The sequence below is a fragment of the Petromyzon marinus genome, chromosome 57 (genome assembly GCF_048934315.1).
Source record: "Petromyzon marinus isolate PM22_M1 ecotype Great Lakes invasive population chromosome 57, UKy_Petmar_22M1.pri1.0, whole genome shotgun sequence".
NCBI classification, from domain to species: Eukaryota; Metazoa; Chordata; class Hyperoartia; order Petromyzontiformes; family Petromyzontidae; genus Petromyzon; species Petromyzon marinus.
In genome coordinates, this window is record NC_133723.1 from 3,240,759 (window position 1) to 3,312,523 (window position 71,765).

Sequence of the window (71,765 nt, forward strand, 5' to 3'; positions counted from 1 at the left end):
GTCTGAGACCAGGAAAGGCAGCGGGCAGAGATGATCTCCCAAGCGAAATGCTGAGGGAGGGTGGCGTTTGTGCACAGACTGCCCTATATGACATCATAACAACAGTCTGGACCACTGGACGGGTTCCGCAGGATTGGAAGGATGCCCTGGTGGTCCCCCTTTTTAAGAAGGGGGACCGCACAGACTGTAACAACTACAGGGGCATCTCACTCCTCAGTGTGCCGGGAAAGGTCCTGGCAAGGATTATTCAGCATCGCCTTGCCAGGCACGCTGAGGAGAGGCTTGCGGAGCCCCAATGCGGTTTCAGGAAAGGGCGGTCCTGCACAGATGCCATATTTTCTGTCCGTCTGCTACAGCAGAGGTGTAGGGAATTCCAACAAGACCTACATCTCTGCTTTATTGACATGGTCAAGGCCTATGATACCATCAGTAGGCCTGGGCTCTGGGTCGTTCTTCGTGCTTTTGGAGTACCTGACCCTCTGCTCACGATCATTAAGGACCTTCATGATGGTGAGCGAGCCCGGGTAAAACTACGTGGCCGGGAGTCAGAGCCATTCCCTGTACACCTTGGGGTGCGACAGGGATGTCCTCTGGCTCCCACATTATTTAACATCTATTTTGACCACGTAGTTCGTGAAGCCTTCAATAGCTGTACCGGGGGAATCTCCATATGGTACAGATATAATGGGAGGCTCATCGATGCCCGGGTGCGGTCAAGGGATGGCTCCCTATTGCTCAACCACGTTATGTATGCTGATGACTTGGTAATAGCTGCTCAGTCAGAGGAGGAGTTGGAGACGCTGCTGCTGAGACTGGAGCGTGCCACTAAGAGGTGGGGCCTTACCATCAGCCCCACCAAAACTAAGCACTTGCCTGGGTATTTTGTACCATCGGACACTCCACCCCCACAACTCCCAATCGGTGATGGGGCAGTTGTGGAGAGAGTGGAGAGTTTCCCATACCTGGGCAGTGTGCTTATGACTGGCTCCAGTTTAACAGCAGAGGTCTCACTCCGAATCAGTCGAGCGGCAATATCTTTTCATCGGTTGCGTAACGCTGTGTGGAAGCTACCTGGTCTGTCGCTCCGCACTAAGCTTCAGGTCTTCTCGGCCACGGTCATTCCCTCCCTTCTCTACGCTTGCGAAACGTGGACCCCCCTAATGGAACATCTTCGCCGGTTAGAAACATTTAGGCTGGCCTGCCTACGATCCATCCTGGGTTTAACCAGACTGGATTGTGTGAGGAGCTCACAAATCCTTGAAAGATCTGGGCAGGGTCCCATCGGTGAGCTCCTCCGGCAGGCAAGGCTGCGATGGCTGGGTCATGTAGCCCGCATGCCCAGCCACCGCATGCCGAAACAGCTTTTGTTTGGCCGGATTGAGGGGGCTAAGCGGGCGCGGCACGGGCTAGAGAAGAGATGGAGTGATGTGGTACAGGAGGACGTGGAGCTGAGTGGACTTGCCGATGACTGGTACCAGCGGTGTCAAGATCGGCCTCTGTGGAGGAAGCTCGTGAAGGATGCTACTGGGCAGTTGGAGGCGGTCGCCCTCCAACAACAACGAAGGGCGGAGGAGCGACGCTCACAACAGCGAGCGGAGCGCCGGGTGGCTAAAGCACAGCAGGTTGGCACAGTAGGGGGCACAGGTGGTGCATCAGCCAGTCATCTCAGTCAGTCGACCCGTGGCACCTGGGTCTGCCCCGTGACCTCCTGCCAGCGGGCGTTCGACACTTCACGTGGCCTCAGGGTGCACATAGCCTGGCACAAGCGTCGTGGTGACGTCACCGCCACTTAGTGGCGAATGGCGGTTGTTGTTGTTGTTGTTGTGTGTCAGTAGCGGTAGTGTAGTGGTTAGCGCGCTGCGCTACGAACCCGGGAACCCGAGTTCGATTCCCGCTCGCGGCCAACATCAGTCACGATTATCTGAACCGGTCCTGGGCCTCCTCTAGGTCGACTCAACCTCAAATGAGTACCTGGTGCGGTGTGTAAAAACATCACCATCGGGAGACAAAGGCGGTCGGGCGTGGTGTTGGCCACCCACCCCCTCGTGTGCCGTGCCGGCCTTCATAGGTGCTACTCGCTAACAGCACTTGCCCCTACAGTCTTCTAAGACTACACGCGAGATCTTCGTGTGTAGGTGTCTCAAGGTCCTGAGACTCAGGGGGTCGTACGCGAGATGTTAACTACCTCGCCCGATTGACGGGAGGTCGATGCCTCGAATTTCGACTCAACGTGAGTCGTATTTGCCCCACTCAGGCTACACGGGCAGGGGGGGAGTGGGGTGGGGGGCAGTGTTGAGTCTATGGGCAGTGTTAGTCTATGGGCAGTGTTAGTCTATGGGTAGTGTTGAGTCAAAGGGTAGTGTTGAGTCTAAGGGTAGTGTTAGTCTATGGATAGTGTTGAGTCTATGGGCAGTGTTGAGTCTATGGGCAGTGTTAGTCTATGGGCAGTGTTGAGTCTATGGGTAGTGTTGAGTCTAAGGGTAGTGTTAGTCTATGGATAGTGTTAGTCTATGGGCAGTGTTAGTCTATGGGCAGTGTTAGTCTAGTGTTAGTCTATGGGCAGTGTTGAGTCTATGGGTAGTGTTGAGTCTAAGGGTAGTGTTGAGTCTAAGGGTAGTGTTGAGTCTATGGATAGTGTTAGTCTATGGGCAGTGTTAGTCTATGGGTAGTGTTAGTCTATGGGTAGTGTTAGTCTATGGGTAGTGTTAGTCTATGGGTAGTGTTGAGTCTATGGGTAGTGTTGAGTCTATGGGTAGTGTTGAGTCTATGGGTAGTGTTAGTCTATTGGTAGCGTTGAGTCTATGGGCAGTGTTAGTCTATGGGTAGTGTTAGTCTATGGGCAATGTTGAGTCTATGGGTAGTGTTAGTCTATGGGTAGTGTTAGTCTATAGTGTCAGTCTATGGGTAGTGTTAGTCTATAGTGTTAGTCTATGGTGCAGTGTTGAGTCTATGGGCAGTGTTGAGTCCATGGGTAGTGTTGAGTCTATGGGCAGTGTTGAGTCTATGGGTAGTGTTAGCCTATGGGTAGTGTTGAGTCTATGATTAGTGTTAGTCTAAGGGTAGTGTTAGTCTATAGTGTGAGTCTATGGGTAGTGTTGAGACTATGGGTAGTGTTGAGTCTATGGGTAGTGTTAGCCTATGGGTAGTGTTGAGTCTATGGGTAGTGTTAGTCTAAGGGTAGTGTTAGTCTATGGGCAGTGTTAGTCTAAGGGTATTGTCTATGGGCAGTGTTAGTCTATAGTGTTAGTCTATGGGCAGTGTTGAGTCTATGGGCAGTGTTGAGACTAAGGGTAGTGTGAGTCTATGGGCAGTGTTGAGACTAAGGGTAGTGTTGAGTTTAAGGGTAGTGTTGAGTCTAAGGGTAGTGTTGAGTCTATGGGCAGTGTTGAGACTAAGGGTATATTGAACTTTTTTCGCACCGTACATAGCCAGCCGCACTAATCGAACAAACTAAACACAAAAAGCAGTTCTAAAGAAATGAGTTTTCAATCTCCTAGATTATTTAAAAGTGCATCGTAGCTGCCCAGTGGGCTCCCTAATATGGCGGTATCTGTTAGGAGCCGTCCCAGAGAGAACCACGGGGGGTGGGGGATCACGGATCGCCTCTCGATTCATCCTCGAGTCGAGCTGCGGTCGTGGAGACGGTAGTGGTGGTGGAGGAGGAGCGGAGGTTCAGCCCAGGATGCTTTGGAGTTGAAGGTCACGTTGCAAGCTGATCCAGAATGACCCAGGGGTGACCCTGGGGTGACCCAGGGGTGACCAAGGGGTGACCCTGGACGTGACCCAGGGGTGACCAAGGGGTGACCCAGGGGATGACCCAGGGGTGACCCTGGGGTGACCCAGGACGTGACCCAGGGGTGACCCAGGAGGTGACCAAGGGGTGACCCAGGAGGTGACCCAGGGGTGACCCTGGGGTGACCCAGGACGTGACCAAGGGGTGACCCAGGAGGTGACCCAGGGGTGACCCAGGAGGTCACTCAGGGGTGACCCAGGAGGTGACTCAGGGGTGACTCAGAAGGTGACTCAGGGGTGACCCAGGAGGTCACTCAGGGGTGACCCAGGAGGTGACCCAGAGGTGACTCAGGAGGTGACCCAGGAGGTGACCCAGGAGGTCACTCAGGGGTGACTCAGGTGACCCAGGGGTGACCCAGGGGTAACCCAGGAGGTGACCCAGAGGTGACCCAGGTGACCAAGGGGTGACCCAGGAGGTGACCCAGAGGTGACCCAGGTGACCAAGGGGTGACCCAGGAGGTGACCCAGAGGTGACCCAGGGGTAACCCAGGAGTGATCAAGGGGTGACCAAGGAGTGACCGACAGATGACCAAAGGATGACCCAGGGGTGAGCCACGGGTGCCCCACGGATGACCAAGGGGTTTTCTGTTTTTCAGTTTCATTTATTAGGTATAGCCCTGTGAGCCATGCGGCTCTTGACTCGGGTGCAGCCGCAACAAACAAAAACATGAACAAGGAGTGACCAGAGGGTGACCAAGGGGTGATAGCCCCCCTCTGACCCCCACGGTGTCCTAAGGTGACCCAGGTGCGACCCCCAGGTTGATCACTCCCGGGTGAGACCCAAGGGGCTCACATGACGCTGCACTTTTGCTCGGCCGCCTGGCGCACCCCATGCAGAGTCTCCTGGGCCTTCTCCCGGAGAGAATCCACACCCTGCGGAGACACGGAGAGACACCATAACCACGCCCCCTCATTACCATAATCACGCCCTCACGGCCATAACCACGCCCCCTAATTAAACCAATCTCATTGCTCTAACCACGCCCCTCATTACAATAACCACGCCCGTTATTACGCCAACCACACCCAATCGGTAAACTAACCACGCCAATCATTACACTAACCACGCCCCTCATTTACAATAACCACGCCCCTCATTACAATAACCACGCCCCTCATTGCAATAACCACGCCCCTCATTACAATAACCACGCTCGTGATTACTTCAACCACGCCCAATCAGTAAACTAACCACGCCAATCTCGACACTAACCACGCCCCTCATTACACTAACCACGCCCCTCAATACACTATTAGCGGGTTAATGTGAGAGATTAGCATGTTAATGTGAGATATTAGCATGTTAATGTGAGATATTAGCATGTTAATGTGAGATATTAGCATGTTAATGTGAAAGATTAGCGGGTTAATGTGAAATATTAGCGGGTTAATGTGAAAGATTAGCATGTTGACGTGAGAGATTAGCATGTTGACGTGAGAGATTAGCGTGCTACTGTGAGCGATAAGCATGTAGATGTGAGAGATCAGCATGTTAATTTGAGAGATTAGCATGTTAATGTGAGAGATTAGCGTGTTAATGTGAGAGATTAGCATGTTAATTTGAGAGATTAGCGTGTTAATGTGAGAGATTAGCGTGTTAATGTGAGAGATTAGCGTGTTAATGTGAGAGATTAGCATGTTAATGTGAGAGATTAGCACGTTAATTTGAGAGATTAGCGTGTTAATGTGAGAGATTAGCGTGTTAATGTGAGAGATTAGCGTGTTAATGTGAGAGATTAGCGTGTTAATGTGAGAGATTAGCGTGTTAATGTGAGAAATTAGCGTGTTAATGTGAGAGATTAGTGTGTTAGTGTGAGAGATTGGCGTGTTAATGTGAGAGATTAGCGTGTTAGTGTGAGAGATTAACATGTTAATGTGAGAGATTAGCATGTTAATGTGAGATATTAGAATGTTAATGTGAGAGATTAACATGTTAATGTGAGAGATTAGCATGTTAATGTGAGAGATTAGCATGTTAATTTGAGAGATTAGCGTGTTAATGTGAGAGATTAGCGTGTTAATGTGAGAGATTAGCGTGGTAATGTGAGAAATTAGCGTGTTAATGTGAGAGATTAGTGTGTTAGTGTGAGAGATTAGCGTGTTAGTGTGAGAGATTGGCGTGTTAGTGTGAGAGATTAACATGTTAATGTGAGAGATTAGCGTGTTAATGTGAGAGATTAACATGTTAATGTGAGAGATTAGCATGTTAATGTGAGAGATTAACATGTTAATGTGAGATCGGTGAGCGGCCTCTATGGCGAGCGTGTTGAGGTGGCTATGTTAATGTGAGAGATTAGCATGTTAATGTGAGAGATTAGCATGTTAATGTGAGATATTAGCATGTTAATGTGAGAGATTAACATGTTAATGTTAGAGATTAGCATGTTAATGTGAGAGATTAGCGTGTTAATGTGAGAGATTAGCATGTTAATGTGAGATATTAGCATGTTAATGTGAGATATTAGCATGTTAATGTGAGAGATTAGCGTGTTAGTGTGAGAGATTAGCGTGTTAATGTGAGATTGGTGAGCGGCCTCTATGGCGAGCGTGCTGAGGTGGCTATGTTAATGTGAGAGATTGAACCTGTTAATGTAAGATCGGTGAGGCGAAAATACCAACTAACATCGTTACAGCCAGTTATGACTTAATAAAGTCGCTTATGACATGGAAATATATATAGCGGGCAAATACTCTAGACGTGTGATGTTGATTTGAATTTCGGAGGGAAAAATCCACACTACAGCAGGGAGAGAGACACGCAAACTCCAAGTATACAGCAGCAGGCGTCAGGGTCGGAATCGACCCCACGACTTCCTGTATACCAGGCGAGGGAGTTAACATCTCATAGCCACTGTGATGATGATGAGAGAGACACTGCAAACTCCAAATATACAGCAAAGGTCAGGCTTGGGATTGAACCCACGACCTCCTGTATACCAGGCGAGGTAGTTAACATCTCCCCACAGTGGGGAGACAAAGGCGGCTACGCGCGGGGGGGTGGGTAGTTGGTTACTGGCCACCCAACCACCACTGGCCATAGACTCAGTGTGCGACCTTCATAGGCGCTGCTACTCGCTAAACAGCACTTGGCCCCAACAGTCTGTTAAAGTACATTCTTGGTTCTTTCGGTAAAGTCACGTAGATAGAAAATAAACATGAAAAAAATATATATTTTTTAAAAGTTGAAAATGATAAAAGCAAAAAATCCACGACGCTTCAATCGCAACACAAGCGGCCTTTGTCAGACGTTTCAATCGCAACACAAGCGGTCTTGTCAGACGTTTCGTTCGCGACACAAGCGGCCTTCGTCAGGTCGCTTGTGTTGCGATCGAAACGTCGTGGCCTTTTTGCTTTTATTATTTTCAATTTATTATTTTGTATTTTATTTTACCATTGATTTAATTTTCTTCATTTTCACTTTCTATCTACGTGACTCTACCGGCAGAACCAAGAATATGAATTCCTGCAATCGCCAAAGTTTTTTTTTAAGTCAAAAGTCTGTCAAAGGCTACACGGGGGATCTTTGTCTTTGGTGTGCTGCCTGGTTGCCGGAGAGGACCGGATTGGGCAGGGAGTTGAGCAGCGACTTCTCCTTCTCCTCCTGCTGCTGCTGCTGCGCGGACCGAACCATCTTGGCCAGGTCCGGGGGGAGTTCCACTGCCCCCCCCGCGAGCTGCACTTTGGCAGCGTCCTGCTCGCTCTGTGGAGGCCCCCCGGCACGGGTGATGGGCGAGGGAGAGAGCGAGGAGAGGGAGCGGTGGCGCAGCGGTTAGCGCCCGCACGCCGCCCGTAAGGGGCGTGTCGGAATGCTACGACAATAAAAAACGATAGAAAAACACGACATGAGCGCAGAGTATAGGAAAGGTCAACAAATAACTTAAAGATAAATATATACAAATACAATTAAAACAATGTTTAAAAAAATAATCTTATCAGGTAAAAATGCAAATGAGTTATTAGCTTCTTCTTCTTCAGAAGCGACCAGGCAAATCACAAACTAAACTACTAAGCGATACATTTTACTGTGTAGGAACCTCCTGGTTACTACACCAGCCCACAGGGGATTATTGTGTCCGTCTGTTCGTCGTGCATCCAAAAATGGGAGGGGTGGGGCTGGGTGGGGAGGGGCTGGGTGGGGAGGGTGGGGAGGGGCTGGGTGGGGAGGGTAGGAGGGGTGGGGCTGGGTGGAGAGGGGCTGGGTGGGGGGTGGGAGGGGCTGGGTGGGGAGGGGCTGGGTGGGAGGGGAGGGGCTGGGTGGGGCTGGGCTGGTCACCCCGTGGTGCCCTTATAAAACTCAACGTTTAACCTACTCACGCCGGCTTGTGCCCGCCCTCAAAGTCGGGAATATTGTGCGGAATACACCACGTGGTGTCGTTGACCCTGGCCATTGAGCGAGCAACCCAACGTTCCTACCAGCTCCCTCCTTCGCAGGAGAATGTGTTATTTTATTTTACCAGGTCATGCCCCACTGAGCAATGTTGCTGTTTTTCAAAAGCGACCTGGCTTTCACAATCTAAACTACTAACTATAAACTAATTTTATTTTTTTACCAGGTAAGGCTCCACTGAGCTATGTTGCGAAGTGGGGCCTATCATCATCGCGTGGACATTCATAGCAGCCAAATAATCTAAAGGCATGCTTCGAAATGTGGAGAGAGATCTCCTAGAGAGAGAGAGAGAGAGGACGACTCAGAGGCACCAGCAGCAGATAGAAACACAGACGAGGAGTGAGAAAGCAGAAGCAGCAGCAGCCACGCGGTGCTGATGAGGAGCCGGCACTACCAACGATCGCCCTCCAAGCTCTGCGGTCCTCTACATATATGTCAAGGTGTTATCGGCCCAATCAATGGCGAGTGTTTATACACGCGGGAGGAGCAACACGGAGAACACCCAACGCGCGCGCGTGCGTGCGAGGGGGAAACACTCTATCCCGTTCCACGGCTTTGGTATTACCGCCTCCTGGCAGGGCCAGGGAGCACGGCTCCTCCTCGACACCCACTCACGGTAGGAAGGGAGTGTCGCCGCATCTTCTGTGCGTGTGTGTGTGTCTGATCCACCAAACTATCGCTTCTGCCTCCACAACAGTGCTCCAAGTCATTAAGGTTTCGAGGCTGACGTTTGGCAACTGTAACCTACAGCTCCCTCCACAGATTTTCTATGGGATTAAGGTCTGGAGACTGGCTAGGCCACTCTAGGACCTTAATGTGCTTCTTCTTGAGCCACTCCTTTGTTGCCTTGGCCATGTGTTTTGGGTCATTGTCATGCTGGAATACCCATCCACGATCCATTTTCAATGCCCTGGCTGAGGGAAGGAGGTTCTCACCCAAGATTTGACGGTACATGGCCCTGTCCATCGTCCCTTTGATGCGGTGAAGTTGTCCTGTCCCATTAGCAGAAAAACACCCCCAAAGCATAATGTTTCCACCTCCATGTTTGACGGTGTGGATGGTGTTATTGGGGTCATAGGCAGCATTCCTCCTCCTCCAAACACGGCAAGTTGAGTTGATGCCAAAGAGCTCCATTTTGGTCTCATCTGACCACAACACTTTCACCCAGTTGTCCTCTGAATCATTCAGATGTTCATTGGCAAACTTCAGACGGGCATGTATATGTGCTTTCTTGAGCAGGGGGACCTTGCAGGCGCTGCAGGATTTCAGTCTTTCACGGCGTAGTGTGTTACCAATTGTTTTCTTGGTGACTATGGTCCCAGCTGCCTTGAGATCATTGACAAGATCCTCCCGTGTAGTTCTGGGCTGATTCCTCACCGTTCTCATGATCATTGCAACTCCACGAGGTGAGATCTTGCATGGAGCCCCAGGCCAGAGGGAGATTGACAGTTCTTTTGTGTTTCTTCCATTTGCGAATAATCGCACCAACTGTTGTCACCTTCTCACCAAGCTGCTTGGCAATGGTCTTGTAGCCCATTCCTGCCTTGTCCGTGACATCATTGGATAGCTCTTTGGTCTTGGCCATGGTGGAGAGTTTGGAATCTGATTGATTGATTGCTTCTGTGGACAGGTGTCTTTTATACAGGTAACAAGCTGAGATTAGGAGCACTCCCTTTAAGAGTGTGTTCCTGATCTCAGCTCGTTACCTGTATAAAAGACACCTGGGAGCCAGAAATCTTTCTGATTGAGAGGGGGTCAAATACTTATTTCCCTCATTAAAATGCAAACCAATTTACAACATTTTTGACATGCGTTTTTCTGGATTTTGTTGTTGTTATTCTCTCTCACTGTTCAAATAAACCTCCCATTAAAATTATAGACTGATCATTTCCTTGTCAGTGGGCAAACGTACAAAATCGGCAGGGGATCAAATGCTTTTTTCCCCCCACTGTAAATATGAAAACACAATTTATTTCACTTGCATAGCTAAGTCATTATATTTTTTTCATTTGCTATACAGCCAGATAACAGACAAATCACTAACCTTAAACAGCCAGTCGTTCATAAAAGTTGAAGGCGGTATAGTACTATAGTGATAGAGCAAGTGCAGAATCACTGAACCGGAATTGATAGCTTGAAAGCGTTTAGCACGGGGTCCTTGAAAGTGCGGGGCCCGTAGCTACTACATTTGCTAATTTTGCTGCCAGGATAATCCGGCACTGGGAGTTGTGATGCACCTTTAAATCATCTCGATTGACAAACGCATTTCTTTAGAACTGCTATTCGTGTTTCGTTTGTTGTCCTTCACCCCGACGCACCTCCCATTAGCACGGTTTTGCCGCGTACGGTGCGAAAGAAGTCCGGCACACGTACCTTGGGCAGGCGGTACTTCTCCCTGAAGTGCGTCCTCACCGTGGCTCGCACGGCCTTCTTCTGCGTGAAGTGTGCGTCACGTTCCATCCTGGGGGGGGGGGGGAGGGGTCACGCGGGGGGAGGGGTCACGCGGGGGGAGGGGTCACGCGGGGGGAGGGGTCACGCGGAGGGGGAGGGGTCACGCGGGGGGAGGGGTCACGCGGAGGGTGAGGGGGTGGATCACGCGGGGGGGGGGTCACATGGGGGGCGGTCACGAGGGAGGGCAGTCACGCCAGAGGGGGGGGGGCGTGTCACGCCAGAGGGGGGGGGGGGGGTTACGCGGGAGGCGGTCATGCGGGAGGGGTCACGTGGAGGGTGGGGCACCTCCTCACTTCTCCTCACACCTCCTCGCTCCTCTTCACACCTCATCGCACCTCCTCACACGGCACTCACTTCTCCTCACATCCCACATCTCCTCACACCTTCTCACACCTCCCCACACCTCCTCACACGGCACTCACATCTCCTCACATCTCACTTCTCCTCACACCTCCTCACACCTCCTCACACCTCCTCACACGGCACTCACTTCTCCTCACATCTCACTTCTCCTCACACCTCCTCACACCTCCTCACATTTCCTCACACGGCACTCACTTCTCCTCACTTCTCACATCTCCTCACACCTCCTCACACCTCCTCACATGGCACTCACTTCTCCTCACACCTCCTCACACCTCCTCACACGGGACTCACTTCTCCTCACACCTCCTCACACCTCCTCACACGGCACTCACTTCTCCTCACACCTCCTCAGACCTCCTCACACGGCACTTACTTCTCCTCACACCTCCTCACACCTCCTCACACGGCACTCACTTCTCCTCACACCTCACTTCTCACTCCTCCTCACATCTCCTCACACCTCCTCACACCTCCTCACACGGCACTCACTCCTCCTCCTCCTCACATCTCACTTCTCCTCACACCTCCTCACACCTCCTCACTTCTCCTCACTTCTCCTCACACCTCCTCACACGGCACACCTCCTCACATCTCACTTCTCCTCACACCTCCTCACACCTCCTCACACGGCACTCACTTCTCCTCACATCTCCTCACACCTCCTCACACCTCCTCACACGGCACTCACTTCTCCTCACATCTCCTCACACCTCCTCACACGGCACACCTCCTCACACCTCCTCACACGGCACTCACTTCTCCTCACATCTCCTCACACCTCCTCACACCTCCTCACACGGCACTCACTTCTCCTCACATCTCCTCACACCTCCTCACACGGCACACCTCCTCACACCTCCTCACACGGCACTCACTTCTCCTCACATCTCCTCACACCTCCTCACACCTCCTCACACGGCACTCACTTCTCCTCCAGCAGCTGCTTCCGGTACTCCTCGAACTCCTCCCGCGTCATCCCCCCCCCACCCGCGGCCGCGTCGCCCCCCCCCTTGTCCCCGCCCCCCTCCCCCCCGCCCGCGAGCCCCCCAGTGAGGCTCTTCAGATGGCCCCCCACCATCGACTTCAACACAAAGGAGGCCATGGAGGTCGAGACGCTCGCTCCTTCAAGACGCTCGCTGCTTCAAGACGTGCTCCTTCAAGACGTGCTCCTTCAAGACGCTTCCTCCTTCAAGACGCTTCCTCCTTCAAGACACTCCTTCAGGACGCTCGCTCCTTTAAGACGTGCTCCTTCAAGTCATGCTCCTTCAAGACGTGCTCCTTCAAGACGTGCTCCTTCAAGACGTTCTCCTTCAAGACGCTCGCTCCTTCAAGATGCTCGCTCCTTCAAGACGCTCGCTCCTTCAAGACGTTCTCCTTCAAGACCTGCTCCTTTAAGACGTTCTCCTTCAAGACGCTTCCTCCTTCAAGATGCTCGCTCCTTCAAGATGCTCGCTCCTTCAAGACGTGCTCTTTCAAGACACTCCTTCAAGACGCTCGCTCCTTTAAGACGTGCTCCTTCAAGACGTTCTCCTTTAAGACGTGCTCCTTCAAGACACTCGCTCCTTCAAGACGCTCGCTCCTTCAAGACGCTTCCTCCTTCAAGATGCTCGCTCCTTCAAGATGCTCGCTCCTTCAAGACGCTCGCTCCTTTAAGACGTGCTCCTTTAAGACGTGCTCCTTCAAGACGCTCGCTCTTTCAAGATGCTTGCTCCTTCAAGACGCTTCCTCCTTCAAGACGCTCGCTCCTTCAAGATGCTTGCTCCTTCAAGACGTGCTCCTTCAAGATGCTCGCTCCTTCAAGACGTGCTCCTTCAAGACGTGCTCCTTCAAGACGCTCGCTCCTTCAAGACGCTCGCTCCTACAAGACGTGCTCCTTCAAAACACTCCTTCAAGACGCTCGCTCCTCCAAGACGTGCTCCTTCAAGATGCTCGCTACTTCAAGACGCTCGCTCCTTCAAGATGCTCGCTCCTTCAAGATGCTCGCTCCTTCAAGACAATGCTCCTCCAAGACGTGCTCCTTCAAGATGCTCGCTACTTCAAGACGTGCTCCTTCAAGATGCTCGCTACTTCAAGATGCTCGCTCCTTCAAGACGCTCGCTCCTTCAAGATGCTCGCTCCTTCAAGACAATGATCCTCCAAGACGTGCTCCTTCAAGATGCTCGCTACTTCAAGACGTGCACCTTCAAGATGCTCGCTACTTCAAGACGCTCGCTCCTTCAAGATGCTCGCTCCTTCAAGATGCTCGCTCTTTCAAGACAATGCTCCTCCAAGACGTGCTCGTTCAAGATGCTCGCTACTTCAAGACGTGCTCCTTCAAGATGCTCGCTACTTCAAGACGCTCGCTCCTTCAAGATGCTCGCTCCTTCAAGACGCTCGCTCCTCCAAGACGTGCTCCTTCAAGATGCTCGCTACTTCAAAACGTGCTCCTTCAAGATGCTCGCTACTTCAAGACGCTAGCTCCTTCAAGATGCTCGCTCCTTCAAGATGCTCGCTCCTTCAAGACAATGCTCCTTCAAGACGCTTGCTAATCAAGATGCTTGCTCCTTCAAGACGTGCTCCTTTAAGACGCTCGCTCCTTCAAGACGTGCTCTTTCAAGACACTCCTTCAAGACGCTCGCTCCTTTAAGACGTGCTCCTTCAAGACGTTCTCCTTTAAGACGTGCTCCTTCAAGACACTCGCTCCTTCAAGACGCTCGCTCCTTCAAGACGCTTCCTCCTTCAAGATGCTCGCTCCTTCAAGATGCTCGCTCCTTCAAGACGCTCGCTCCTTTAAGACGTGCTCCTTTAAGACGTGCTCCTTCAAGACGCTCGCTCTTTCAAGATGCTTGCTCCTTCAAGACGCTTCCTCCTTCAAGACGCTCGCTCCTTCAAGATGCTTGCTCCTTCAAGACGTGCTCCTTCAAGATGCTCGCTCCTTCAAGACGTGCTCCTTCAAGACGTGCTCCTTCAAGACGCTCGCTCCTTCAAGACGCTCGCTCCTACAAGACGTGCTCCTTCAAAACACTCCTTCAAGACGCTCGCTCCTCCAAGACGTGCTCCTTCAAGATGCTCGCTACTTCAAGACGCTCGCTCCTTCAAGATGCTCGCTCCTTCAAGATGCTCGCTCCTTCAAGACAATGCTCCTCCAAGACGTGCTCCTTCAAGATGCTCGCTACTTCAAGACGTGCTCCTTCAAGATGCTCGCTACTTCAAGATGCTCGCTCCTTCAAGACGCTCGCTCCTTCAAGATGCTCGCTCCTTCAAGACAATGATCCTCCAAGACGTGCTCCTTCAAGATGCTCGCTACTTCAAGACGTGCACCTTCAAGATGCTCGCTACTTCAAGACGCTCGCTCCTTCAAGATGCTCGCTCCTTCAAGATGCTCGCTCTTTCAAGACAATGCTCCTCCAAGACGTGCTCGTTCAAGATGCTCGCTACTTCAAGACGTGCTCCTTCAAGATGCTCGCTACTTCAAGACGCTCGCTCCTTCAAGATGCTCGCTCCTTCAAGACGCTCGCTCCTCCAAGACGTGCTCCTTCAAGATGCTCGCTACTTCAAGACGTGCTCCTTCAAGATGCTCGCTACTTCAAGACGCTAGCTCCTTCAAGATGCTCGCTCCTTCAAGATGCTCGCTCCTTCAAGACAATGCTCCTTCAAGACGCTTGCTAATCAAGATGCTTGCTCCTTCAAGACGTGCTCCTTTAAGACGCTCGCTCCTTCAAGACACTCGCTCCTTCAAGATGCTCGTTCCTTCAAGACGCTTGCTCCTTCAAGACGTGCTCCTTCAAGACGCTTGCTCCTTCAAGATGCTCGCTCCTTGAAGACGCTCGCTCCTTCAAGACGTGCGTCTTCAAGACGCTCGCTCCTTGAAGACGCACGCTCCTTCAAGACGTGCTTCTTCAAGACGTTCGCGCCTTCAAGAAGCTCGCTCCTTCAAGACGCTCGCTCCTTCAAGACGTGCTCCTTCAAGACGCTACTTCAAGATGCTCGTTCCTTCAAGGTGTGCTCCTTCAAGACGTGCTCCTTCAAGACGCTACTTCAAGATGCTCGTTCCTTCAAGACGTGCTCCTTCAAGACGTGCTCCTTCAAGATGCTCGCTCCTTCAAGACGTGCTCCTTCAAGACGCTCGCTCCTTCAAGACGCTCGCTCCTTCAAGATGCTCGCTCCTTCAAGACGCTCGCTCCTTCAAGACGTGCTCCTTCAAGATGCTCGCTCCTTCAAGACGCTCGCTCCTTCAAGATGCTCGCTCCTTCAAGACGTTCGCTCCTTCCAGATGCTCGCTCCTTCAAGACGCTCGTTCCTTCCAGATGCTCGCTCCTTCAAGACGCTCGCTCCTTCAACACGCTCGCTCCTTCAGGACGCTCGCTCCTTCAAGAAACGTGATTCAAGAGTTTTGTTTCTCTGTCGTCTGGCGACAATCCCTGGGAGCTCCGTCGCAAGGCAGTCACGTGGCACCATCAGCAGTGAAGAGTGTTTAGATGAGCTGTGAAGAGTGTTTAGATCAGCTGTGAAGAGTGTTTAGATCAGCAGTGAAGAGTGTTTAGATCAGCAGTGAAGAGTTTTTAGATCAGCAGTGAAGAGTGTTTAGATCAGCAGTGAAGAGTGTTTAGATCAGCAGTGAAGAGTGTTTAGATCAGCAGTGAAGAGTGTTTAGATCGGCAGTGAAGAGTGTTTAGATCAGCAGTGGAGAGTGTTTTGATCAGCAGTGAAGAGTGTTTTGATGAACAGTGAAGAGTGTTTAGATCAGCAGTGAAGAGTGTTTAGATCGGCAGGGAAGAGTGTTTTGATCAGCAGTGAAGAGTGTTTAGATCAGCAGTAAATCGTTTTTGATCAGCAGTGAAGAGTGTTTTGATCAACATTGAAGAGGGTTTTGATCAGCAGTGAAGAGTGTTTTGATCAGCAGTGAAGAGTGTTTTGATCAGTAGTGAAGAGTGTTTTGATCAGCAGTGAAGAGTGTTTTGATCAGCAGTGAAGAGTGTTTGGTCAGCAGTGAAGAGTGTTTTGATCAGCAGTGAAGAGTGTTTAGATCAGCAGTGAAGAGTGTTTTGATCAGCAGTGAAGAGTGTTTAGATCAGTAGTGAAGAGTGATTTGATCAGCAGTGAAGAGTGTTTTGATCAGCATTGAAGAGTGTTTTGGTCAGTAGTGAAGAGTGTTTTGATCAGCATTGAAGAGTGTTTTGATCAGCAGTGAAGACTGTTTTGATTAGCATTGAAGAGTGTTTTGATCAGCGGTGAAGAGTGCTTTGATCAGCAGTGAAGAGTGTTTTGATCAGCAGTGAAGAGTGTTTTGATCAGCAGTGAAGAGTGGTTTGATCAGCAGTGAAGAGTGTTTTGATCAGCAGTGAGGAGTGTTTTAAACTGCAGTGAAGTGTGTTTTGATCAGCGGTAAAGAGTGTTTTGATCAGCAGTGAAGAGTGTTTTGATCAGCAGTGAAGAGTGTTTTGATCAGTAGTGAAGAGTGTTTTGATCAGCAGTGAAGAGTGTTTTGATCAGCGGCGAAGAGTGTTTTGATCAACAGTGAAGAGTGTTTTGATCAGCAGTGAAGAGTGTTTTGATCAGCGGTGAAGAGTGTTTTGATCAGCAGTGAAGAGTGTTTTGATCAGCGGTGAATAGTGTTTAGATCAGCAGTGAAGAGTGTTTTGATCAGCAGTGAAGAGTGTTTTGATCAGTAGTGAAGAGTGTTTTGATCAGCAGTGAAGAGTGTTTTGATCAGCGGTGAAGAGTGTTTTGATCAGCAGTGAAGAGTGTTTTGATCGGCAGTGAAGAGTGTTTTGATCAGCAGTGAAGAGTGTTTTGATCAGCGGTGAAGAGTGTTTAGATCAGCAGTGAAGAGTGTTTTGATCAGAAGTGAGGAGTGTTTAGATCAGCAGTGAAGAGTGTTTAGATCAGCGGTGAAGAGTGTTTTGATCAGCAGTGAAGCATGTTTTGATCAGCAGTGAAGAGTGTTTTGATCAGCGGTGAAGAGTGTTTTGATCAGCAGTGAAGAGTGTTTTGATCAGCGGTGAAGAGTGTTTAGATCAGCAGTGAAGAGTGTTTTGATCAGTAGTGAAAAGTGTTTAGATCAGCAGTGAAGAGTGTTTTGATCAGCAGTGAAGAGTGTTTAGATCAGCAGTGAAGAGTGTTTTGGTCCGCAGTGAAGACTGTTTTGATCAGCAGTGAAGAGTGTTTTGATCAGCAGTGAAGAGTGTTTTGATCAGTAGTGAAGAGTTTTTTGATCAGCAGTGAAGAGTGTTTAGATCAGCAGTGAAGAGTATTTTGATCAACAGTGAAGAGTGTTTTGATCAGTAGTGAAGAGTGTTTTGATCAGCAGTGAAGAGTGTTTTGATCAGCAGTGAAGAGTGTTTTGATCAGTAGTGAAGCGTGTTTTGATCAGCGGTGAAGAGTGTTTTGATCAGCAGTGAAGAGTGTTTTGATCAGTAGTGAAGAGTGTTTTTATCAGCAGTGAAGAGTGTTTTGATCAGTAGTGAAGAGTGTTTTGATCAGCAGTGAAGAGTGTTTTGATCAGCAGTGAAGAGTGTTTAGATCAGCAGTGAAGAGTGTTTTGATCAGCAGTGAAGAGTCTTTTGATCAGTAGTGAAGAGTGTTGATATAAGGCGATTGCTAATGGGTTGTGTTGCTGTTGTAATGTTGCGCTGCGACTCCCTTGCTGCTGCTGCGAGGCCTCCTGGTCTTGCTACTGCCGATGCTGCTGCTGCTGATGCTGCTGCTGATGCTGCTGCTGATGATGCTACTGCCGATGTTGCTGATGATGCTGCTGATGATGCTGCTGATGCTGCTGCTTGTGATACTGCTGATGATGCTGCTGCTGATGCTGCTGCTGGTGATGATGCTGCTGATGCTGAAGATACTGCTGCTGATGATGATGCTGAAGATGCTGCTGCTGCTGATGCTGCTGCTGATGATGTTGCTGCTGGTGATGCTGTTGATGCTGCTGAAGATGTTGGTGATGCTGCTGCTGCTGATGATGATGATGCTGCTGATGCTGTTGCAGGTGATGCTTGTGATGCTGCTGATGATGAAGCTGCTGCTGGTGATGTTGCTGATGATGCTGCTGCTGATGATGCTGCTGATGATGCTGCTACTCCTGAAGGTGCTGATGTTGTTACACTTGCTGATACATCTGCCGCAGTTGCAGATACTGGCTAGGCTGCTGCTGCCGCTGCTGATGATACTGCTGCTGCTGCTGATTCTACTGCTGCTGATACCACTTTTGCTGTTGTTGTTGTCGATGCGGCGATTTGGACTGTGTGCGGATGACGATGACTATGACGACCGTGATGATGCTGCTGCTGTGAGGGATGAGTCTGGATTTGTGGTCACGTGGCGAGGTTAATCTTTCTCTAATCCCAGAGAATTCGCAACACAGCAACACGTGTGTGTGTGTCTGTGTGTACCGACCACGAAAGACAAAGCTCCCCCGTATAGCCTTAGCAGGCTGTTAGGGGCAAGTGTCACCGATGAAAGTCAGCACGGCGCATACAAAGCGGTGGAAATGTGGCACCGCGCCCGGCCGCCTTTGTCTCTCTCCATAGCTGGTGATATGTACACGCCACACCCAGGTACTCATTTAAGGTTTTTAGTCGACCTAGGAGAGGCCCAGGACCGTTTCAGGATATTTTTTAACCAATTTTAGTTGGCTAGTTGGCTGCGCGCAGGAGTTTGTATGTTCTCCCCCTGCTCTGCAGAGTTGTGAGTGAGTGAGATAGTGAGTGAGTGAGATAGTGAGTGAGATAGTGAGTGAGTGAGATAGTGAGTGAGTGAGATAGTGAGTGAGTGAGATAGTGAGTGAGTGAGATAGTGAGTGAGTGAGATAGTGAGTGAGATAGTGAGTGAGTGAGATAGTGAGTGAGCAAGATAGTGAGTGAGCGAGATAGTGAGTGAGCGAGATAGTGAGTGAGATAGTGAGTGAGATAGTGAGTGAGTGAGATAGTGAGTGAGCGAGATAGTGAGTGAGTGGAGTTTGTGTGTTCTCCCCCTGTTGTAGAGTGTGAGTGAGCGAGTGTGAATGAGTGTGAGCGAGTGAGTCAGTGTGAATGAATGAGTGGGCAGAGGTCTCAACTCCGAATCAGTTGGGGGCATTATCTTTTCATCGGCTGCGTAATGCTGCTCAATGGAAGCTACCCGGTCTGTCGCTCCAAACGAAGCTTCGGAATTTTCTCGGCCACGGTCATGCCCTCCCTTCTCCATGCTTGTGAAACGTGGACCCCTCCCCCCTCCTCTAATGGCACATCTGCGCCGGTTAGAAAAATTCAGGCTGGACCTGTCTACGATCCATCCTGGGTTCAACCTGGCTTGATTATGTGAGGAGCTCACAAATCCTTGAAAGATCTGGACCCATTCCCATCAGTGAGCTCCTCCGGCAGTCGAGGCTGCGTTGGCTGGGTCCTGTAGCCCGCATGCCCAGCCACCGCATGCCCAAGCAGCGTCTGTTTGGCCGCATAGAGGGGGCTAAATGGGCGTGGCACAGGCTGGAGAAGAGATGGAGTGTGGTGGTACAGGAGGACGTGGAGCAGAGTGGACTTGCCGATGACCGGTACCAGCGGTGTCAAGATCGGCCTCTGTGGAGGAGGCTCGTGAAGGACGCTACTGGGCAATTGGAGGCAGTCGCCCTCCAACAACAACGGAGGGCGGACGAGCGACGCTCACAACAACGAGCGGAGCGCCGTTGCGGCTAAAATACGGCAATTTGGTATAGCTGGTGGTGCATCTACCGGTCACCTCAGTCAGCCAACCCGTGGCACCTGCTGGGTCTGTCCCGAGACCTCCTGCACCTAGCCTGACACAGTAAGGGGGGTACAGCTGGTGGTGCATCTATCGGTCATCTCAGTCAGCCAACCCGTGGCAACTGCTGGGTCTGTCCCGAGACCTCCTGCACCTAGCCTGGCACAGTGGGAGGGTACAGCTGGTGGTGCATCTTTCGGTCATCTCAGTCAGCCAACCCGTGGCACTTGCTGGGTCTGTCCCGAGACCTCCTCCTGTCAGCAGCGAGCCTTCAATACTTCACGCGATAGCCTCAAAGTGCACCTGGCCTGGCACAGGCCCCCGTGGTGACGTCACCGGCTGTGTTGGTATTGGAATTTGTATTCTCTCACCCCTGTTCTGGATGAGTTTCCTCGGCGCTGCCCCGTTCCCTCCCATAGCTAAACCCACACACACAGTGGAACTGCTCTTTGGACAAACCATACCACCCCTCGCCACCCCCCCCCCCCCATGCTGAAAAATGCCTTGCAAATCACTCAGTTGGCATCACACACAGCGGCAGCAGCAGCAGAAGTATTAGCAGAAAACCCTTCGCTGCCTTCCTCCAGATAGAAATCTTGGCAGGACCCTCCAGAAATAAAAATCACTCCTGAGACTGAGCAAGCACGCGGAGCTCTAAGAGTGGTGCCGGCACGCCTTGGAGCACAGTCAAATGGCCGTGCCACCATCACAGCCGTGCCGTGTTCACAGCCGTGTCGCCTTAATAGCCGTGCCACGTTCCCAGCCGTGCCACCATCACAGCCGTGCCACCATCACAGCCGTGTCGCCTTAATAGCCGTGCCATCATCACAGTCGTGTCGCCTTAACAGCCGTGCCACGTTCCCAGCCGTGCCACCATCATAGCCGTGCCACCTTCACAGCCGTGCCACCATCACAGCCGTGCCACCCTCACAGCTGTGCCACCATCACAGCCGTGCCACCTTCACAGCCGTGCCACCTTCACAGCCGTGCCACCTTCACAGCCGTGCCACCATCACAGCCGTGCAGTGTTGACAGCCGTGCCACCATTACAGCCGTGCCACCATCACAGCCGTGCCACCATCACAGCCGTGCCGCCTTAACAGCCGTGCCGCGTGAATGTGGATGAAGCCTGCAGGGTGAACAGCCTGGTGTGCCCGTGCCGTGCCACGCTGAGCGATTATAATAATAATTACATTGTATACTGGACTAATATGGGTCTCGATAATCTCTGGGTCTCTATGAATCTATGTCTGTCTCTATGACCATGGGTTTCCATGGATTTCTAGTGGATCTCTACAGGTCTCTGGGTCTCTATGGATCTCTACGGGTGAGTCAGTGGCTATTATCTGAACAAGTCCTGGGCCTCCCCTCGGTCGACTCAGCCTTTAAACGAGTGCTGTACCTGGAGCGACGGAGGCACGTGTGAACGTCGTCACTGGGAAGACAAAGGCGGCCGGGCGTGGTGACCACCACCGCATCCGCTCGTACCTTCACAGGTGCTACTCGCTAACAGCACTCTCCCCCCACAGCATGTCGAAGGCTACACGGGAGATCGTTGTGTTTCGGCTGGAGTTTGTGTGTTCTGGATGGGGTTTTTGTTCCCGATGAATTCCTCCCACCGCTAAACATGAAACGAACAACAGCACAAAAGAAAGCCGTCTCTGGTGTGGGCCAATCAGTTTCAAGGACGATGGATTTTTTTATTATTATCAGAGTTTGTTTTTTTGTTTGCATTTTGACCACAAGTATTGTGGTTAATGCACACATGATTCCTTGTATAAAGGTTTCAGTTCTGTTGCCAGAGAAAAGGGGAAAAAACCCCTATTATTATATTTAACGGCTATTGGACAAATCAACCACATGGGGAATGTGGTTGTAACGTTCTGACCCCGTGTCCCGACTGGATATCTGTAAAAAAAAAGAAAGAGTTTCATAGCTCATCGGATTCTTTCTTCGGTGTCAATAAATATTCTGATTCTGATGATTCACAACGCGGGTAACAACTCCGATAGGGTTGTCCATAATGAAGTTTTTTTTTGTTGTTGTTGTGGGTTAGATCACATGAATATGAGTGTGTCGCAAAACCCGCCACCACCCGACACGGCTAATAAGTCAAGGGGTTTGTCACGTAAACAAAACGTGGCAAATTAGTGAATTAGTTCTGCACTAAAGCGGTTTGTGTGTTGGAGAGTAAACCCACTGCAAACAATTTACAATGAGTACGGTGACGCAACGCTTGGCGTGGCAACAACCAGCATCATCAGGCGATTTTCCACACTTGTGAAGACTTCTTCACAATTGTGAAGACTTCTTCACAATTGCGAAGACCTCAATTCTGGCAAATCGCCACACCGCTGTGCTGAAGTTGACTCGCATCGCCATCGTCACCATCATCGGGCGGCGCTTCCAGATGCGCTTCTGCGGCCGTCTGGAACGCTCTTGCCTTCAGGTATTAGGAAGCCAATGGGGAGCTGTCAGTGCCGGATTAAGATCGTGCGAGGCCTGTAGCAAATGTTATGAAGGGGCCCTAAATAAGTAAAAAAAATAAACCACGTAAATATTAAAACGCAAACTTTAACTTGCATAGTAAAGTAATTGTATTTTTCTTTTCATTTACTATACAGCCAGATAATACGACAAATCGCTAAGCTTAAGCACCCAGTCGTTCATAAAAGTTGAAGGCGTTATAGTACTATAGTGATAGAGCAGGTGCAGAATCACTGAACCGGAATTGATCGCTTTAAAGCGTTTAACGCGGGAACCTTGAAAGTGCGGGGCCTGTAGCTACATTTGCTAATTTTTCTGCTAGGAGAATCCGGCACTGGGAGTTGTGATGCACCTTTTAATCATCGCGATTGACAAACGCATTCCTTTAGAATTGCTATTCGTGTTAAGTTTGTTGTCCTTCTCCCCCCCCCCCTCCCAACACCTCCGATGAGCACGGTTTGCTACGTACGGTGCGACAGAAGTTCAGCACACGTACAAGCCGCAACGAATTGTCATGCGTTGCGTACGTTACACAAACCCCCTTACTAAATGGCTGTGTCGGGTGGCGGCGGCGCGTGTTTGACGACACATTCATATCTACGCGATTTAAGCCCCACCAATAAAGCCTCATTCATTATGGATGATGTTTGTCGCGAAAACTCGACTACTGCAACTACGACTGACTACCGCACGTGGTAAACTCGTAGAGGTTGGCCCAAGCTGAGGTCGATGGGACTGCCGCGGATTTCCGTGCGCCCTGTTAATGCCTCGCGAAACGCCACCCAGCAGTCGCTGCGTCTACGAGCACAAAGACAAAGATCCCCTCACACACCCCACACACACACATAGACACACACACACACCCCACACACACACCCACACATAGACACACACACACCCCACACACACACACCCCACACACACACCCACACACACACCCCCCACACACATAGACACACACACACCCACACCGAAACACCCCCCCCCACACACCCACACACACATAGACACACCCACACACACACACACCCCACACACACACCCACACACACACATCCACCACACACACACACACCCACTCACACACATAGACACACCCACACACACACACACCCCACACACACACCCACACACACCCCACACACACACACACCCACACACACATCCACTTATCCACACACATAGACACACACACTCACACACACCCCCCCCCACACACACCCACACACACCCACACACACACACCCACTCACACACACACACATAGACACACACACACACATAGACACACCCACACACACACACCCACACACACACCCCACACACACACTCACTTACCCACACATAGACACACCCACACACACACACCCACACACACCCCCCACACACACACCCACACACACATCCACTTATCCACACACATAGACACACCCACACACAAAGCAACAAAGATCCCCATATAGCCTTAACAAACTGTAGGGGCAAGTGCTGTTAGCGAGCACCCACACACACCCACACACCCACCCACACAACACAACAACCGCCATTCGCCACTAAGTGGCGGTGACGTCACCACGACGCTTGTGCCAGGCCATGTGCACCTTGAGGCCACGTGAAGTGTCGAACGCCCGCTGGCAGGAGGTCACGGGGCAGACCCAGATGCCACGGGTCGACTGACTGAGATGACTGGCTGATGCATCACCTGTGCCCCCTACTGTGCCAACCTGCTGTGCTTTACCCACCCGGCGCTCCGCTCGTTGTTGTGAGCGTCGCTTCTCCGCCCTCCGTTGTTGTTGGAGGGCGACTGCCTCCAACTGCCCAGTAGCGTCCTTCACGAGCCTCCTCCACAGAGGCCGATCTTGACACCGCTGGTACCAGTCATCGGCAAGTCCACTCAGCTCCACGTCCTCCTGTACCACATCACTCCATCTCTTCTCTAGCCCGTGCCGCGCCCGTTTAGCCCCCTCGATCCGGCCGAACAAAAGCTGTTTCGGCATGCGGTGGCTGGGCATGCGGTTACATGACCCAGCCAGCGCAGCCTTGCCTGCCAGAGGAGCTCACCGATGGGACCTTGCCCAGATCTTTCAAGGATTTGTGAGCTCCTCACACAATCCAGCCTGGTTAAACCCAGGATGGATCGTAGGCAGGCTAGCCTAAATGTTTCAAACCGGCGAAGATGTTCCATTAAGGGGTCCACGTTTCGCAAGCGTAGAGAAGGGAGGGAATGACCGTGGCCGAGAAGACTTGAAGCTTCGTGCGGAGCGACAGACCAGGTAGCTTCCACACAAGATTACGCAACCGATGAAAATATAATGCCGCTCAACTGATTCTGAGTGAGACCTCTGAGCACACTGCCAAGGTATGGGAAACTCTCCACTCTCTCCACAACTGCCCCATCACCGATTGGGAGTTGTGGGGGTGGAGTGTCCGATGGTACAAAATACCCAGGCAGGTGCTTAGGTTTGGTGGGGCTGATGGTAAGGCCCCATCTCTTAGAGGCACGCTCCAGTCTCAGCAGCAGCGTCTCCAACTCCTCCTCTGAATGAGCAGCTATTACCAAATCATCGGCATACATAACATGGTTGAGCAATAGGGAGCCATCCCTTGACCGCACCCGGGCATCGATCAGCCTCCCATTATATCTGTACCAAATGGAGATTCCCCCGGTACAGCTATTGAAGGCTTCACGAACTACGTGGTCAAAATAGATGTTAAATAATGTGGGAGCCAGAGGACATCCCTATCGCACCCCAAGGTGAAAATGGAATGGCTCTGACTCCCGGCCATGTATTTTTACCCGGGCCCGCTCACCATCATGAAGGTCCTTCATGATCGTGAGCAGGGGGTCAGGGACTCCAAAAACACGAAGAACAACCCAGAGCCCAGGCTTACTGATGGTTTCATAGGCCTTGACCAGGTCAATAAAGCAGAGATGTAGGTCTTGTTGGAATTCCCTACACCTCTGCTGTAGCAGACGGACAGAAAATGGCATCTGTGCAGGACCGCCCTTTCCTGAAACCACATTGGGGCTCCGCAAGCCTCTCCTCAGCGTGCCTGGCAAGGCGAAGTTGAATAATCCTTGCCAGGACCTTTCCTGGCACACTGAGGAGTGAGATGCCCCTGTAGTTGTTACAGTCTGTGCGGTCCCCCTTCTTAAAGAGGGGGACCACCAGGGCATCCTTCCAATCCTGCAGAACCCGTCCAGTGGTCCAGACTGTTGTTATGATGTCATATAGGGCAGTTTGTGCACAAACGCCACCCTCCCTCAGCATTTCGCTTGGGAGATAATCTCTGCCCGGTGCCTTTCCTGGTCTCAGACTCCGGATCGCCTTCAGTACTTCCTTAACAGATGGCACTTCAGCCAGTCACTCACAGGGGGTGACTTCTTCCAATATTTAAGGCACCGCAGCCTCAGCAAGGTCATCCCCACTTTGTGCCACGATGTTTTCCTGGCTGAGGGGTTTCTCCTCCCCCAGGACCTCACAGAAATGCTCAGCAAATCTGCAAACCTGTTCCTGGGGGTCGGAGATTGGAACACCGTTTTTTCCCCTAATGATGGTAATAGGTGTGGCACTGCAGGTTACTTTTTTGATGGAGTTAAATAGAGATTTGTGATCACGTGCCACTGAGGCAGACTCCATCTCCTCAGCAACCCGCGACCACCACCCATCCTTGCAGCGCCTCACGGCTCTCCGAACCTCCGAGCGAAGGCTGCGGTAAGCCTCCTCATTCTCTGACGTGGGATTCTGTAGCCGATGACAGTGGGCCTGTCGCTTTTTCTCAACCATCCTGAACACCTCCTCTGTCAGCCAGGGTCTCTGGGGAGGTCTGGACCGCGTACCCAAAGCAGCGATTGCAGCTGCATGAGTCACAGTCCTAAACCTCGCCCATTTACCCTCGACATCAGGAGTGGGGGACGATGCCAACCCCAGCCGCAAGCGATGATGAAATTCTTGCTTACAACTTTCATCAGCTAGCTGAGACTATGCCACTATGGGTTTTAATAAGGTCCTGGGTGTACACCCACCACCAGAGTGGAAGTATGGCAGGCACATATTACAGATGACAAGTCGATGGTCAGTGGGCAGATCAGCTCCACGGTAGGTCCTGGTGTCAAGGACATGGGCCCGCATCCGCTGTTCTGTCACTATGTAGTCTAGCAGATGTTCTTGCTTGGACCCGGCATGCATCCATGATGTTGTGTGGATGCGCCGATGCCGGAACAGCGTGTTGGTAATTACAAGCGCATGGGCCGCACAAAAATCTAGCAGCTTCCTACCGTTGTTATTGGGCTGATCTCGCCCATGTCTTCCAATCGCTCCAGACCAAGTGCTAGCATCATGACCAACTCGGGCATTAAAGTCACCCAACAAGATTACTCTACCCCGAGGGGCCACTTTAGCCAGCACCTGTGACAGGAGGTCATAGAAAGCATCTGACTCATCGGCCTTGCCTGCATCTCTCCACGAATGTTCGTCTTCGGTGGCGGCATAAGTAACCACGACCATCACTCCTCGTCTCTTGTCGATGGGAAGGCGAGCCCAAAGTAGCCTGGGGCTTACAGCTTCCCACACCTCACCGCCACGCTCCCACGCCCCCTTCATTCGTTTGTTTAGAAGAAGAGCGACTCCCTGTTGTTTGGCAGTCTCCTGTCCTGAGTAGAGGACTGTCCACCCCTCATGGTGGCAGGAGCCAGAGCCAATCCACCAGACCTCCAGGCGGTACCGGTCCAGCTCCCGACAGAGGATTGGCAGCTTCTCCTTCGCTATGAGCATTCGAACATTCCACGTGGCCATCCGTAGTGGCTTTTTGTTGTTCCTGGAGGAGCCCCGAGGGTAATGACGCCTGTCCCCCTGGCACAAGCTTAACACATTTTTTTAAAACTCGTAGTTTAGTGGTAGTTAATTGAAGGTGGAGGGGTTACCAGCCCCTCGCACCCATCCAGAGCCCCCATTTGGCCGCTGTGGTGGTTACAAGCGCCATGAAGGGAAGGGCCAATCTAAATTGGCCCTCCCCCCACGGCACTGCCCACCACAGCGTTGCCGTCCAGCACCACGAGGAGGTAGGGGGTTGTTTTTGCCGGACACACACAACAAAGATCCCCCATTTAGCCTCAACAGACTGTAGGGTCAAGTGCTGTTAGCGAGCACCTATGAAGGCTGGCACGGCACATCAGGGGGTGGGTGGCCAACACCACGCCCGGCCGCCTTTGTCTCTCTAGTGGCGATGTTTACACACCGCACTGGTACTCATTTGAGGCTGAGTCAACCTAGCAGAGGCCCAGGACCTGTTCAGATAATCGTCACTGGTGTTCGCTGTGAGCTGGAATCGAACCCGGGTCGCCAGGTTCGTAGTGCAGCGTATCGCTAACCGCTGCGCCACCGCTCCCCACTACACACACACAGACACACAAACACACACAGACACACACAAACAAAGACACACAGACACACCCACACATGAACAAAGACACACACAGACACACCCACACACAAAGACACACACGCACAGAGACACACAGACACACCCACAGACAAACAACGACACACACACATATACACACACAGACACACCTACAGACAAATAAAGACACACACATACAGACACACTCACACAAAGACACACACAGGCACACCCACACACAAAGACACACACACAGACACACCCACACACAAACAAAGACACACTCACACACACAAAAAAGACACACAAACACACACACAGACACACCCACACACAAACATACACACACACAGACACACGCCCTACTGTGCCAGGCTAGGTGCAGGAGTTCATGGGATAGACCCAGGTGCCATGGGTTGACTGACCGAGATGACTGGCAGATGCACCACCTGTGCCCCCTACTGTGCCAGGCTAGGTGCAGGACGTCACGGGATAGACCCAGCAGGTGCCATGGGTTGACTGACCGAGATGACTGACAGATGCACCACCTGTGCCCCCTGCGATGTAACGAATAGTTGGGGCCATCATACAAACACCCCCCTCCAATGCTGGGCACAAACCAACATTCCCACTGGGGAATTACTCTACTCCCAAATTTGGGATCACTTACCAAGCAGCAACGCCCGGCAGGACCCTCCTTAACGAGAGGTCTTGAGACTCGGGGGTGGGGTGGGGGAGGACTGCCGGCTAGCAGATGAGTGTAGCATTATCATCAACAACAACAACAAGGACGGTGATGACGGAGAAGAGATGTGGGAAGCGTGGTTGGGGCGAGGATTAACGCTGAATTATTGAACATCGCTCAGAAATCCGCGGCTGCGGCGGTAACGACAGCGACGCCGTGAACTACGTGGCACTGCCCGTGCCTCCGTGCCCCCCACTACCCACCTCTAAACAACCCCACCATCTGGGGGAGTCACCATCTGGGGGAGTCATCATCTGGGGGAGTCACCATCTGGGGGAGTCACCATCTAGGGGATTCACCATCTGGGGGATTCACCATCTAGGGGAGTCATCATCTGGGGGAGTCACCATCTGGGGGAGTCATCATCTGGGGGAGTCACCATCTGGGGGAGTCATCATCTGGGGGAGTCACCATCTGGGGGATTCACCATCTGGGGGAGTCACCATCTGGGGGATTCACCATCTGGGGGATTCACCATCTGAGGGATTCACTATCTAGGGGAGTCATCATCTGGGGGAGTCATCATCTGGGGGAGTCACCATCTGGGGGATTCACCATCTGGGGGAGTCACCATCTGGGGGATTCACCATCTGGGGGATTCACCATCTGAGGGATTCACTATCTAGGGGAGTCATCATCTGGGGGATTCACCATCTGGGGGATTCACCATCTGGGGGATTCACCATCTGGGGGAGTCACCATCTGGGGGATTCACCATCTGAGGGATTCACTATCTAGGGGAGTCATGATCTGGGGGAGTCACCATCTGGGGGATTCACCATCTGGGGGAGTCACCATCTGGGGGATTCACCATCTGGGGGAGTCATCATCTGGAGGATTCACTATCTAGGGGATTCACCATCTGGGAGATTCACCATCTGGGGGATTCACCATCTGGGGGAGTCACCATCTGGGGGAGTCACCATCTGGGGTATTCACCATCTAGGGGATTCACCATCTGGGGGATTCACCATCTAGGGGATTCACCATCTGGGGGATTCACCATCTGGGGGATTCACCATCTGGGGGATGCATAATCTGGGGATTCACCATCTGGGGGATTCACCATCTGGGGGAGTCACCATCTGAGGGATTCACCATCTGGGGGATTCACCATCTGGGGGAGTCACCATCTGGGGGATTCACTATCTGGGGATTCACTATCTGAGGGATTCACCATCTGGGGGATTCACCATCTGGGGGAGTCATTATCTGGGGGATTCACCATCTGGGGGATTCACCATCTGGGGGATTTACCATCTGGGGGATTTACCATCTAGGGGAGTCATCATCTGGGGGATTCACCATCTGGGGGATTCACCATCTGGGGGATTTACCATCTAGGGGAGACATCATCTGGGGGATTCACCATCTGGGGGATTCACCATTTGGGGGAGTCATCATCTGGGAGATTCATCATCTGGAGGATTCACCATCTGGGGGATTCATTATCTAGGGGAGTCATCATCTGGGGGATTCACCATCTGGGGGATTCACCATCTGGGGGATTCACTATCTGGGGGATTCACCATCTGGGGGATTCACCATCTGGGGGATTCACTATCTTGGGGATTCACCATCTGGGGGATTCACTATCTAGGGGATTCACTATCTAGTGGATTCACCATCTGGGGGATTCGCCATCTGGGGGATTCACTATCTGGGGGATGCATCATCTGAGGGATTCATCATCTAGGGGATTCCTCATCTGGGGGATTCACCATCTAGGGGATTCACCATCTGGGGGATTCATCATCTGAGGGATTCATCATCAACCTCGCTCTGGGATTAATCTGCGAGACACGCTAGCTCACAATCTGGGGCCTCCCCCCACCCTCCCTACGCCCCCCCTCTCACTTCCTGCACCCCCCACACACAACCAGCAAAAGAAGACACAGACGCCCCACCACCCACCCATCCCGCCCACCCAAACACCCCCCCCACCACCAACCCACCCGCTCACCTCCCCCTGCTAGGGAACGCTTAGTGCGGGTTGTTGAATGGGGGGGAGGGGCGTTTGGGATAATACCGTCACGTAAATAATAGTATTTGTCTCTTGGATGAATGAGTGACTCGGTCAATGAGTCGGTGAATGGAGCAGTGGGTGAGTGAATGAGTGGATGAGTGAGTGAGTGACTCAGTCAATGAGTTGGTGAATGAGACAGTGGGTGAGTGAATGAATGAGTGAGTGACTCTGTCCAAGAGGGTGTGAATGGGACAGTGGGTGGGTGAATGAGTAGATGGGTGACAAGTTCATTGAGTGGGTGAGTGAGACAGTGGGTTGGTGAGTGAATGAGTGAGTCAATGAGTGAGTGAATGGGTAACTGTTAATTAGTTGCTGAGTAAAACAGCAGATGGCTGAACGAGTAGGAGAGTGGATGGGTGAGTGGGTGGGTGGATGAATGACTCGGTCAATGAGTAGGTGAGTAGGATAGTGGGTAGGTGAATGAGTGGGTGAGTGGATGGGTGAGTGAATGGGTAACTGTTAATTAGTTGCTGAGTAAAACAGTAGACAGCTGAACGAGTGGGAGAGTGGATTGGTGAGTGGGTGGATGGGTGACTCGGTCGATGAGTGGGTGAGTAGGATAGTGGGTGGGTGAATGAGTGGGTGAGTGGATGGGTGAGTGACTCACTTCTGTGTGACCAGCGTGGGAGACTGAGCCTCATTCTCCAATAATTTTATCAGCTATGCGCCCAGTACCCCACGGAGAAGGACTGCCGGTTCCTGATGCACCAGAATCATTCTCACTTGAGTGAGATCAGGAAGAGGATGAAGCTTCTGGTCCTGAACCATCAAGGTCACATGACCCAGATTTTCTCCCACCCTCCTCCTCTGAACCACACCTTATAACACAAGGTGAACTGAAAGACCTTGTCGGGGATTTGGAACTACCCAAGAGTAAGGCAGAGCTGTTGGGCTCCAGACTGTAGCAGTGGAATCTCCTGGCAGGTGATCTTGCAACAACATCGATGACAGCCCTCAACATCGTTCATGATCCAGATGCGTGGAGACTGTTCATTGATTCATCGAAGACGAGTCTTAAAGCTGTTTTGCTGCATAATGGCAATGCTTTTGCCATCAATTCCACAGTTGGTCATGCAGTCCATACGAAGGAAACTTATGGCAACGTGAAACGACATAAACTGTGACCAACATCAGCGGCAGCTTTGTGGCGATTTGAAGGTCGTTGCTCTCTAGCTTGGTCTGCAGACTGGGTACACAAAGTACTGCTGCTGTTCTCTCTGCGAATGGGATAGTCGCGCGAGAGATCCCCACTAAATCAAGACAGATTGTCCACCCCGACAGTCATTGGAGCCTGGGAGGCAAAGTGTTCAGCATCAACCACTTGTTGCATCGAGGAAGATGTTGTGACCACCCTTACACATCAAGCTGGGTCTGATGAAGAACTTTGTCAAAGCCATGGGCAAAACGAGAGCAGCTTTCAAGTACCTGCGTGGAACATGTCCAAGGTTAAGTGAAGCTGAGATAGAGGAAGGTGTTTTTGTTGGCCCTCAGATTCGTGAACGTCTTCGAGATGATGCATTTGACGGTGCACCGCGTGACACGGAAAACACGGCATGGAAAGCCTTCCAGTTTAGTGGCAACACATTTTCTCGGAAACAACAAGGCAGGCAGCTACAGGGAGTCGGTGGAAAACCTCCTCAAGGCATACAAAAGCCTTGGTTGCAACATTTCACTAAAGATAAAAAATGTTTGCACTCTCATCGAGATTTTTTTTTTCCCCATACGAAAGTGCGGAGCAGCCAGCGGCGAGCGTGGCGAGCGATGTCACCGGGACATCGCGACAATGGAGAAACCCTCTCAGGGCACGTGGAGCCCATCAATGCCGGCAGACTATTGCTGGACAGTGACCAGAGATGGCTACATTCAATCGATACAAGAGACAAGCCAAGAAGCGCCGAGAAGACACTGAATGAGGACTCGACTATGTACTGATATGATAATAGGGGTTTCCCCTTTTTTCTGGCAACAAAACAGGTGTTCAGATTTTGATCTAAAGCTTTCGTGACTGCAGGGATTCATATTTTTGGTTCTTTCGGTAAAGTCACGCAGAAGGGAAACAATAAAATAATATTTTGATTTAAAGCTTTCGTGACTGCAGTAATTCATAAAATAATAAATAATATAATTTTTCATTGTTTTATATTTTTTATTGTTAAGATGTTAAAACACCAAACTGAAACCTTTAACAAGGAATCATGTCTGCATTAACCACAATACTTGTGGTCAGAATGCAAACAAAAAACACACACTGATAAACTATGTGGCATTGTCCTTGAAACTGATTGGTCCACACCAGAGACAGCTTTCTTTTGAGCCTCGTCTCAAGCGGCGTTAGACCAGAGATATTTACTTATATATACATAATAGTTTTTTGCCCTTAGTTTCATAATACATTCTATTTATGTAACCTTTTTGCTGATTTTTTAAGTGTTACATGAACAGGACAGGTGACGTGTTATCATGTCAAGCAACCATAAATACACGAAAAGACCTAGGTTTACAATTTATGAGTAAAACTCTACTATCTACACAATATACGTAGACGTTAAATGTTAAAACGTAAATATATTGGCAACAGTAGCCAATCAGTTGTTTTTATTGTCATATTTGATCTCAGCACATCAAAATCCATAACAAATATCACATTTCATCTCTGCAGCAGACGAAGTCTAAAAGCATTGTCGACCAATGTTATTGATCTTTGTACAGAGAGGGGGGGGGGTGCATCATCAGCCAGTAGGGGGCGAGGTTCGCTAGCCCATGCTGCCGCTGGTGCTGCGCGTGATCTCTACGCGTGTCATGAACTTTCCAATGTGCCAAGTTGTGGGTCCTGGCGCCTGCGAGGAGATGTTGACTACCTCGCCGGGTGTACAGGAGGTCGTGGGTTCGACACCGATCCTGTGACAATGCCTGCTGCTGTATATTTGGAGATTGCGGTGTCTTTCTCTCTCTCAACATCACAAAGGTGGCTAAGAGATGTTAACTACCTCGCCCGATTTACAGGAGGTCGTGGGTTCGATCCCGACCCTGTGACGATGCCTGCTGCTGTATATTTGGAGTTTGCGTCTCTCTCATCATCATCACGGTACCTATGAGATGTTAACTACCTCGCCTGGTATACAGGAGGTCGTGTGTTCGATCCCGACCCTGACGATGCCTGCTGCTGTATATTTAGAGATTGCGGAGTCTCTCTCTCTCATCATCATCACGGTGGCCAGGAGATGTTAACTACCTCGCCGGGTATACAAGAGATTGTGGGCTCGACACCGACCTGTGATAATGCCTACTGCTGTATATTTGGAGTTTGTGTCTCGCTGTCTCTCTCCCCGTGGTGGTCGCGTGGACATTTCTCCAAGGTGCTCCAGATTCCAACCCCCCCCCCCCTCCACATTTAGAGTCAACATCACCACGCGTTCAGAGTATTTTGGCTGCTGCTATCAACGTCTACGCGATGATGGCGATGACAATGAGCCACACTTCGTTGAGCTATCATTGGTGGTAGCCAGGTCGCTGCTAGAAGAAAAAAAAGATCTACAGAGCTCAGTGGGGCCTGACACAGCTGATAACATTAAAAATACAGGAGATCGTCGATTACACAATGTTACACGATTTTTGTCCCTGGGTAGTAAGTGTTATTTCTGAATTGCGTATGCCTAAGAAGTATAGACAATGGCTATTATTCACCACGAACATTGCTTTTGAGAGAGAGAGAGAGACAGCGTGGACTGAGCACCAGGATGAGGATCAAAGAGAGAGTAAGCAGATGTAGATGCCACTGCTTCTTCACGTTCTGCAGATGTAGATGCCACTGGTTCTTCATATTCTGTAGATGCCACTGATTCTTCACGTTCCGCAGATGTAGATGCCACTGGTTGTTCACGTTCCGCAGATGTAGATATCACTGGTTCTTTACGTTATGCAGATGTAGATGCCACTGGTTCTTCACGTTCTGCAGATGTAGATGCCACTGGTTCTTCACGTTCTGCAGATGTAGATGCCACTGGTTTTTCACGTTCTGCAGATGTAGATGCCACTGGTTTTTCACGTTCTGCAGATGTAGATGCCACTGGTTCTTCACGTTCTGCAGATGTAGATGCCACTGGTTCTTCACGTTCTGCAGATGTAGATGCCACTGGTTCTTTACGTTCTGCAGATGTAGATGCCACTGGTTCTTCACGTTCTGCAGATGTAGATGCCACTGCTTCTTCACGTTCTGCAGATGAAGATGCCACTGGTTCTACACGTTCTGCAGATGTAAATGCCACTGGTTCTTCACGCTCTGCAGATGTAGATGCCACTGGTTCTTCACGTTCTGCAGATGTAGATGCCACTGGTTCTTCACGTCCTGCAGATGTAGATGCCACTGGTTCTTCACGTTCTGCAGATGTAGATGCCACTGGTTCTTCACGTTCTGCAGATGTAGATGCCACTGGTTCTTCACGTCCTGCAGATGTAGATGCCACTGGTTCTTCACGTTCTGCAGATGTAGATGCCACTGGTTCTTCACGTTCTGTATATGTAGATGCCACTGGTTCTTCACGTTCTGTAGATGTTGATGCCACTGGTTCTTCACGTTCTGCAGATGTAGATGCCACGGGTTCTTCACGTTCTGTAGATGCAGATACCACTGGTTATTCACGTTCTGCAGATGTAGATGCCACTGGTTCTTCACGTTCTACAGATGTAGATGCCACTGGTTCTTCACGTCCTGCAGATGTAGATGCCACTGGTTCTTCACGTTCTGCAGATGTAGATGCCACTGGTTCTTCACGTTCTGCAGATGTAGATGCCACTGGTTCTTCACGTCCTGCAGATGTAGATGCCACTGGTTCTTCACGTTCTGCAGATGTAGATGCCACTGGTTCTTCACGTTCTGTATATGTAGATGCCACTGGTTCTTCACGTTCTGTAGATGTTGATGCCACTGGTTCTTCACGTTCTGCAGATGTAGATGCCACGGGTTCTTCACGTTCTGTAGATGCAGATACCACTGGTTCTTCACGTTCTGCAGATGTAGATGCCACTGGTTTTTCACGTTCTGCAGATGTAGATGCCACTGGTTCTTCACGTTCTGCAGATGTAGATGCCACTGGTTCTTCACGTTTTGCAGATGTAGATGCCACTGGTTCTTCACGTTCTGCAGATGTAGATGCCACTGGTTCTTCACGTTCTGCAGATGTAGATGCCACTGGTTCTTCACGTTCTGCAGATGTAGATGCCACTTGTTCTTCACGTTCTGCAGATGTAGATGCCACTGGTTCTTCACGTTCTGCAGATGTAGATGCCAATGGTTCTTCACGTTCTGCAGATGTAGATGCCACTGGTTCTTCACGTTCTGCAGATGTAGATGCCACTGGTTCTTCAGGTTCTGCAGATGTAGATGCCACTGCTTCTTCACGTTCTGCAGATGTAGATGCCACTGGTTCTTCATGTTATGTAGATGCCACTGGTTCTTCACATTATGTACATGCCTCTGGTTCTTCACGTTCTGCAGATGTAGATGCCACTGGTTCTTCACGTTCTGCAGATGTAGATGCCACTGGTTCTTCACGTTCTGCAGATGTAGATGCCACTGGTTCTTCACGTTCTGCAGATGTAGATGCCACTGGTTCTTCACGTTCTGCAGATGTAGATGCCACTGCTTCTTCATGCTCTGCAGATGTAGATGCCACTGGTTCTTCACGTTCTGCAGATGTAGATGCCACTGGTTCTTCACGTTCTGCAGATGTAGATGCCACTGGTTCTTCACGTTCTGCAGATGTAGATGCCAGTGGTTCTTCACGTTCTGCAGATGTAGATGCAACTTGTTCTTCACGTTCTGCAGATGTAGATGCCAATGGTTCTTCACGCTCTGCAGATGTAGATGCCACTGGTTCTTCACGTTCTGCAGATGTAGATGCCACTGGTTCTTCACGTTCTGCGGATGTAGATGCCACTGGTTCTTCACGTTCTGCAGATGTAGATGCCACTGGTTCTTCACGTTCTGCAGATGTAGATGCGACTGGTTCTTCACGTTCTGCAGATGTAGATGCCACTGGTTCTTCACGTTCTGCAGATGTAGATGCCACTGGTTCTTCACGTTCTGCAGATGTAGATGCCACTGCTTCTTCATGCTCTGCAGATGTAGATGCCACTGGTTCTTCACGTTCTGCAGATGTAGATGCCACTGGTTCTTCACGTTCTGCAGATGTAGATACCACTGGTTCTTCACGTTCTGCAGATGTAGATGCCACTGGTTCTTCACGTTCTGCAGATGTAGATGCCACTGGTTCTTTACGTTCTGCAGATGTAGATGCCACTGTTTCTTCACGTTCTGCAGATGTAGATGCCACTGGTTCTTCACGTTCTGCAGATGTAGATTCCACTGGTTCTTCACGTTCTGCAGATGTAGACGCCACTGGTTCTTTACGGTCTGCAAATGTAGATGCCACTGGTTCTTCACGTTCTGCGGATGTAGATGCCACTGGTTCTTCACGTTCTGCAGATGTAGATGCCACTGGTTCTTCACGTTCTGCAGATGTAGATGCCACTGGTTCTTCACGTTCTGCAGATGTAGATGCCACTGCTTCTTCACGTTCTGCAGATGTAGATGCCACTGCTTCTTCATGCTCTGCAGATGTAGATGCCACTGGTTCTTCACGTTCTGCAGATGTAGATGCCACTGGTTCTTCACGTTCTGCAGATGTAAATACCACTAGTTCTTCACGTTCTGCAGATGTAGATGCCACTGGTTCTTCACGTTCTGCAGATGTAGATGCCACTGGTTCTTCACGTTCTGCAGATGTAGATGCCACTGGTTCTTCACGTTCTGCAGATGTAGATGCCACTGGTTCTTTACGTTCTGCAGATGTAGATGCCAGTGTTTCTTCATGTTCTGCAGATGTAGATGCCACTGGTTCTTCACGTTCTGCAGATGTAGATTCCACTGGTTCTTTACGTTCTGCAGATGTAGATGCCACTGGTTCTTCACGGTCTGCAGATTTAGATGCCACTAGTTCTTCACGTTCTGCAGATGTAGATGCCACTGGTTCTTCACGTTCTGCAGATGTAGATGCCACTGGTTCTTCACGTTCTGCAGATGTAGATGCCACTGGTTCTTCACGTTCTGCAGATGTCGATGCCACTGGTTCTTCACGTTCTGCAGATGTAGATGCCACTGGTTCTTCACGTTCTGCAGATTAAGATGCCACTGGTTCTTCACGTTCTGCAGAAGTAGATGCCACTGGTTCTTCATGTTATGTAGATGCCACTGGTTCTTCACGTTCTGCAGATGTAGATGCCACTGGTTATTCACGTTCTGCAGATGTAGATGCTACTGGTTCTTCACGTTCTGCAGATGTAGATGCCACTGCTTCTTCACGTTCTGCAGATGTAAATGTCACTTGTTCTTCACGTTCTGCAGATGTAGATGCCACTGGTTCTTCACGTTCTGCAGATTTAGATGCCACTGGTTCTTCACGTTCTGCAGATGGAGATGCCACTGGTTCTTCACGTTCTGCAGATGTAGATGCCACTGGTTCTTCACGTTCTGCAGATGTAGATGCCACTGGTTCTTCACGTTCTGCAGATGTAGATGCCACTGGTTCTTCACGTTCCGCAGATGTAGATGCCACTGGTTCTTCACGTTCTGCAGATGTAGATGCCACTGGTTCTTCACGTTCTGCAGATGTAGATGCCACTGGTTCTTCACGTTCTGCAGATGTAGATGCCACTGGTTCTTTACGTTCTGCAGATGTAGATGCCACTGGTTCTTCACGTTCTGCAGATGTAGATGCCACTGCTTCTTCACGTTCTGCAGATGAAGATGCCACTGGTTCTACACGTTCTGCGGATGTAGATGCCACTGGTTCTTCACGTTCTGCAGATGTAAATGCCACTGGTTCTTCACGTTCTGCAGATGTAGATGCCACTGGATCGTCACGTTCTGCAGATATAGATGCCACTGGTTCTTCACGTCCTGCAGATGTAGATGCCACTGGTTCTTCACGTTCTGCAGATGTAAATGCCACTGGTTCTTCACGTTCTGCAGATGTAGATGCCACTGGTTCTTCACGTTCTGCAGATGTAGATGCCACTGGATCGTCACGTTCTGCAGATGTAGATGCCACTGGTTCTTCACGTCCTGCAGATGTAGATGCCACTGGTTCTTCACGTTCTGCAGATTTAGATGCCACTGGTTCTTCACGTTCTGTATATGTAGATGCCACTGGTTCTTCACGTTCTGTAGATGTTGATGCCACTGGTTCTTCACGTTCTGCAGATGTAGATGCCACGGGTTCTTCACGTTCTGTAGATGCAGATACCACTGGTTCTTCACGTTCTGCAGATGTAGATGCCACTGGTTTTTCACGTTCTGCAGATGTAGATGCCACTGGTTCTTCACGTTCTGCAGATGTAGATGCCACTGGTTCTTCACGTTTTGCAGATGTAGATGCCACTGGTTCTTCACGTTCTGCAGATGTAGATGCCACTGGTTCTTCACGTTCTGCAGATGTAGATGCCACTGGTTCTTCACGTTCTGCAGATGTAGATTCCACTTGTTCTTCACGTTCTGCAGATGTAGATGCCACTGGTTCTTCACGTTCTGCAGATGTAGATGCCAATGGTTCTTCACGTTCTGCAGATGTAGATGCCACTGGTTCTTCACGTTCTGCAGATGTAGATGCCACTGGTTCTTCACGTTCTGCAGATGTAGATGCCACTGCTTCTTCACGTTCTGCAGATGTAGATGCCACTGGTTCTTCATGTTATGTAGATGCCACTGGTTCTTCACATTATGTACATGCCTCTGGTTCTTCACGTTCTGCAGATGTAGATGCCACTGGTTCTTCACGTTCTGCAGATGTAGATGCCACTGGTTCTTCACGTTCTGCAGATGTAGATGCCACTGGTTCTTCACGTTCTGCAGATGTAGATGCCACTGGTTCTTCACGTTCTGCAGATGTAGATGCCACTGCTTCTTCATGCTCTGCAGATGTAGATGCCACTGGTTCTTCACGTTCTGCAGATGTAGATGCCACTGGTTCTTCACGTTCTGCAGATGTAGATGCCACTGGTTCTTCACGTTCTGCAGATGTAGATGCCAGTGGTTCTTCACGTTCTGCAGATGTAGATGCAACTTGTTCTTCACGTTCTGCAGATGTAGATGCCAATGGTTCTTCACGCTCTGCAGATGTAGATGCCACTGGTTCTTCACGTTCTGCAGATGTAGATGCCACTGGTTCTTCACGTTCTGCGGATGTAGATGCCACTGGTTCTTCACGTTCTGCAGATGTAGATGCCACTGGTTCTTCACGTTCTGCAGATGTAGATGCCACTGGTTCTTCACGTTCTGCAGATGTAGATGCCACTGGTTCTTCACGTTCTGCAGATGTAGATGCCACTGGTTCTTCACGTTCTGCAGATGTAGATGCCACTGCTTCTTCATGCTCTGCAGATGTAGATGCCACTGGTTCTTCACGTTCTGCAGATGTAGATGCCACTGGTTCTTCACGTTCTGCAGATGTAGATACCACTGGTTCTTCACGTTCTGCAGATGTAGATGCCACTGGTTCTTCACGTTCTGCAGATGTAGATGCCACTGGTTCTTTACGTTCTGCAGATGTAGATGCCACTGTTTCTTCACGTTCTGCAGATGTAGATGCCACTGGTTCTTCGCGTTCTGCAGATGTAGATTCCACTGGTTCTTCACGTTCTGCAGATGTAGATGCCACTGGTTCTTCACGGTCTGCAGATGTAGATGCCACTGGTTCTTCACGTTCTGCGGATGTAGATGCCACTGGTTCTTCACGTTCTGCAGATGTAGATGCCACTGGTTCTTCACGTTCTGCAGATGTAGATGCCACTGGTTCTTCACGTTCTGCAGATGTAGATGCCACTGGTTCTTCACGTTCTGCAGATGTAGATGCCACTGCTTCTTCATGCTCTGCAGATGTAGATGCCACTGGTTCTTCACGTTCTGCAGATGTAGATGCCAATGGTTCTTCACGTTCTGCAGATGTAGATGCCACTGGTTCTTCACGTTCTGCAGATGTAGATGCCAATGGTTCTTCACGTTCTGCAGATGTAGATGCCACTGGTTCTTCACGTTCTGCAGATGTAGATGCCACTGGTTCTTCACGTTCTGCAGATGTAGATGCCACTGCTTCTTCACGTTCTGCAGATGTAGATGCCACTGGTTCTTCATGTTATGTAGATGCCACTGGTTCTTCACATTATGTACATGCCTCTGGTTCTTCACGTTCTGCAGATGTAGATGCCACTGGTTCTTCACGTTCTGCAGATGTAGATGCCACTGGTTCTTCACGTTCTGCAGATGTAGATGCCACTGGTTCTTCACGTTCTGCAGATGTAGATGCCACTGGTTCTTCACGTTCTGCAGATGTAGATGCCACTGCTTCTTCATGCTCTGCAGATGTAGATGCCACTGGTTCTTCACGTTCTGCAGATGTAGATGCCACTGGTTATTCACGTTCTGCAGATGTAGATGCCACTGGTTCTTCATGTTATGTAGATGCCACTGGTTCTTCACATTATGTACATGCCTCTGGTTCTTCACGTTCTGCAGATGTAGATGCCACTGGTTCTTCACGTTCTGCAGATGTAGATGCCACTGGTTCTTCACGTTCTGCAGATGTAGATGCCACTGGTTCTTCACGTTCTGCAGATGTAGATGCCACTGGTTCTTCACGTTCTGCAGATGTAGATGCCACTGCTTCTTCATGCTCTGCAGATGTAGATGCCACTGGTTCTTCACGTTCTGCAGATGTAGATGCCACTGGTTCTTCACGTTCTGCAGATGTAGATGCCACTGGTTCTTCACTTTCTGCAGATGTAGATGCCACTGGTTCTTTACGTTCTGCAGATGTAGATGCCACTGTTTCTTCACGTTCTGCAGATGTAGATGCCACTGGTTCTTCACGTTCTGCAGATGTAGATTGCACTGGTTCTTCACGTTCTGCAGATGTAGATGCCACTGGTTCTTCACGGTCTGCAGATTTAGATGCCACTAGTTCTTCACGTTCTGCAGATGTAGATGCCACTGGTTCTTCACGTTTTGCAGATGTAGATGCCACTGGTTCTTCACGTTCTGCAGATGTAGATGCCACTGGTTCTTCACGTTCTGCAGATGTCGATGCCACTGGTTCTTCACGTTCTGCAGATGTAGATGCCACTGGTTCTTCACGTTCTGCAGATTTAGATGCCACTGGTTCTTCACGTTCTGCAGAAGTAGATGCCACTGGTTCTTCATGTTATGTAGATGCCACTGGTTCTTCACGTTCTGCAGATGTAGATGCCACTGTTTCTTCACGTTCTGCAGATGTAGATGCCACTGGTTCTTCGCGTTCTGCAGATGTAGATTCCACTGGTTCTTCACGTTCTGCAGATGTAGATGCCACTGGTTCTTCACGGTCTGCAGATGTAGATGCCACTGGTTCTTCACGTCCTGCAGATGTAGATGCCACTGGTTCTTCACGTTCTGCAGATGTAGATGCCACTGGTTCTTCACGTTCTGCAGATGTAGATGCCACTGCTTCTTCACGTTCTGCAGATGTAAATGTCACTTGTTCTTCACGTTCTGCAGATGTAGATGCCACTGGTTCTTCACGTTCTGCAGATTTAGATGCCACTGGTTCTTCACGTTCTGCAGATGTAGATGCCACTGGTTCTTCACGTTCTGCAGATGTAGATGCCACTGGTTCTTCACGTTCTGCAGATGTAGATGCCACTGGTTCTTCACGTTCTGCAGATGTAGATGCCACTGGTTCTTCACGTTCTGCAGATGTAGATGCCACTGGTTCTTCACGTTCTGCAGATGTAGATGCCACTGGTTCTTCACGTTCTGCAGATGTAGATGCCACTGGTTCTTCACGTTCTGCAGATGTAGATGCCACTGGTTCTTCACGTTCTGCAGATGTAGATGCCACTGGTTCTTCAAGTTCTGCAGATGTAGATGCCACTGGTTCTTCATGTTCTGCAGATGTAGATGCCACTGGTTCTTCACGCTCTGCAGATGCAGATTCCACTGGTTCTTCACATTCTGCAGATGTAGATGCCACTGGTTCTTCACGTTCTGCAGATGTAGATGCCATTGGTTCTTCACGTTCTGCAGATGTAGATGCCACTGGTTCTTCACGTTCTGCAGATGTAGATGCCACTGGTTCTTCACGTTCTGCAGATGTAGATGCCACTGGTTCTTTACGTTCTGCAGATGTAGATGCCACTGGTTCTTCACGTTCTGCAGATGTAGATGCCACTGCTTCTTCACGTTCTGCAGATGAAGATGCCACTGGTTCTACACGTTCTGCGGATGTAGATGCCACTGGTTCTTCACGTTCTGCAGATGTAAATGCCACTGGTTCTTCACGTTCTGCAGATGTAGATGCCACTGGTTCTTCACGTTCTGCAGATGTAGATGCCACTGGATCGTCACGTTCTGCAGATATAGATGCCACTGGTTCTTCACGTCCTGCAGATGTAGATGCCACTGGTTCTTCACGTTCTACAGATGTAGATGCCACTGGTTCTTCACGTTCTGCAGATATAGATGCCACTGGTTCTTCACGTTCTGTATATGTAGATGCCACTGGTTCTTCACGTTCTGTAGATGTTGATGCCACTGGTTCTTCACGTTCTGCAGATGTAGATGCCACGGGTTCTTCACGTTCTGTAGATGCAGATACCGTTGGTTCTTTACGTTCTGCAGATGTAGATGCCACTGTTTCTTCACGTTCTGCAGATGTAGATGCCACTGGTTCTTCACGTTCTGCAGATGTAGATTCCACTGGTTCTTCACGTTCTGCAGATGTAGATGCCACTGGTTCTTCACGGTCTGCAGATGTAGATGCCACTGGTTCTTCACGTTCTGCGGATGTAGATGCCACTGGTTCTTCACGTTCTGCAGATGTAGATGCCACTGGTTCTTCACGTTCTGCAGATGTAGATGCCACTGGTTCTTCACGTTCTGCAGATGTAGATGCCACTGGTTCTTCACGTTCTGCAGATGTAGATGCCACTGCTTCTTCATGCTCTGCAGATGTAGATGCCACTGGTTCTTCACGTTCTGCAGATGTAGATGCCACTGGTTCTTCACGTTCTGCAGATGTAGATACCACTAGTTCTTCATGTTCTGCAGATGTAGATGCCACTGGTTCTTCACGTTCAGCAGATGTAGATGCCACTGGTTCTTCACGTTCTGCAGATGTAGATGCCACTGGTTCTTCACGTTCTGCAGATGTAGATGCCACTGGTTCTTTACGTTCTGCAGATGTAAATGCCACTGTTTCTTCACGTTCTGCAGATGTAGATGCCACTGGTTCTTTACGTTCTGCAGATGTAGATTCCACTGGTTCTTCACGTTCTGCAGATGTAGATGCCACTGGTTCTTCACGGTCTGCAGATTTTGATGCCACTAGTTCTTCACGTTCTGCAGATGTAGATGCCACTGGTTCTTCACGTTCTGCAGATGTAGATGCCACTGGTTCTTCACGTTCTGCAGATGTAGATGCCACTGGTTCTTCACGTTCTGCAGATGTCGATGCCACTGGTTCTTCACGTTCTGCAGATGTAGATGCCACTGGTTCTTCACGTTCTGCAGATTTAGATGCCACTGGTTCTTCACGTTCTGCAGAAGTAGATGCCACTGGTTCTTCATGTTATGTAGATGCCACTGGTTCTTCACGTTCTGCAGATGTAGATGCCACTGGTTCTTCACGTTCTGCAGATGTAGATGCCACTGGTTCTTCACGTTCTGCAGATGTAGATGCCACTGCTTCTTCACGTTCTGCAGATGTAAATGTCACTTGTTCTTCACGTTCTGCAGATGTAGATGCCACTGGTTCTTCACGTTCTGCAGATTTAGATGCCACTGGTTCTTCACGTTCTGCAGATGTAGATGCCACTGGTTCTTCACGTTCTGCAGATGTAGATGCCACTGGTTCTTCACGTTCTGCAGATGTAGATGCCACTGGTTCTTCACGTTCTGCAGATGTAGATGCCACTGGTTCTTCACGTTCTGCAGATGTAGATGCCACTGGTTCTTCACGTTCTGCAGATGTAGATGCCACTGGTTCTTCACGTTCTGCAGATGTAGATGCCACTGGTTCTTCACGTTCTGCAGATGTAGATGCCACTGGTTCTTCACGTTCTGCAGATGTAGATGCCAGTGGTTCTTCAAGTTCTGCAGATGTAGATGCCACTGGTTCTTCATGTTCTGCAGATGTAGATGCCACTGGTTCTTCACGCTCTGCAGATGCAGATGCCACTGGTTCTTCACATTCTGCAGATGTAGATGCCACTGGTTCTTCACTTTCTGCAGATGTAGATGCCATTGGTTTTTCACGTTCTGCAGATGTAGATGCCACTGGTTCTTCACGTTCTGCAGATGTAGATGCCACTGGTTCTTCACGTTCTGCAGATGTAGATGCCACTGGTTCTTTACGTTCTGCAGATGTAGATGCCACTGGTTCTTCACGTTCTGCAGATGTAGATGCCACTGCTTCTTCACGTTCTGCAGATGAAGAAGCCACTGGTTCTACACGTTCTGCGGATGTAGATGCCACTGGTTCTTCACGTTCTGCAGATGTAAATGCCACTGGTTCTTCACGTTCTGCAGATGTAGATGCCACTGGTTCTTCACGTTCTGCAGATGTAGATGCCACTGGATCGTCACGTTCTGCAGATGTAGATGCCACTGGTTCTTCACGTCCTGCAGATGTAGATGCCACTGGTTCTTCACGTTCTGCAGATGTAGATGCCACTGGTTCTTCACGTTCTGCAGATGTAGATGCCACTGGTTCTTCACGTTCTGTATATGTAGATGCCACTGGTTCTTCACGTTCTGTAGATGTTGATGCCACTGGTTCTTCACGTTCTGCAGATGTAGATGCCACGGGTTCTTCACGTTCTGCAGATGTAGATGCCACTGGTTTTTCACGTTCTGCAGATGTAGATGCCACTGGTTCTTCACGTTCTGCAGATGTAGATGCCACTGGTTCTTCACGTTCTGCAGATTTAGATGCCACTGGTTCTTCACGTTCTGCAGAAGTAGATGCCACTGGTTCTTCATGTTATGTAGATGCCACTGGTTCTTCACGTTCTGCAGATGTAGATGCCACTGGTTCTTCACGTTCTGCAGATGTAGATGCCACTGGTTCTTCACGTTCTGCAGATGTAGATGCCACTGCTTCTTCACGTTCTGCAGATGTAAATGTCACTTGTTCTTCACGTTCTGCAGATTTAGATGCCACTGGTTCTTCACGTTCTGCAGATGTAGATGCCACTGGTTCTTCACGTTCTGCAGATGTAGATGCCACTGGTTCTTCACGTTCTGCAGATGTAGATGCCACTGGTTCTTCACGTTCTGCAGATGTAGATGCCACTGGTTCTTCACGTTCTGCAGATGTAGATGCCACTGGTTCTTCACGTTCTGCAGATGTAGATGCCACTGGTTCTTCACGTTCTGCAGATGTAGATGCCACTGGTTCTTCACGTTCTGCAGATGTAGATGCCAGTGGTTCTTCAAGTTCTGCAGATGTAGATGCCACTGGTTCTTCATGTTCTGCAGATGTAGATGCCACTGGTTCTTCACGCTCTGCAGATGCAGATGCCACTGGTTCTTCACATTCTGCAGATGTAGATGCCACTGGTTCTTCACTTTCTGCAGATGTAGATGCCATTGGTTTTTCACGTTCTGCAGATGTAGATGCCACTGGTTCTTCACGTTCTGCAGATGTAGATGCCACTGGTTCTTCACGTTCTGCAGATGTAGATGCCACTGGTTCTTTACGTTCTGCAGATGTAGATGCCACTGGTTCTTCACGTTCTGCAGATGTAGATGCCACTGCTTCTTCACGTTCTGCAGATGAAGAAGCCACTGGTTCTACACGTTCTGCGGATGTAGATGCCACTGGTTCTTCACGTTCTGCAGATGTAAATGCCACTGGTTCTTCACGTTCTGCAGATGTAGATGCCACTGGTTCTTCACGTTCTGCAGATGTAGATGCCACTGGATCGTCACGTTCTGCAGATGTAGATGCCACTGGTTCTTCACGTCCTGCAGATGTAGATGCCACTGGTTCTTCACGTTCTGCAGATGTAGATGCCACTGGTTCTTCACGTTCTGCAGATGTAGATGCCACTGGTTCTTCACGTTCTGTATATGTAGATGCCACTGGTTCTTCACGTTCTGTAGATGTTGATGCCACTGGTTCTTCACGTTCTGCAGATGTAGATGCCACGGGTTCTTCACGTTCTGCAGATGTAGATGCCACTGGTTTTTCACGTTCTGCAGATGTAGATGCCACTGGTTCTTCACGTTCTGCAGATGTAGATGCCACTGGTTCTTCACGTTTTGCAGATGTAGATGCCACTGGTTCTTCACGTTCTGCAGATGTAGATGCCACTGGTTCTTCACGTTCTGCAGATGTAGATGCCACTGGTTCTTCACGTTCTGCAGATGTAGATGCCACTTGTTCTTCACGTTCTGCAGATGTAGATGCCACTGGTTCTTCACGTTCTGCAGATGTAGATGCCAATGGTTTTTCACGTTCTGCAGATGTAGATGCCACTGGTTCTTCACGTTCTGCAGATGTAGATGCCACTGCTTCTTCACGTTCTGCAGATGTAGATGCCACTGGTTCTTCATGTTATGTAGATGCCACTGGTTCTTCACATTATGTACATGCCTCTGGTTCTTCACGTTCTGCAGATGTAGATGCCACTGGTTCTTCACGTTCTGCAGATGTAGATGCCACTGGTTCTTCACGTTCTGCAGATGTAGATGCCACTGGTTCTTCACGTTCTGCAGATGTAGATGCCACTGGTTCTTCACGTTCTGCAGATGTAGATGCCACTGGTTCTTCACGTTCTGCAGATGTAGATGCCACTGGTTCTTCACGTTTTGCAGATGTAGATGCCACTGGTTCTTCAAGTTCTGCAGATGTAGATGCCACTGGTTCTTCATGTTCTGCAGATGTAGATGCCACTGGTTCTTCACGCTCTGCAGATGCAGATGCCACTGGTTCTTCACATTCTGCAGATGTAGATGCCACTGGTTCTTCACGTTCTGCAGATGTAGATGCCATTGGTTCTTCACGTTCTGCAGATGTAGATGCCACTGGTTCTTCACGTTCTGCAGATGTAGATGCCACTGGTTCTTCACGTTCTGCAGATGTAGATGCCACTGGTTCTTTACGTTCTGCAGATGTAGATGCCACTGGTTCTTCACGTTCTGCAGATGTAGATGCCACTGCTTCTTCACGTTCTGCAGATGAAGATGCCACTGGTTCTACACGTTCTGCGGATGTAGATGCCACTGGTTCTTCACGTTCTGCAGATGTAAATGCCACTGGTTCTTCCCGTTCTGCAGATGTAGATGCCACTGGTTCTTCACGTTCTGCAGATGTAGATGCCACTGGATCGTCACGTTCTGCAGATATAGATGCCACTGGTTCTTCACGTCCTGCAGATGTAGATGCCACTGGTTCTTCACGTTCTACAGATGTAGATGCCACTGGTTCTTCACGTTCTGCAGATATAGATGCCACTGGTTCTTCACGTTCTGTATATGTAGATGCCACTGGTTCTTCACGTTCTGTAGATGTTGATGCCACTGGTTCTTCACGTTCTGCAGATGTAGATGCCACGGGTTCTTCACGTTCTGTAGATGCAGATACCATTGGTTCTTTACGTTCTGCAGATGTAGATGCCACTGTTTCTTCACGTTCTGCAGATGTAGATGCCACTGGTTCTTCACGTTCTGCAGATGTAGATTCCACTGGTTCTTCACGTTCTGCAGATGTAGATGCCACTGGTTCTTCACGGTCTGCAGATGTAGATGCCACTGGTTCTTCACGTTCTGCGGATGTAGATGCCACTGGTTCTTCACGTTCTGCAGATGTAGATGCCACTGGTTCTTCACGTTCTGCAGATGTAGATGCCACTGGTTCTTCACGTTCTGCAGATGTAGATGCCACTGGTTCTTCACGTTCTGCAGATGTAGATGCCACTGCTTCTTCATGCTCTGCAGATGTAGATGCCACTGGTTCTTCACGTTCTGCAGATGTAGATGCCACTGGTTCTTCACGTTCTGCAGATGTAGATACCACTAGTTCTTCACGTTCTGCAGATGTAGATGCCACTGGTTCTTCACGTTCTGCAGATGTAGATGCCACTGGTTCTTCACGTTCTGCAGATGTAGATGCCACTGGTTCTTCACGTTCTGCAGATGTAGATGCCACTGGTTCTTTACGTTCTGCAGATGTAGATGCCACTGTTTCTTCACGTTCTGCAGATGTAGATGCCACTGGTTCTTCACGTTCTGCAGATGTAGATTCCACTGGTTCTTCACGTTCTGCAGATGTAGATGCCACTGGTTCTTCACGGTCTGCAGATTTTGATGCCACTAGTTCTTCACGTTCTGCAGATGTGGATGCCACTGGTTCTTCACGTTCTGCAGATGTAGATGCCACTGGTTCTTCACGTTCTGCAGATGTAGATGCCACTGGTTCTTCACGTTCTGCAGATGTCGATGCCACTGGTTCTTCACGTTCTGCAGATGTAGATGCCACTGGTTCTTCACGTTCTGCAGATTTAGATGCCACTGGTTCTTCACGTTCTGCAGAAGTAGATGCCACTGGTTCTTCATGTTATGTAGATGCCACTGGTTCTTCACGTTCTGCAGATGTAGATGCCACTGGTTCTTCACGTTCTGCAGATGTAGATGCCACTGGTTCTTCACGTTCTGCAGATGTAGTTGCCACTGCTTCTTCACGTTCTGCAGATGTAAATGTCACTTGTTCTTCACGTTCTGCAGATGTAGATGCCACTGGTTCTTCACGTTCTGCAGATTTAGATGCCACTGGTTCTTCACGTTCTGCAGATGTAGATGCCACTGGTTCTTCACGTTCTGCAGATGTAGATGCCACTGGTTCTTCACGTTCTGCAGATGTAGATGCCACTGGTTCTTCACGTTCTGCAGATGTAGATGCCACTGGTTCTTCACGTTCTGCAGATGTAGATGCCACTGGTTCTTCACGTTCTGCAGATGTAGATGCCACTGGTTCTTCACGTTCTGCAGATGGAGATGCCACTGGTTCTTCACGTTCTGCAGATGTAGATGCCAGTGGTTCTTCAAGTTCTGCAGATGTAGATGCCACTGGTTCTTCATGTTCTGCAGATGTAGATGCCACTGGTTCTTCACGCTCTGCAGATGCAGATGCCACTGGTTCTTCACATTCTGCAGATGTAGATGCCACTGGTTCTTCACGTTCTGCAGATGTAGATGCCATTGGTTTTTCACGTTCTGCAGATGTAGATGCCACTAGTTCTTCACGTTCTGCAGATGTAGATGGCACTGGTTCTTCACGTTCTGCAGATGTAGATGCCACTGGTTCTTTACGTTCTGCAGATGTAGATGCCACTGGTTCTTCACGTTCTGCAGATGTAGATGCCACTGCTTCTTCACGTTCTGCAGATGAAGAAGCCACTGGTTCTACACGTTCTGCGGATGTAGATGCCACTGGTTCTTCACGTTCTGCAGATGTAAATGCCACTGGTTCTTCACGTTCTGCAGATGTAGATGCCACTGGTTCTTCACGTTCTGCAGATGTAGATGCCACTGGATCGTCACGTTCTGCAGATGTAGATGCCACTGGTTCTTCACGTCCTGCAGATGTAGATGCCACTGGTTCTTCACGTTCTGCAGATGTAGATGCCACTGGTTCTTCACGTTCTGCAGATGTAGATGCCACTGGTTCTTCACGTTCTGTATATGTAGATGCCACTGGTTCTTCACGTTCTGTAGATGTTGATGCCACTGGTTCTTCACGTTCTGCAGATGTAGATGCCATGGGTTCTTCACGTTCTGCAGATGTAAATGCCACTGGTTTTTCACGTTCTGCAGATGTAGATGCCACTGGTTCTTCACGTTCTGCAGATATAGATGCCACTGGTTCTTCACGTTCTGTATATGTAGATGCCACTGGTTCTTCACGTTCTGTAGATGTTGATGCCACTGGTTCTTCACGTTCTGCAGATGTAGATGCCACGGGTTCTTCACGTTCTGTAGATGCAGATACCATTGGTTCTTTACGTTCTGCAGATGTAGATGCCACTGTTTCTTCACGTTCTGCAGATGTAGATGCCACTGGTTCTTCACGTTCTGCAGATGTAGATTCCACTGGTTCTTCACGTTCTGCAGATGTAGATGCCACTGGTTCTTCACGGTCTGCAGATGTAGATGCCACTGGTTCTTCACGTTCTGCGGATGTAGATGCCACTGGTTCTTCACGTTCTGCAGATGTAGATGCCACTGGTTCTTCACGTTCTGCAGATGTAGATGCCACTGGTTCTTCACGTTCTGCAGATGTAGATGCCACTGGTTCTTCACGTTCTGCAGATGTAGATGCCACTGCTTCTTCATGCTCTGCAGATGTAGATGCCACTGGTTCTTCACGTTCTGCAGATGTAGATGCCACTGGTTCTTCACGTTCTGCAGATGTAGATACCACTAGTTCTTCACGTTCTGCAGATGTAGATGCCACTGGTTCTTCACGTTCTGCAGATGTAGATGCCACTGGTTCTTCACGTTCTGCAGATGTAGATGCCACTGGTTCTTCACGTTCTGCAGATGTAGATGCCACTGGTTCTTTACGTTCTGCAGATGTAGATGCCACTGTTTCTTCACGTTCTGCAGATGTAGATGCCACTGGTTCTTCACGTTCTGCAGATGTAGATTCCACTGGTTCTTCACGTTCTGCAGATGTAGATGCCACTGGTTCTTCACGGTCTGCAGATTTTGATGCCACTAGTTCTTCACGTTCTGCAGATGTGGATGCCACTGGTTCTTCACGTTCTGCAGATGTAGATGCCACTGGTTCTTCACGTTCTGCAGATGTAGATGCCACTGGTTCTTCACGTTCTGCAGATGTCGATGCCACTGGTTCTTCACGTTCTGCAGATGTAGATGCCACTGGTTCTTCACGTTCTGCAGATTTAGATGCCACTGGTTCTTCACGTTCTGCAGAAGTAGATGCCACTGGTTCTTCATGTTATGTAGATGCCACTGGTTCTTCACGTTCTGCAGATGTAGATGCCACTGGTTCTTCACGTTCTGCAGATGTAGATGCCACTGGTTCTTCACGTTCTGCAGATGTAGATGCCACTGCTTCTTCACGTTCTGCAGATGTAAATGTCACTTGTTCTTCACGTTCTGCAGATGTAGATGCCACTGGTTCTTCACGTTCTGCAGATTTAGATGCCACTGGTTCTTCACGTTCTGCAGATGTAGATGCCACTGGTTCTTCACGTTCTGCAGATGTAGATGCCACTGGTTCTTCACGTTCTGCAGATGTAGATGCCACTGGTTCTTTACGTTCTGCAGATGTAGATGCCACTGGTTCTTCACGTTCTGCAGATGTAGATGCCACTGGTTCTTCACGTTCTGCAGATGTAGATGCCACTGGTTCTTCACGTTCTGCAGATGTAGATGCCACTGGTTCTTCACGTTCTGCAGATGGAGATGCCACTGGTTCTTCACGTTCTGCAGATGTAGATGCCAGTGGTTCTTCAAGTTCTGCAGATGTAGATGCCACTGGTTCTTCATGTTCTGCAGATGTAGATGCCACTGGTTCTTCACGCTCTGCAGATGCAGATGCCACTGGTTCTTCACATTCTGCAGATGTAGATGCCACTGGTTCTTCACGTTCTGCAGATGTAGATGCCATTGGTTTTTCACGTTCTGCAGATGTAGATGCCACTAGTTCTTCACGTTCTGCAGATGTAGATGCCACTGGTTCTTCACGTTCTGCAGATGTAGATGCCACTGGTTCTTTACGTTCTGCAGATGTAGATGCCACTGGTTCTTCACGTTCTGCAGATGTAGATGCCACTGCTTCTTCACGTTCTGCAGATGAAGAAGCCACTGGTTCTACACGTTCTGCGGATGTAGATGCCACTGGTTCTTCACGTTCTGCAGATGTAAATGCCACTGGTTCTTCACGTTCTGCAGATGTAGATGCCACTGGTTCTTCACGTTCTGCAGATGTAGATGCCACTGGATCGTCACGTTCTGCAGATGTAGATGCCACTGGTTCTTCACGTCCTGCAGATGTAGATGCCACTGGTTCTTCACGTTCTGCAGATGTAGATGCCACTGGTTCTTCACGTTCTGCAGATGTAGATGCCATGGGTTCTTCACGTTCTGCAGATGTAAATGCCACTGGTTTTTCACGTTCTGCAGATGTAGATGCCACTGGTTCTTCACGTTCTGCAGATGTAGATGCCACTGGTTCTTCACGTTTTGCAGATGTAGATGCCACTGGTTCTTCACGTTCTGCAGATGTAGATGCCACTGGTTCTTCACGTTCTGCAGATGTAGATGCCACTGGTTCTTCACGTTCTGCAGATGTAGATGCCACTTGTTCTTCACGTTCTGCAGATGTAGATGCCACTGGTTCTTCACGTTCTGCAGATGTAGATGCCAATGGTTCTTCACGTTCTGCAGATGTAGATGCCACTGGTTCTTCACGTTCTGCAGATGTAGATGCCACTGGTTCTTCACGTTCTGCAGATGTAGATGCCACTGCTTCTTCACGTTCTGCAGATGTAGATGCCACTGGTTCTTCATGTTATGTAGATGCCACTGGTTCTTCACATTATGTACATGCCTCTGGTTCTTCACGTTCTGCAGATGTAGATGCCACTGGTTCTTCACGTTCTGCAGATGTAGATGCCACTGGTTCTTCACGTTCTGCAGATGTAGATGCCACTGGTTCTTCACGTTCTGCAGATGTAGATGCCACTGGTTCTTCACGTTCTGCAGATGTAGATGCCACCGCTTCTTCATGCTCTGCAGATGTAGATGCCACTGGTTCTTCACGTTCTGCAGATGTAGATGCCACTGGTTCTTCACGTTCTGCAGATGTAGATGCCACTGGTTCTTCACGTTTTGCAGATGTAGATGCCACTGGTTCTTCACGTTCTGCAGATGTAGATGCCACTGGTTCTTCACGTTCTGCAGATGTAGATGCCACTGGTTCTTCACGTTCTGCAGATGTAGATGCCACTTGTTCTTCACGTTCTGCAGATGTAGATGCCACTGGTTCTTCACGTTCTGCAGATGTAGTTGCCAATGGTTCTTCACGTTCTGCAGATGAAGATGCCACTGGTTCTTCACGTTCTGCAGATGTAGATGCCACTGGTTCTTCACGTTCTGCAGATGTAGATGCCACTGCTTCTTCACGTTCTGCAGATGTAGATGCCACTGGTTCTTCATGTTATGTAGATGCCACTGGTTCTTCACATTATGTACATGCCTCTGGTTCTTCACGTTCTGCAGATGTAGATGCCACTGGTTCTTCACGTTCTGCAGATGTAGATGCCACTGGTTCTTCACGTTCTGCAGATGTAGATGCCACTGGTTCTTCACGTTCTGCAGATGTAGATGCCACTGGTTCTTCACGTTCTGCAGATGTAGATGCCACCGCTTCTTCATGCTCTGCAGATGTAGATGCCACTGGTTCTTCACGTTCTGCAGATGTAGATGCCACTGGTTCTTCACGTTCTGCAGATGTAGATGCCACTGGTTCTTCACGTTCTGCAGATGTAGATGCCACTGGTTCTTCACGTTCTGCAGATGTAGATGCAACTTGTTCTTCACGTTCTGCAGATGTAGATGCCAATGGTTCTTCACGCTCTGCAGATGTAGATGCCACTGGTTCTTCACGTTCTGCAGATGTAGATGCCACTGGTTCTTCACGTTCTGCGGATGTAGATGCCACTGGTTCTTCACGTTCTGCAGATGTAGATGCCACTGGTTCTTCACGTTCTGCAGATGTAGATGCCACTGGTTCTTCACGTTCTGCAGATGTAGATGCCACTGGTTCTTCACGTTCTGCAGATGTAGATGCCACTGGTTCTTCACGTTCTGCAGATGTAGATGCCACTGCTTCTTCATGCTCTGCAGATGTAGATGCCACTGGTTCTTCACGTTCTGCAGATGTAGATGCCACTGGTTCTTCACGTTCTGCAGATGTAGATACCACTGGTTCTTCACGTTCTGCAGATGTAGATGCCACTGGTTCTTCACGTTCTGCAGATGTAGATGCCACTGGTTCTTCACGTTCTGCAGATGTAGATGCCACTGGTTCTTCACGTTCTGCAGATGTAGATGCCACTGGTTCTTCACGTTCTGCAGATGTAGATGCCACTGTTTCTTCACGTTCTGCAGATGTAGATGCCACTGGTTCTTCACGTTCTGCAGATGTAGATTCCACTGGTTCTTCACGTTCTGCAGATGTAGATGCCACTGGTTCTTCACGGTCTGCAGATGTAGATGCCACTGGTTCTTCACGTTCTGCGGATGTAGATGCCACTGGTTCTTCACGTTCTGCAGATGTAGATGCCACTGGTTCTTCACGGTCTGCAGATGTAGATGCCACTGGTTCTTCACATTCTGCAGATGTAGATGCCACTGGTTCTTCACGTTCTGCAGATGTAGATGCCACTGGTTCTTCACGTTCTGCAGATGTAGATGCCACTGGTTCTTCACGTTCTGCAGATGTAGATGCCACTGGTTCTTCACGTTCTGCAGATGTAGATGCCACTGGTTCTTCACGTTCTGCAGATGTAGATACCACTGGTCCTTCAAGTTCTGCAGATGTAGATGCCACTGGTTCTTCACGTTCTGCAGATGTAGATGCCACTGGTTCTTCACGTTCTGCAGATGTAGATACCACTGGTCCTTCAAGTTCTGCAGATGTAGATGCCACTGGTTCTTCACGTTCTGCAGATGTAGATGCCACTGCTTCTTCACGTTCTGCAGATGTAAATGTCACTTGTTCTTCACGTTCTGCAGATGTAGATGCCACTGGTTCTTCACGTTCTGCAGATTTAGATGCCACTGGTTCTTCACGTTCTGCAGATGTAGATGCCACTGGTTCTTCACGTTCTGCAGATGTAGATGCCACTGGTTCTTCACGTTCTGCAGATGTAGATGCCACTGGTTCTTTACGTTCTGCAGATGTAGATGCCACTGGTTCTTCACGTTCTGCAGATGTAGATGCCACTGGTTCTTCACGTTCTGCAGATGTAGATGCCACAGGTTCTTCACGTTCTGCAGATGTAGATGCCAGTGGTTCTTCAAGTTCTGCAGATGTAGATGCCACTGGTTCTTCATGTTCTGCAGATGTAGATGCCACTGGTTCTTCACGCTCTGCAGATGCAGATGCCACTGGTTCTTCACATTCTGCAGATGTAGATGCCACTGGTTCTTCATGTTCTGCAGATGTAGATGCCATTGGTTTTTCACGTTCTGCAGATGTAGATGCCACTAGTTCTTCACGTTCTGCAGATGTAGATGCCACTGGTTCTTCACGTTCTGCAGATGTAGATGCCACTGGTTCTTTACGTTCTGCAGATGTAGATGCCACTGGTTCTTCACGTTCTGCAGATGTAGATGCCACTGCTTCTTCACGTTCTGCAGATGAAGAAGCCACTGGTTCTACACGTTCTGCGGATGTAGATGCCACTGGTTCTTCACGTTCTGCAGATGTAAATGCCACTGGTTCTTCACGTTCTGCAGATGTAGATGCCACTGGTTCTTCACGTTCTGCAGATGTAGATGCCACTGGATCGTCACGTTCTGCAGATGTAGATGCCACTGGTTCTTCACGTCCTGCAGATGTAGATGCCACTGGTTCTTCACGTTCTGCAGATGTAGATGCCACTGGTTCTTCACGTTCTGCAGATGTAGATGCCACTGGTTCTTCACGTTCTGTATATGTAGATGCCACTGGTTCTTCACGTTCTGTAGATGTTGATGCCACTGGTTCTTCACGTTCTGCAGATGTAGATGCCACGGGTTCTTCACGTTCTGCAGATGTAAATGCCACTGGTTTTTCACGTTCTGCAGATGTAGATGCCACTGGTTCTTCACGTTCTGCAGATGTAGATGCCACTGGTTCTTCACGTTTTGCAGATGTAGATGCCACTGGTTCTTCACGTTCTGCAGATGTAGATGCCACTGGTTCTTCACGTTCTGCAGATGTAGATGCCACTGGTTCTTCACGTTCTGCAGATGTAGATGCCACTTGTTCTTCACGTTCTGCAGATGTAGATGCCACTGGTTCTTCACGTTCTGCAGATGTAGATGCCAATGGTTCTTCACGTTCTGCAGATGTAGATGCCACTGGTTCTTCACGTTCTGCAGATGTAGATGCCACTGGTTCTTCACGTTCTGCAGATGTAGATGCCACTGGTTCTTTACGTTCTGCAGATGTAGATGCCACTGGTTCTTCACGTTCTGCAGATGTAGATGCCACTGGTTCTTCACGTTCTGCAGATGTAGATGCCACTGGTTCTTCACGTTCTGCAGATGTAGATGCCAGTGGTTCTTCAAGTTCTGCAGATGTAGATGCCACTGGTTCTTCATGTTCTGCAGATGTAGATGCCACTGGTTCTTCACGCTCTGCAGATGCAGATGCCACTGGTTCTTCACATTCTGCAGATGTAGATGCCACTGGTTCTTCACGTTCTGCAGATGTAGATGCCATTGGTTTTTCACGTTCTGCAGATGTAGATGCCACTTGTTCTTCACGTTCTGCAGATGTAGATGCCACTGGTTCTTCACGTTCTGCAGATGTAGATGCCACTGGTTCTTTACGTTCTGCAGATGTAGATGCCACTGGTTCTTCACGTTCTGCAGATGTAGATGCCACTGCTTCTTCACGTTCTGCAGATGAAGAAGCCACTGGTTCTACACGTTCTGCGGATGTAGATGCCACTGGTTCTTCACGTTCTGCAGATGTAAATGCCACTGGTTCTTCACGTTCTGCAGATGTAGATGCCACTGGTTCTTCACGTTCTGCAGATGTAGATGCCACTGGATCGTCACGTTCTGCATATGTAGATGCCACTGGTTCTTCACGTCCTGCAAATGTAGATGCCACTGGTTCTTCACGTTCTGCAGATGTAGATGCCACTGGTTCTTCACGTTCTGCAGATGTAGATGCCACTGGTTCTTCACGTTCTGTATATGTAGATGCCACTGGTTCTTCACGTTCTGTAGATGTTGATGCCACTGGTTCTTCACGTTCTGCAGATGTAGATGCCACGGGTTCTTCACGTTCTGCAGATGTAAATACCACTGGTTTTTCACGTTCTGCAGATGTAGATGCCACTGGTTCTTCACGTTCTGCAGATGTAGATGCCACTGGTTCTTCACGTTTTGCAGATGTAGATGCCACTGGTTCTTCACGTTCTGCAGATGTAGATGCCACTGGTTCTTCACGTTCTGCAGATGTAGATGCCACTGGTTCTTCACGTTCTGCAGATGTAGATGCCACTTGTTCTTCACGTTCTGCAGATGTAGATGCCACTGGTTCTTCACGTTCTGCAGATGTAGATGCCAATGGTTCTTCACGTTCTGCAGATGTAGATGCCACTGATTCTTCACGTTCTGCAGATGTAGATGCCACTGGTTCTTCACGTTCTGCAGATGTAGATGCCACTGCTTCTTCACGTTCTGCAGATGTAGATGCCACTGGTTCTTCATGTTATGTAGATGCCACTGGTTCTTCACATTATGTACATGCCTCTGGTTCTTCACGTTCTGCAGATGTAGATGCCACTGGTTCTTCACGTTCTGCAGATGTAGATGCCACTGGTTCTTCACGTTCTGCAGATGTAGATGCCACTGGTTCTTCACGTTCTGCAGATGTAGATGCCACTGGTTCTTCACGTTCTGCAGATGTAGATGCCACCGCTTCTTCATGCTCTGCAGATGTAGATGCCACTGGTTCTTCACGTTCTGCAGATGTAGATGCCACTGGTTCTTCACGTTCTGCAGATGTAGATGCCACTGGTTCTTCACGTTCTGCAGATGTAGATGCCACTGGTTCTTCACGTTCTGCAGATGTAGATGCAACTTGTTCTTCACGTTCTGCAGATGTAGATGCCAATGGTTCTTCACGCTCTGCAGATGTAGATGCCACTGGTTCTTCACGTTCTGCAGATGTAGATGCCACTGGTTCTTCACGTTCTGCGGATGTAGATGCCACTGGTTCTTCACGTTCTGCAGATGTAGATGCCACTGGTTCTTCACGTTCTGCAGATGTAGATGCCACTGGTTCTTCACGTTCTGCAGATGTAGATGCCACTGGTTCTTCACGTTCTGCAGATGTAGATGCCACTGGTTCTTCACGTTCTGCAGATGTAGATGCCACTGCTTCTTCATGCTCTGCAGATGTAGATGCCACTGGTTCTTCACGTTCTGCAGATGTAGATGCCACTGGTTCTTCACGTTCTGCAGATGTAGATACCACTGGTTCTTCACGTTCTGCAGATGTAGATGCCACTGGTTCTTCACGTTCTGCAGATGTAGATGCCACTGGTTCTTCACGTTCTGCAGATGTAGATGCCACTGGTTCTTCACGTTCTGCAGATGTAGATGCCACTGGTTCTTTACGTTCTGCAGATGTAGATGCCACTGTTTCTTCACGTTCTGCAGATGTAGATGCCACTGGTTCTTCACGTTCTGCAGATGTAGATTCCACTGGTTCTTCACGTTCTGCAGATGTAGATGCCACTGGTTCTTCACGGTCTGCAGATGTAGATGCCACTGGTTCTTCACGTTCTGCGGATGTAGATGCCACTGGTTCTTCACGTTCTGCAGATGTAGATGCCACTGGTTCTTCACGGTCTGCAGATGTAGATGCCACTGGTTCTTCACATTCTGCAGATGTAGATGCCACTGGTTCTTCACGTTCTGCAGATGTAGATGCCACTGGTTCTTCACGTTCTGCAGATGTAGATGCCACTGGTTCTTCACGTTCTGCAGATGTAGATGCCACTGGTTCTTCACGTTCTGCAGATGTAGATGCCACTGGTTCTTCACGTTCTGCAGATGTAGATACCACTGGTCCTTCAAGTTCTGCAGATGTAGATGCCACTGGTTCTTCACGTTCTGCAGATGTAGATGCCACTGTTTCTTCACGTTCTGCAGATGTAGATGCCACTGGTTCTTCACGTTCTGCAGATGTAGATGCCACTGGTTCTTCACGTTCTGCAGATGTAGATGCCACTGTTTCTTCACGTTCTGCAGATGTAGATGCCACTGGTTCTTCACGTTCTGCAGATGTAGATTCCACTGGTTCTTCACGTTCTGCAGATGTAGATGCCACTGGTTCTTCACGGTCTGCAGATTTAGATGCCACTAGTTCTTCACGTTCTGCAGATGTAGATGCCATTGGTTCTTCACGTTCTGCAGATGTAGATGCCACTGGTTCTTCACGTTCTGCAGATGTAGATGCCACTGGTTCTTCACGTTCTGCAGATGTCGATGCCACTGGTTCTTCACGTTCTGCAGATGTAGATGCCACTGGTTCTTCACGTTCTGCAGATTTAGATGCCACTGGTTCTTCACGTTCTGCAGAAGTAGATGCCACTGGTTCTTCATGTTATGTAGATGCCACTGGTTCTTCACGTTCTGCAGATGTAGATGCCACTGGTTCTTCACGTTCTGCAGATGTAGATGCCACTGGTTCTTCACGTTCTGCAGATGTAGATGCCACTGCTTCTTCACGTTCTGCAGATGTAAATGTCACTTGTTCTCCCCGCTCTGCAGATGTAGATGCCACTGGTTCTTCACGTTCTGCAGATTTAGATGCCACTGGTTCTTCACGTTCTGCAGATATAGATGCCACTGGTTCTTCACGTTCTGCAGATGTAGATGCCACTGGTTCTTCACGTTCTGCAGATGTAGATGCCACTGGTTCTTCACGTTCTGCAGATGTAGATGCCACTGGTTCTTCACGTTCTGCAGATGTAGATGCCACTGGTTCTTCACGTTCTGCAGATGTAGATGCCACTGGTTCTTCACGTTCTGCAGATGTAGATGCCACTGGTTCTTCACGTTCTGCAGATGTAGATGCCACTGGTTCTTCACGTTCTGCAGATGTAGATGCCACTGGTTCTTCAAGTTCTGCAGATGTAGATGCCACTGGTTCTTCATGTTCTGCAGATGTAGATGCCACTGGTTCTTCACGCTCTGCAGATACAGATGCCACTGGTTCTTCAGATTCTGCAGATGTAGATGCCACTGGTTCTTCACGTTCTGCAGATGTAGATGCCATTGGTTCTTCACGTTCTGCAGATGTAGATGCCACTGGTTCTTCACGTTCTGCAGATGTAGATGCCACTGATTCTTCACGTTCTGCAGATGTAGATGCCACTGGTTCTTCACGTCCTGTAGATGTTGATGTCACTGGTTCTTCACGTTCTGTAGATGTAGATGCCACTGGTTCTTCACGTTATGCATATGTAGATGCCACTGGTTCTTCACGTTATGCATATGTAGATGCCACTGGTTCTTCATGTTCTGCAGATGTAGATGCAACTGGTTCTTCACGTTCTGCAGATATAGATGCCACTGGTTCTTCACGTTCTGCAGATGTAGATACCACTGGTTCTTCACGGTCTGCAGATTTAGATGCCACTAGTTCTTCACGTTCTGCAGATGTAGATGCCACTGGTTCTTCACGGTCTGCAGATTTAGATGCCACTAGTTCTTCACGTTCTGCAGATGTAGATGCCATTGGTTCTTCACGTTCTGCAGATGTAGATGCCACTGGTTCTTCACGTTCTGCAGATGTAGATGCCACTGGTTCTTCACGTTCTGCAGATGTCGATGCCACTGGTTCTTCACGTTCTGCAGATGTAGATGCCACTGGTTCTTCACGTTCTGCAGATTTAGATGCCACTGGTTCTTCACGTTCTGCAGAAGTAGATGCCACTGGTTCTTCATGTTATGTAGATGCCACTGGTTCTTCACGTTCTGCAGATGTAGATGCCACTGGTTCTTCACGTTCTGCAGATGTAGATGCCACTGGTTCTTCACGTTCTGCAGATGTAGATGCCACTGCTTCTTCACGTTCTGCAGATGTAAATGTCACTTGTTCTTCCCGCTCTGCAGATGTAGATGCCACTGGTTCTTCACGTTCTGCAGATTTAGATGCCACTGGTTCTTCACGTTCTGCAGATATAGATGCCACTGGTTCTTCACGTTCTGCAGATGTAGATGCCACTGGTTCTTCACGTTCTGCAGATGTAGATGCCACTGGTTCTTCACGTTCTGCAGATGTAGATGCCACTGGTTCTTCACGTTCTGCAGATGTAGATGCCACTGGTTCTTCACGTTCTGCAGATGTAGATGCCACTGGTTCTTCACGTTCTGCAGATGTAGATGCCACTGGTTCTTCACGTTCTGCAGATGTAGATGCCACTGGTTCTTCACGTTCTGCAGATGTAGATGCCACTGGTTCTTCAAGTTCTGCAGATGTAGATGCCACTGGTTCTTCATGTTCTGCAGATGTAGATGCCACTGGTTCTTCACGCTCTGCAGATACAGATGCCACTGGTTCTTCAGATTCTGCAGATGTAGATGCCACTGGTTCTTCACGTTCTGCAGATGTAGATGCCATTGGTTCTTCACGTTCTGCAGATGTAGATGCCACTGGTTCTTCACGTTCTGCAGATGTAGATGCCACTGATTCTTCACGTTCTGCAGATGTAGATGCCACTGGTTCTTCACGTCCTGTAGATGTTGATGTCACTGGTTCTTCACGTTCTGTAGATGTAGATGCCACTGGTTCTTCACGTTATGCATATGTAGATGCCACTGGTTCTTCACGTTATGCATATGTAGATGCCACTGGTTCTTCATGTTCTGCAGATGTAGATGCAACTGGTTCTTCACGTTCTGCAGATATAGATGCCACTGGTTCTTCACGTTCTGCAGATGTAGATACCACTGGTTCTTCACGGTCTGCAGATTTAGATGCCACTAGTTCTTCACGTTCTGCAGATGTAGATGCCACAGGTTCTTCACGTTCTGCAGATGTAGATGCCACTGGTTCTTCACGTTCTGCAGATGTAGATGCCACTGGTTCTTCACGTTCTGCAGATGTCGATGCCACTGGTTCTTCACGTTCTGCAGATGTAGATGCCACTGGTTCTTCACGTTCTGCAGATTTAGATGCCACTGGTTCTTCACGTTCTGCAGAAGTAGATGCCACTGGTTCTTCATGTTATGTAGATGCCACTGGTTCTTCACGTTCTGCAGATGTAGATGCCACTGGTTCTTCACGTTCTGCAGATGTAGATGCCACTGGTTCTTCACGTTCTGCAGATGTAGATGCCACTGCTTCTTCACGTTCTGCAGATGTAAATGTCACTTGTTCTTCCCGCTCTGCAGATGTAGATGCCACTGGTTCTTCACGTTCTGCAGATTTAGATGCCACTGGTTCTTCACGTTCTGCAGATATAGATGCCACTGGTTCTTCACGTTCTGCAGATGTAGATGCCACTGGTTCTTCACGTTCTGCAGATGTAGATGCCACTGGTTCTTCACGTTCTGCAGATGTAGATGCCACTGGTTCTTCACGTTCTGCAGATGTAGATGCCACTGGTTCTTCACGTTCTGCAGATGTAGATGCCACTGGTTCTTCACGTTCTGCAGATGTAGATGCCACTGGTTCTTCACGTTCTGCAGATGTAGATGCCACTGGTTCTTCACGTTCTGCAGATGTAGATGCCACTGGTTCTTCAAGTTCTGCAGATGTAGATGCCACTGGTTCTTCATGTTCTGCAGATGTAGATGCCACTGGTTCTTCACGCTCTGCAGATGCAGATGCCACTGGTTCTTCACATTCTGCAGATGTAGATGCCACTGGTTCTTCACGTTCTGCAGATGTAGATGCCATTGGTTCTTCACGTTCTGCAGATGTAGATGCCACTGGTTCTTCACGTTCTGCAGATGTAGATGCCACTGATTCTTCACGTTCTGCAGATGTAGATGCCACTGGTTCTTCACGTCCTGTAGATGTTGATGCCACTGGTTCTTCAAGTTCTGTAGATGTAGATGCCACTGGTTCTTCACGTTATGCATATGTAGATGCCACTGGTTCTTCACGTTATGCATATGTAGATGCCACTGGTTCTTCATGTTCTGCAGATGTAGATGCAACTGGTTCTTCACGTTCTGCAGATATAGATGCCACTGGTTCTTCACGTTCTGCAGATGTAGATACCACTGGTTCTTCACGTTCTGCAGATGTAGATGCCACTGGTTCTTCACGTTCTGCAGATGTAGATGCCACTGGTTCTTCACGTTCTGCAGATGGAGATGCCACTGGTTCTTCACGTTCTGCAGATGTAGATGCCACTGGTTCTTCACGTTCTGCAGATGTAGATGCCACTGGTTCTTCACGTTCTGCAGATGTAGATGCCACTGATTCTTCACGTTCTGCAGATGTAGATGCCACTGGTTCTTCACGTTCTGCAGATGTAGATGCCACTGGTTCTTCACGTTCTGCAGATGTAGATGCCACTGGTTCTTCACGTTCTGCAGATGTAGATGCCACTGGTTCTTCATGTTCTGCAGATGTAGATGCCACTGGTTCTTCACGCTCTGCAGATGCAGATGCCACTGGTTCTTCACATTCTGCAGATGTAGATGCCACTGGTTCTTCACGTTCTGCAGATGTAGATGCCATTGGTTCTTCACGTTCTGCAGATGTAGATGCCACTGGTTCTTCACGTTCTGCAGATGTAGATGCCACTGATTCTTCACGTTCTGCAGATGTAGATGCCACTGGTTCTTCACGTTCTGTAGATGTAGATGCCACTGGTTCTTCACGTTATGCATATGTAGATGCCACTGGTTCTTCACGTTATGCATATGTAGATGCCACTGGTTCTTCATGTTCTGCAGATGTAGATGCCACTGGTTCTTCACGTTCTGCAGATATAGATGCCACCTGTTCTTCAAGCTCTGTAGATGTAGATGCCACTGGTTCTTCACGTTCTGCAGGTAGAGGTGCCACTGGTTCTTCACGTTCTGCAGATGTAGATGGCACTGGTTCTTCATGTTACGTAGATGCCACTGGTTCTTCATGTTATGTAGATGCCACTGGTTCTTCACGTTCTGCAGATGTAGATGCCACTGGTTCTTCATGTTACGTAGATGCCACTGGTTCTTCACGTTTTAGATGCCACTGGTTCTTCACGTTCTGCAGATGTAGATGTCACCACCACCATCTGTTCCGCGGCGGTAGAACTTACGACTCTCGGTCCGAACGGGCAACTGGACATACGAACAGGTTTGTTCGTATCTCTGAAAGATCTCAAGTCAAGTGTTCGTAAGTAGAGGAGTCCCTGTTCACACAGCAGTATTGATCATGGCGGCCCTATGGATTCGAACAGCGACCCATCTCTACGGTAGCAACAAGAAGCGGCGTGAAGGCGCACTACAGCTTGACAACATCAGCGTCCCCGAGATTGATTTATCATCAGACAGATTTGTGTCGTAAATAATCATGATGTCAACTCGCGACGTGCCGCTCGGTATCCGCTCGTCAATCTCGTTGAGAAAGAGAGAGGACGACTGAGAGAGAGAGAGAGGACGACTCAGAGAGGACGACTCAGAGAGAGAGGACGACTCAGAGAGAGAGGATGACTCACAGAGAGTGAGAGAGAGAGAGAAAGGACGACTCAGAGAGAGAGAGAGGATGACTCAGAGAGAGAGGACGACTCAGAAAGAGAGAGAGAGGACGACTCAGAGAGAGAGGGCGACTCAGAGAGAGAGAGAGAGGACGACTCAGAGAGAGAGAGATGACTCAGAGAGAGAGAGGGCGACTCAGAGAGAGAGAGGACGACTGAGAGAGAGAAAGAGAGAGAGGACGACTCAGAGAGAGAGAGGACGACTCAGAGAGAGAGGGCGACTCAGAGAGAGAGGGCGACTCAGAGAGAGAGGACGACTCAGAGAGAGAGGACGACTCAGAGAGAGAGGACGACTCAGAGAGAGAGGGCGACTCAGAGAGAGAGAGAGGACGACTCAGAGAGAGAGATGACTCAGAGAGAGAGAGGGCGACTCAGAGAGAGAGGACGACTGAGAGAGAGAGGACGACTCAGAGAGAGAGGGCGACTCAGAGAGAGGGCGACTCAGAGAGAGAGGACGACTCAGAGAGTGAGAGGGCGACTCAGAGAGAGAGGGCGACTCAGAGAGAGAGAGGATAACTCAGAGAGAGAGAGAGGGCGACTCAGAGAGAGAGATGACTCAGAGAGAGAGGACGACTCAGAGAGAGAGAGGACGACTCAGAGAGAGGACGACTCAGAGAGAGATGACTCAGAGAGAGAGAGGACGACTCAGAGAGAGAGAGGACGACTCGGAGAGAGAGCGAGAGGACGACTCAGTAGCGCGAGGTGGAGGAGTGGGAAGGCGGCAGCAGCAGGCACGCAGTGGTGAGGAGCAGCTGGCGTTACCAACGATGGTCCTGCAAGCTCTGCGATCCTCTACAAATGTGAAGTTCCACCTTGGATTAAACTGTACAAAAGAATTTTCTCTTGTACAGGAGGGAGGGGGGGGTAGTGGGGGTGGGGGTAGTGGGGGTGGGGGGCAGTGGGGGGGAGGAGTTAGTGGGGGGAGTGGGGGGGTCGTGGGGCGAGGGGGTGGTGGGGGGAATAGTGGGAGGGGGTAGTGGGGGGGGTGGAATGGGAGGGGTCAGTGGGGGGGGAGGAGTTAGTGGTGGGGAGGGGGCGGGGTGGAGTGGGAGTGGGTAATGGGGGGAATTGTTGTTGGGGGTAAAGGGGGAGGGGCTGCCTCTCCCCCCCCCCCCCCGCTGCGTTCTCCACTCGCATCAATAGCAGGAAGCGCTTTGCCGTTCTCAAGGCAGGGGTGGCGGTGACCCTCTGGTGGTGGTTACACATCGTGGGGGTCAACGTGGGGGAGACAAAGACGGCCGGGCGTGGTGCTGGCCACCCCCACCCCCTCGTGTGCCACTGTGCCGGCGTTGGCAGGCGCTGGCTAACAGCACTTGCCCCAAAACACATGTGAAGGCTACACGGGGGATCTTTGTCTTTGGTGCTGCGTGAGCGGTGGCGCAGCGGTTAGCGGTCAGCGCGCTGCGCTCCGAGCCACGGCGGACCCGACTTCGATTTCCGCTCACGATCCACACCGCGACGATTCTCAGAACCTCGGAACCGGTCCCGGGCCTCCCTCCTAGGTCGACTCGGCCTCGAAATTAGTCCCCCCCCCCCCCCACCGTAGCGGGCGCGCGGCGAGCATCGCCAAAGTGGGAAGACAAAGGCGGCCGGGCGTGGTGGTGGTGACCACCCACACCTCACTTGCGTGCCGTGTTTGAAGGCCTTCATAGGTGCTGATTACTCGCTCAACAGCACCTGCCCCAACAGTCTGTGCCAGGATATACAAGAGGGGGTGTGGGGGGAGGGGCAATAGGGGAGCCAGGATTTACAGGCGGGGGGGGGGGGAAACCCCTCCAGAAATGTGGAGTTGTTAGTGAGTAAGGAGTTGTTAGTAAGGAGTTGTTAGTGAGTACGGAGTTGATAGTAAGTAAGGAGTTGTTAGTAAGGAGTTGTTAGTGAGTAAGGAGTTGTTAGTAAGGAGTTGTTAGTGAGGAGTTCTTAGTGAGGAGTTGTTAGTAAGTAAGGAGTTGTTAGTAAGGAGTTGTTAGTGAGTAAGGAGTTGTTAGTGAGTAAGGAGTTGTTAGTGAGTAAGGAGTTGTTAGTAAGGAGTTGTTAGCGAGGAGTTCTTAGTGAGGAGTTGTTAGTAAGTAAAGAGTTGTTAGTAAGGAGTTGTTAGTGAGTAAGGGGTTGTTAGTAAGGAGTTGTTAGTGAGTAAGGAATTGTTAGTGAGTAAGGAGTTGTTAGTAAGGAGTTGTTAGTGAGTAAGGAGTTGTTAGTGAGAAATGAGTTGTTAGTAAGGAGTTGTTAGTGAGTAAGGAGTTGTTAGTAAGGAGTTGTTAGTGAGTAAGGAGTTGTTAGTGAGTAAGGAGTTGTTAGTGAGTAAGGAATTGTTAGTGAGTAAGGAGTTGTTAGTAAGGAGTTGTTAGCGAGAAAGGAGTTGTTAGTAAGGAGTTGTTAGTAAGTAAGGAGTTGTTAGTGAGGAGTTGTTAGTGAGGATTTGTTAGTGAGTAAGGGGTTGTTAGTAGGTAGTTTTTATTGAGTAAGGAGTTGTTAGTGAGGAGTTGTTAGTAAGGAGTTGTTAGTAAGGAGTTGTTAGTGAGTAAGGAAGTGTTAGTGAGTAAGGAGTTGTTAGTAAGGAGTTGTTAGTGAGTAAGGAGTTGTTAGTAAGGAGTTGTTAGTAAGGAGTTGTTAGTAAGTAAGGATTTGTTAGTGAGTTAGGAGTTGTTAGTAAGTAAGGACTTGTTAGTGAGTAAAGACTTGTTAGCGAGTAAGGAGTTGTTAGTGAGTAAGGAGTTGTTAGTGAGTAAGGACTTGTTAGTGAGTAAGGAGTTGTTAGTGAGTAAGGAGTTGTTAGTAAGGAGTTGTTAGTGAGCAAGGAGTTGTTAGTGAGTAAGGAGTTGTTAGTAAGGAGTTGTTAGTGAGCATGGAGTTGTTAGTAAGGAGTTGTTAGTGGGTAAGGAGTTGTTAGTGAGTAAGGAGTTGTTAGTGAGTAAGGAGTTGTTAGTAAGTAAGGAGTTGTTAGTAAGGAGTTGTTAGTAAGTAAGGACTTGTTAGTGAGTAAGGAGTTGTTAGTAAGTAAGGAGTTGTTAGTGAGTAAGGAGTCGTTAGTAAGGAGTTGTTAGTGAGTAAGGAGTTGTTAATAAGCAAGGAGTTGTTAGCGAGTAAGGAGTTGTTAGTGAGTAAGGAGTTGTTAGTGAGTAAGGAGTTGTTAGTAAGGAGTTGTTAGTGAGTAAGGAGTTGTTAGTGAGTAAGGAGTTGTTAGTGAGTAAGGAGTTGGTAGTAAGGAGTTGTTAGTGAGTAAGGAGTTGTTAGTGAGCAAGGAGTTGTTAGTGAGTAAGGAGTTGTTAGTAAGTAAGGAGTTGTTAGTAAGGAGTTGTTAGTAAGTAAGGACTTGTTAGTGAGTAAGGAGTTGTTAGTAAGTAAGGAGTTGTTAGTGAGTAAGGAGTTGTTAGTAAGGAGTTGTTAGTGAGTAAGGAGTTGTTAGTAAGTAAAGAGTTGTTAGTAAGTAAGGAGTTGTTAGTAAGTAAGGAGTTGTTAGTGAGTAAGGAGTCGTTAGTAAAGAGTTGTTAGTGAGTAAGGAGTTGTTAATAAGCAAGGAGTTGTTAGCGAGTAAGGAGTTGTTAGTGAGTAAGGAGTTGTTAGTGAGTAAGGAGTTGTTAGTGAGTAAGGAGTTGTTAGTAAGGAGTTGTTAGTGAGTAAGGAGTTGTTAGTGAGTAAGGAGTTGTTAGTGAGTAAGGAGTTGTTAGTAAGTAGTTGTTAGTGAGTAAGGAGTTGTTAGTGAGTTAGGAGTTGTTAGTGAGTAAGGAGTTGTTAGTAAGGAGTTGTTAGTGAGGAAGGAGTTGTTAGTGAGTAAGGAGTTGTTAGTGAGTAAGGAGTTGTTAGTAAGGAGTTGTTAGTGAGGAGTTGTTAGTGATGAGTTAGTAAGTAAGGAGTTGTTAGTGAGTAGGGAGTTGTTAGTAAGGGGTTGTTAGTAAGGAGATGTTAGCAATTAAGGAGTTGTTAGTAAGGAGTTGTCAGTAAGTAAGGAGTTGTTAGTGAGTAAGGAGTTGTTAGTAAGGAGTTGTTAGTGAGTAAGGAGTTGTTAGTAAGGAGTTGTTAGTGAGTAAGGAGTTGTTAGTGAGTAAGTAGTTGTTAGTAAGGAGTTGTTAGTGAGCAAGGAGTTGTTAGTAAGGAGTTGTTAGTGAGTAAGGAGTTGTTAGTGAGTAAGGATTTGTTAGTGAGTAAGGAGTTGTTAGTAAGTAGTTGTTAGTGAGTAAGGAGTTGTTAGTGAGTAAGGAGTTGTTAGTGAGTAAGGAGTTGTTAGTAAGGAGTTGTTAGTGAGTAAGGAGTTGTTAGTGAGTAAGGAGTTGTTAGTAAGGAGTTGTTAGTGAGGAGTTGTTAGTGATGAGTTAGTAAGTAAGGAGTTGTTAGTGAGTAAGGAGTTGTTAGTAAGGAGTTGTTAGTAAGGAGTTGTTAGCAGGTAAGGAGTTGTTAGTAAGGAGTTGTCAGTAAGTAAGGAGTTGTTAGTGAGTAAGGAGTTGTTAGTAAGGAGTTGTTAGTGAGTAAGGAGTTGTCAGTGAGTAAGGAGTTGTTAGCAAGGAGTTGTTAGTGAGTAAGGAGTTGTTAGTGAGTAAGGAGTTGTTAGTAAGGAGTTGTTAGTGTGGAGTTGTTAGTGATGAGTTAGTAAGTAAGGAGTTGTTAGTGAGTAAGGAGTTGTTAGTAAGGAGTTGTTGGTAAGGAGTTTCTAGCAAGTAAGGAGTTGTTAGTAAGGAGTTGTTAGTAAGTAAGGAGTTGGGAGTTGTTAGTGAGTAAGGAGTTGTTAGTAAGGAGTTGTTAGTGAGTAAGGACTCGTTAGTGAGTAAGGAGTTGTTGGTGAGGAGTTGTTAGTAAGTAAGGAGTTGTTAGCGAGTAAGGAGTTGTCAGTAAGGAGTTGTTAGTGAGTAAGGACTTGTTAGTGAGCAAGGAGTTGTTAGTGAGTAAGGAGTTGTTAGTAAGGAGTTGTTAGTGAGGAGTTGTTAGTGATGAGTTAGTAAGTAAGGAGTTGTTAGTGAGTAAGGAGTTGTTAGTGAGGAGTTGTTAGTGAGTAAGGAGTTGTCAGTAAGGAGTTGCTAGTGAGTAAGGACTTGTTAGTGAGCAAGGAGTTGTTAGTGAGTAAGGAGTTGTTAGTAAGGAGTTGTTAGTGAGGAGTTGTTAGTGATGAGTTAGTAAGTAAGGAGTTGTTAGTGAGTAAGGAGTTGTTAGTAAGGAGTTGTTAGCAAGTAAGGAGTTGTCAGTAAGGAGTTGTTGGTAAGTAAGGAGTTGTTAGTGAGCAAGGAGTTGTTAGTAAGGATTTGTTAGTGAGTAAGGACTTGTTAGTGAGTAAGGAGTTGTTAGTGAGTAAGGAGTTGTTAGTAAGGAGTTGTTAGTGAGGAGTTGTTAGTGATGAGTTAGTAAGTAAGGAGTTGTTAGTGAGTAAGGAGTTGTTAGTAAGGAGTTGTTAGTAAGGAGTTGTTAGTAAGTAAGGAGTTGTCAGTAAGGAGTTGTTGGTGAGTAAGGAGTTGTTAGTGAGTAAGGAGTTGTTAGTAAGGAGTTGTTAGTGAGTAAGGACTTGTTAGTGAGCAAGGAGTTGTTAGTAAGCAAGGAGTTGTTCGTGAGGAGTTGTTAGTAAGTAAGGGGTTGTCAGTAAGGAGTTGCTAGCAAGTAAGGAGTTGTTAGTGAGTAAGGAGTTGTTAGTAAGGAGTTGTTAGTAAGTAAGGACGTGTTAGTGAGTAAGGAGTTGTTAGTAAGCAAGGAGTTGTTAGTGAGGAGTTGTTAGTAAGCAAGGAGTTGTTAGTAAGGAGTTGTTAGTGAGTAAGGAGTTGTTAGTAAGGAGTTGTTAGTGAGTAAGGAGTTGTTAGTAAGGAGTTGTTAGTGAGTAAGGAGTTGTTAGTAAGGAGTTGTTAGTGAGTACGGAGTTGTTAGTAAGGAGTTGTTAGTGAGTAAGGAGTTGTTAGCGAGTAAGGAGTTGCTATTAAGGAGTTGTTAGTGAGGAGTTGTTAGTGGGTAAGGAGTTGTTAGTAAGTAGCTTTTAGTGAGTAAGGAGTTGTCAGTAAGCAGTTGTTAGTAAGGAGTTGTAAGTAAGGAGTTGTTAGCGAGTAAGGAGTTGTTAGTGAGGAGTTCTTAGTGAGGAGTTGTTAGTGAGTAAGGAGTGGTTAGTAAGTAAGGAGTTGTTAGTAAGTAAGGAGTCGTTAGTAAGCAGTTGTTAGTAAGGAGTTGTTAGCAAGTAAGGAGTTGTTAATGAGTAAGGAGTTGTTAGTAAGTAAGGAGTTGTTAGTAAGTAAGGACTTGTTAGTGAGTAAGGACTTGTTAGTGAGTAAGGAGTTGTTAGTGAGTAAGGAGTTGTTAGTACGTAAGGGGTTGTTAGTACGTAAGGAGTTGTTACTGAGGAGTTGTTAGTAAGTAAGGAGTTGTTAGTAAATAAGGAGTTGTTAGTGAGTAAGGGGTTGTTAGTAAGCAAGGAGTTGTTAGTGAGGAGTTGTTAGCAAGTAAGGAGTTGTTAGTGAGTAAGGACTTGTTAGTGAGCAAGGAGTTGTTAGTAAGCAAGGAGTTGTTCGTGAGGAGTTGTTAGTAAGTAAGGGGTTGTCAGTAAGGAGTTGCTAGCAAGTAAGGAGTTGTTAGTGAGTAAGGAGTTGTTAGTAAGGAGTTGTTAGTAAGTAAGGACGTGTTAGTGAGTAAGGAGTTGTTAGTAAGCAAGGAGTTGTTAGTGAGGAGTTGTTAGTAAGCAAGGAGTTGTTAGTAAGGAGTTGTTAGTGAGTAAGGAGTTGTTAGTAAGGAGTTGTTAGTGAGTAAGGAGTTGTTAGTAAGGAGTTGTTAGTGAGTAAGGAGTTGTTAGTAAGGAGTTGTTAGTGAGTACGGAGTTGTTAGTAAGGAGTTGTTAGTGAGTAAGGAGTTGTTAGCGAGTAAGGAGTTGCTATTAAGGAGTTGTTAGTGAG

General features: G+C 48.9%; 1 protein-coding gene across 1 annotated transcript; it reads right to left on the reverse strand.

Annotated features, from left to right (window-relative positions):
* Positions 1-3,154: 3,154 nt before the first annotated feature.
* On the reverse strand, positions 3,155-18,608 carry LOC116938001 (complexin-3-like). Its single transcript, XM_032945161.2, has 4 exons — positions 11,923-18,608; positions 10,553-10,640; positions 7,352-7,492; positions 3,155-4,665 (listed from the first exon to the last, which is right to left on the reverse strand). Exons 1-4 carry the CDS (start codon positions 12,096-12,098, stop codon positions 4,582-4,584), a joined length of 489 nt encoding a protein of 162 aa, XP_032801052.1. The 5' UTR covers positions 12,099-18,608; the 3' UTR covers positions 3,155-4,581.
* Positions 18,609-71,765: the final 53,157 nt, after the last annotated feature.

Coding starts and splice junctions, on each gene's coding strand:
- LOC116938001 (XM_032945161.2), bottom strand. CDS start 12,098: ATGGCCTCCTTTGTGTTGAAGTCGATGGTGGGGGGCCATCTGAAGAGC. Junction 10,641..11,922: donor AAGCAGCTGCTGGAGGAGAA/GTGAGTGCCGTG, acceptor CCCCCCCCCCAG/GATGGAACGTGACGCACACT. Junction 7,493..10,552: donor AGAAGTACCGCCTGCCCAAG/GTACGTGTGCCG, acceptor GGGCCTCCACAG/AGCGAGCAGGACGCTGCCAA.